This window comes from Micromesistius poutassou, assembly GCF_964030765.1.
Source record: "Micromesistius poutassou genome assembly, chromosome: 16".
NCBI lineage: Eukaryota > Metazoa > Chordata > Actinopteri > Gadiformes > Gadidae > Micromesistius > Micromesistius poutassou.
In genome coordinates this window covers 4,402,658-4,471,652 of record NC_140286.1, presented here as the reverse complement: position 1 = coordinate 4,471,652, position 68,995 = coordinate 4,402,658, and the positions used below count along the sequence as shown (strand labels likewise).

At 44.9% G+C, this 68,995-nt stretch overlaps 9 protein-coding genes across 13 annotated transcripts in view; 5 read left to right on the top strand and 4 right to left on the bottom strand.

Moving 5' to 3' along the window:
• The window catches only part of mmp14b (matrix metallopeptidase 14b (membrane-inserted)), a 14,411-nt gene extending 7,835 nt beyond the window's left edge, over window positions 1–6,576 (top strand). Inside the window, exons 4-10 of the mRNA XM_084481256.1 lie at window positions 585–892; window positions 1,232–1,393; window positions 2,357–2,520; window positions 2,651–2,789; window positions 3,232–3,382; window positions 4,421–4,536; window positions 4,858–6,576. Of these exons, the coding sequence (XP_084337382.1) occupies window positions 585–892; window positions 1,232–1,393; window positions 2,357–2,520; window positions 2,651–2,789; window positions 3,232–3,382; window positions 4,421–4,536; window positions 4,858–5,351 (1,534 nt within the window). The 3' untranslated portion in view covers window positions 5,352–6,576. The remainder of the gene's footprint in view (window positions 1–584; window positions 893–1,231; window positions 1,394–2,356; window positions 2,521–2,650; window positions 2,790–3,231; window positions 3,383–4,420; window positions 4,537–4,857) is intronic.
• A 5,055-nt stretch (window positions 6,577–11,631) lies between these two features.
• acin1a (apoptotic chromatin condensation inducer 1a) lies at window positions 11,632–27,862 on the bottom strand. Of its 3 annotated transcripts, none has more exons than XM_084481247.1 (18): window positions 27,704–27,862; window positions 25,965–26,030; window positions 25,532–25,643; window positions 25,389–25,444; window positions 22,433–25,189; window positions 21,908–22,036; window positions 21,360–21,451; window positions 19,608–19,665; window positions 17,555–17,594; window positions 16,265–16,398; window positions 15,646–15,804; window positions 15,235–15,433; window positions 14,893–15,041; window positions 14,581–14,688; window positions 14,215–14,322; window positions 13,761–14,070; window positions 13,529–13,629; window positions 11,632–13,305 (listed from the first exon to the last, which is right to left on the bottom strand). In XM_084481247.1, the coding sequence occupies exons 1-18, from the start codon at window positions 27,839–27,841 to the stop codon at window positions 12,916–12,918; spliced, it is 5,106 nt and encodes a 1,701-aa protein (XP_084337373.1). In that variant the 5' UTR covers window positions 27,842–27,862; the 3' UTR covers window positions 11,632–12,915. The 3 variants fall into 3 exon arrangements, with proteins under 3 accessions (XP_084337373.1, XP_084337372.1, XP_084337371.1); XM_084481246.1 differs by having other exon boundaries at window positions 11,633–13,305; window positions 13,529–13,632; window positions 16,265–16,395; XM_084481245.1 differs by having other exon boundaries at window positions 11,634–13,305; window positions 13,529–13,632.
• A 119-nt stretch (window positions 27,863–27,981) lies between these two features.
• On the top strand, window positions 27,982–29,988 carry cUnh14orf119 (chromosome Un C14orf119 homolog). The gene is made up of 3 exons (XM_084481262.1): window positions 27,982–28,238; window positions 28,486–28,895; window positions 29,222–29,988. Exons 2-3 carry the CDS (start codon window positions 28,488–28,490, stop codon window positions 29,393–29,395), a joined length of 582 nt encoding a protein of 193 aa, XP_084337388.1. The 5' UTR covers window positions 27,982–28,238; window positions 28,486–28,487; the 3' UTR covers window positions 29,396–29,988.
• A 1,439-nt stretch (window positions 29,989–31,427) lies between these two features.
• dhrs1 (dehydrogenase/reductase (SDR family) member 1) lies at window positions 31,428–37,105 on the top strand. The gene is made up of 8 exons (XM_084480707.1): window positions 31,428–31,595; window positions 32,661–32,804; window positions 33,142–33,221; window positions 34,530–34,662; window positions 35,089–35,229; window positions 35,935–36,004; window positions 36,242–36,322; window positions 36,530–37,105. The coding sequence occupies exons 1-8, from the start codon at window positions 31,452–31,454 to the stop codon at window positions 36,664–36,666; spliced, it is 930 nt and encodes a 309-aa protein (XP_084336833.1). The 5' UTR covers window positions 31,428–31,451; the 3' UTR covers window positions 36,667–37,105.
• Window positions 37,106–37,637: 532 nt separating this feature from the next.
• On the top strand, window positions 37,638–43,546 carry homeza (homeobox and leucine zipper encoding a). The gene is made up of 2 exons (XM_084481143.1): window positions 37,638–37,986; window positions 39,196–43,546. Exon 2 carries the CDS (start codon window positions 39,215–39,217, stop codon window positions 41,741–41,743), a length of 2,529 nt encoding a protein of 842 aa, XP_084337269.1. The 5' UTR covers window positions 37,638–37,986; window positions 39,196–39,214; the 3' UTR covers window positions 41,744–43,546.
• Window positions 43,547–43,832: 286 nt separating this feature from the next.
• On the bottom strand, window positions 43,833–47,193 carry LOC311360984 (E3 ubiquitin-protein ligase RNF212B-like; the record flags this gene model as incomplete). The annotated part of the gene is made up of 13 exons (XM_084481148.1): window positions 47,139–47,193; window positions 46,885–47,004; window positions 46,734–46,789; window positions 46,569–46,643; window positions 46,351–46,457; window positions 45,921–45,981; window positions 45,797–45,825; window positions 45,651–45,691; window positions 45,512–45,536; window positions 45,058–45,115; window positions 44,395–44,449; window positions 44,268–44,298; window positions 43,833–43,923 (listed from the first exon to the last, which is right to left on the bottom strand). Exons 2-13 carry the CDS (start codon window positions 46,982–46,984, stop codon window positions 43,833–43,835), a joined length of 729 nt encoding a protein of 242 aa, XP_084337274.1. The 5' UTR covers window positions 46,985–47,004; window positions 47,139–47,193.
• A 4,914-nt stretch (window positions 47,194–52,107) lies between these two features.
• Window positions 52,108–55,990, top strand: LOC311360982 (ras-related protein Ral-A-like). Of its 3 annotated transcripts, none has more exons than XM_084481147.1 (6): window positions 52,108–52,277; window positions 52,458–52,509; window positions 53,105–53,237; window positions 53,788–53,996; window positions 54,452–54,626; window positions 55,343–55,990. In XM_084481147.1, exons 3-6 carry the CDS (start codon window positions 53,124–53,126, stop codon window positions 55,472–55,474), a joined length of 630 nt encoding a protein of 209 aa, XP_084337273.1. In that variant the 5' UTR covers window positions 52,108–52,277; window positions 52,458–52,509; window positions 53,105–53,123; the 3' UTR covers window positions 55,475–55,990. The 3 variants fall into 3 exon arrangements, with proteins under 3 accessions (XP_084337273.1, XP_084337272.1, XP_084337271.1); XM_084481146.1 differs by having other exon boundaries at window positions 53,034–53,237; XM_084481145.1 differs by having other exon boundaries at window positions 52,108–52,509; window positions 53,034–53,237.
• Window positions 55,991–56,642: 652 nt separating this feature from the next.
• mplkip (M-phase specific PLK1 interacting protein) lies at window positions 56,643–57,893 on the bottom strand. The gene is made up of 2 exons (XM_084481149.1): window positions 57,425–57,893; window positions 56,643–57,272 (listed from the first exon to the last, which is right to left on the bottom strand). Exons 1-2 carry the CDS (start codon window positions 57,779–57,781, stop codon window positions 57,087–57,089), a joined length of 543 nt encoding a protein of 180 aa, XP_084337275.1. The 5' UTR covers window positions 57,782–57,893; the 3' UTR covers window positions 56,643–57,086.
• Window positions 57,894–65,946: 8,053 nt separating this feature from the next.
• inhbab (inhibin subunit beta Ab) overlaps window positions 65,947–68,995 on the bottom strand; it is a 6,352-nt gene continuing 3,303 nt past the window's right edge. Inside the window, exon 2 of the mRNA XM_084481144.1 lies at window positions 65,947–68,089. Within this exon, the coding sequence (XP_084337270.1) occupies window positions 67,290–68,089 (800 nt within the window). The 3' untranslated portion in view covers window positions 65,947–67,289. The remainder of the gene's footprint in view (window positions 68,090–68,995) is intronic.

The following is a 68,995-nucleotide window of genomic DNA, read 5'->3' as shown; positions in this document are numbered from 1 at the left end:
TATATAACTATATATTTTTAAATGTAACATGTTTTGAAACATGGATGAATTAAGATTTAATTGACTCTCGGTCATCTCTTAAGCAGGCTCAACTGAATTCAAAATGGCTGCCTCCTGTTGGTTTTTTGTCCTCCGGCTGCTAGATAGACCTTGTAAGTGACATCACGACATATGCCCATATATGGCAGTGGTACCGGTCTGCACTTCCGCTAGCAGCAATGACTCAAAGAAATAGAAGGTCTTTAGCAAGCGGAACGTATATGATCTGAAAACCAAAATATGACATATAAACCTCTCTGAAACATACAATAAACAACCCAGTTCGGGCAAGGAATAAACATTTGGCCAGAAGATGTGTCCTTTGGAACGTTTCATATAAACAATGACTCAGGCACTGGTAACGAGCGACTGTGAGTCGAATACTAACCGCAGAAGCCTCCATTCACTGAATGTCCTGTGTAGAATACCGCACAGCAGGCCATCACATACAAGCCTTAGGGCTGACCCTTACACAGACACCCAGACGGCACACACACACATTGGTTTTATTGCATTGAGTTTAACCTGACGCCACCCTCCTGCAGCATCCAGAACTACTCCCCCAAGGTGGGCGAGTACGAGACCCACGAGGCCATCCGGAAGGCCTTCAAGGTGTGGGAGGGCGTGACCCCGCTGACCTTCCGCGAGATCCCCTACAGCTACATCCGCGACAAGGTGGAGGAGTTCGCCGACATCATGCTGTTCTTCGCTGAGGGTTTCCACGGTGACAGCAGCCCCTTCGACGGAGAGGGGGGCTTCCTGGCGCATGCCTATTTCCCCAGCAACGGCATCGGTGGGGACACCCACTTCGACGCGGCCGAGCCATGGACCGTTGGGAACCGGGATCTGTTTGGTAAGAGTTTTGCTGTTTTGCAGTTGCGACAGCACTTAAAAAATAAAAATAGCAGGGAGTTGCCCATGTTTTCAAGAGAGTAAGCTGTTTTTTGTGCTGTAACGAGCAAATTGTTGGAACAAGTTCGGACCTGTGCCAGCAGGTTTGTCTGAGTTAACAATCTCAGAGGGTGGTCATATGTGAACTGATGCAAAAGTGTTTTTGTCATTTGTTTAAGAGATGTGAGTCAGAAAGAAATTCCCATGACCAGACCGATATCTTTACTTTTACATTAGAGTTTGAGTTGACCATTGAGTTGAGTTGAGTTGCAGAGCTTTTAGTGTGAAAATCCCTTGGCAGGAAATGATGTGTTCCTGGTAGCGGTGCATGAGCTGGGCCACGCTCTGGGTCTGGAGCACTCCAACGACCCGTCCGCCATCATGGCCCCCTTCTACCAGTGGATGGACACGGACAACTTCCTGCTGCCTGATGATGACCGCAGAGGCATTCAGCAGCTCTATGGTAGAGTTACATTACTTTTACTTTACTTTACATTATCTTGCATTACTTTAGATCACATTACTTTACATTACTTTATATGATTTTAAATCATATTACTTTACCTTACTTAAGTAAGATGACATTACTTCAGACAGTGTTTGCCCCAGCTCTGTATGGTTAAGGCAGCCGCCTTAACAACACTAGGGCCCCGCCTTGACAAAAAAAAAAAAAAAAATATATATATATATATATATATATATATATATATATTTTTTTTTATTATTATTATTACTATGCATAAACAAAGTACAAAACTTTCGTAGGGAAATAAAATGTACTACCATCAGGTACAAAATATATAGATAAATAATGCATTGGTAATACTGTTTACAACAATAGTCATGCCAATAAAGCTTTTTGAATGGAATTGAAACGGCGGCATCTGGTGGTTGTATATACAGCCACGCAGGATAGCATGCGCGAATGCTTCTCGTCAGCTGTGCCACAAATAAGAAGATCCATTTGTATTCAAATAAACAGTTGTTTATTTCATTAGTGTGGATTGGCATCTTTGAGCAAAATACCGGCAAATTTTTCGCCCCGGCGCTATGCGCCGCGCCTCCTCGCACTGGGCAGCGACCACCTTGACTAAGACATTTCCTGGGGGAAACACTGCTTCAGATAACATATTACTTTACCTTAGTACCATTTAGTTTTCATTTTTTACATTCACTTTTCATGACATTAAATAGAGTGACATGGCATGGTCTCTTTGTTCTTCTGTCTTGAATCTTTGTATCTTTCCACACACATCTAATAGAATTAGATAGCAACTACTAAAGATAACAGCCTGTTAATTGTGTTAAAAAGATGAGAGTAATGTTGTCGCTCAGAAAACGGTCGATATATATACAGAACGACACAGATGATGGCTGCCGTTTATTTTCTTTTTTCTTTTCTCTCCCATGACCCCCGACCCCTTAGGCTCCGGTTCGGGTCCAGTCCCCCCGCCTGTGACGTCTCGCACGCCGTACAATGACGACCCCGAGCCCACGGAACCCCAGGAGACCCCTCGCTTTGGACCCAACATCTGCGAAGGCCACTTCGACACCATCGCCATCCTCCGAGGGGAGATGTTTGTCTTCAAGGTAGGCGGGCGACCGGGGGGACCGCCTTGCTCTTGTGGTTCATTTTAGTCGCTCGTGTTCTGGAAGTGAGTCCTAACATATATATCTGTGTGTGTGTGTGTGTGTGTGTGTGTGTGTGTGCTGTTTTTAGGATAAGTGGTTCTGGCGTGTGCGTAACAACCAAGTGCTAGAAGGATACCCTATGCCGATTGGTCACTTCTGGAGAGGCCTGCCGTCCCACATCAACAATGCTTTCGAAAGAGAAGACGGGAAATTTGCGTTCTTCAAAGGTAAGCTGGGATTCTGCCTGTATTAATCAAAACACAACTCTTAAATCAGTGGGCTCATTGAAATACAAACCCTTAAAGATGATGTGAACAGCTGTTGTCCAAGCCACCCACCTTCCCACCTGGAACTGGTTCTCATTCTTTTCACCGTCTTTCCTTTGTCTCTCAGTTTCGTTTCGGTTTTTACAGTTGAAAGACTTGTTGCCTCCAGAACGTCTTCTTACTATGTTCAATTAATCTCATTTTTACATATCTTCATAATTTTGAACACGAAAAAAAAAACATTTTGTGGGGTTCTGTCCGAAAATCCCGGGATTTCATGGCCCTAAACGAGATCTACTCGATGTTGACACCCAAGGGACAAATGGCCTCCAAACTCACCGTTGCCTACCTCCTTTTCCGTTGTCTTCACGTCCGACCTCACCCCCCGGTCTGTGGCCTCCAGGAGACAAGTACTGGGTGTTCGATGAGTCCAGCCTGCAGCCCGGCTTCCCCAAGAGTCTGCGGGAGATGGGGACCGGGCTGCCTACCGACCGGATAGACGCCTCGCTCTTCTACACGCTCAATGGACACACCTACTACTTCCACGGGAGCAAGTGAGTCTCGTGACCTTCTGTACACACACAAACGTGCTCGCACGCACGCACACACACACACACACACACACTTAAACAACAGGATGCTTATGAATGGATGTGCGTGGGTCTTTCTTTGCAATGCTTGAGTAAGGATGTGTGTGTGTGTGTGTGTGTGTGTGTATTTTTGTTGTGTGGTTCCTGTATATGGATGTTTATGTCTGTTTATTACATAGACAGCTGTGCCCTGAAATACACTCTGGATGGATCCACTGGCCACACACACACACACGTATAAAGGAACCATACGTTGACCTCACCAGGTCGTTCCGACCAATAGGAGGGCTGGATCCACTGGCCACGCACACACACACGTATAAAGGAACCATGCATTGACCTCACCAGGTCGTTCCGACCAATAGGAGGGCTTTGACTGAGGACCGAGCGTTTCTGTTCCATCACCACAGGGTTCAAATGACCAACATGCTTAAGACAGTAATAGAGAGAGCATAAAAACTATAAAATCCAAAGCATCATTTGCTCTGAGATTTCCTGCCGTTTATATTTCATAGGCAATTAAAAAAAACGGATTGCCTCAGCGGAATGCAGTGTGGTGGGCTCATACACACTCCTCCCATTGGCATCTGGCCTTTCTATCTGTTCCCTTACTGTTATGTTACCATTCTGTTACCGTTTCTGTTTCTGTTCAGTTATGTTTCTGTTGTTTCACTCAAATGCAACACATGCAAGGATCTGCAAAAAAAAACATGCAGGCATGTTTTTACACTATGTTACACTATGTTACTGTAGTAATTCTGCAATGCAACAAACTGTGTGACCGTGGCATTGGCCGACTGGAAACATTTAGTGACCGAAACTCAGTGAACACCCTCAGCTCTCTTCTCTCTCTCATGTACTCTCTCTCCTGCTTCTCATATGTACTTTCTCTCTGTCTCTCCTGCTCCTCTCCTCTTTCTCTCATGTACTCTCTCCTCCTTCTCACACGTACTCTCTCTCTCCCTCTCCTCCTTCTCACATGTACCCTCTTCCTGGTTCCAGGTACTACCGCTTCGACCAGGAGTCACGAACGGTGGACAGGGATTACCCAAAATCCATCAGTGTGTGGCAGGGTGTGCCTGACAACCTCAAGGCTGCCTTCATGAGTAAAGACCAGGGTATGGACCGACCATTCACTTCCTGTCCTCAAAGTCTATCACATGACAGCCTCGTGCTGCAGATGTAGAACATAGCGGGAGGAAAAACAGTGGACAGGGCTGTTTGAATCCAAACCGAAAGGTACTGGGTTCGATCCCCAAGGTCCATAGACCGACTGTAGACATCCTACAGCAAGACGCCTCTTAAGGACAATGTTTCTAAATTCCTTGTTAGTCTCTTTGGTTAAAAGTGCCGGCTTAGGACAAAATACAATTGTGAATCTGATTTTTTGTTGTTGTTTATGGATCCTTTCCCCGCCCCCCCCCCCCATGTCTACGTAGCGTACACGTACTTCTACAAGGCCAACAAGTACTGGAAGTACAACAACCAGATGATGCGCGTGGAGCCAGGCTACCCCAAGTCGGCGCTGCGCGACTGGATGGGCTGTGCCAACGACGAGCCCAAGACGGATGGGAGGAGAGGAGATAAGGACAAGGACCGCGAAGACGCCGACAGAACCAGGGACCGGGAGAGGGAGCGGGAGAGGGAGAGGGAGAGGGAGAGGGAGCGAGAGAGGGAGAGGGAGCGGGAGAGAGAGAGGGAGAGGAACAGGGACAGGGAGAGGGGGGTGGACAGAGAGGAAGACACGGAGGTGATCATCATCAAGGTGGACGAGGAGCGGCCGGGGGCCGGGAGCGGTGCGGCGGCCGTGGTGGTGCCCATCATGCTGCTGGTGTGCGTCATCCTCACGCTGGCGGTGCTGGTGTTCTTCCGTCGCTACGGCACCCCACGCCGACTCCTATACTGCAAGAGGTCACTACTGGACCAGGTGTAGAAGCCAGGGTGGAGCGGAGGAGGAGGAGGAGGAGGAAGGGGATTGAGAGGGACTGAGACAGAGAGAGAGAGAGAGAGAGAGAGAGAGAGAGAGAAAACGCAGGGAGGAATCCGAGAGGTTCAAAGATGAGAGTTTGGGAGAGAGATGGCAGCAGGAGATAGGGGGAGATGCCGAAATAAAAGAGAACGTGTGCGACGAGGTGCGGCTCCGCCGGCCAACCCAAACACGGAAGAGAAGATTTTGTCTGCCTCTTTTTCCTTAAACTTTTTTCTTTTTTCCTCCCTTGTTTTTTCCGCCCCCTCTGTCTCCTTCCTTAACCCCGTTCTCTCTCTTCCTTTGTGGTTTGTTGACGCCAGCTTGTTGCTGTTTGGTTTAGCCTTTTTCAATGTCTTTTTTTTTGTTGTGTTGTTGTTTTAGCCAAGGGTCAGGGGTCATTGTGTGTTTGAGCCTCTATTGAAGCATGTCATCCCCTTGGACTGTCCTCTTTATTTTTTACTCTCTTCTCAAGAGCACACAAGTGACTAAACATCCAATGCGCATGCACAACTATGCACAAGCACGGACGCAGACACACATACACACGCATGCGCGTATACACACTTGAAAACTGCAGTGACTTAATAGTCACTGTAAAATTTCCAACAGAGATAAAATGTTGACGAGCCAGTATTGATTAGAAAAAGGGAAATAAACTTAATAAGAAGCATGAAAAGCACTCTTACTGGAGTAAAGTGATTTTATAAAAGTCTGTCCGAAACCATTCTTTTTGTCTAGCCTACCAATCTTTGATGAGTATTATGATCAGTGATGTTGTCATTATTATTGTGACTATTACTATTGTTGTTATTTTTGTCCTCTGTGAGTATGGGTTGTTTCTTTGTACATTGTCATTATTAAGTCCTGCTGGACAGTGACAGAAAAAGTGGCCTTAATTTTATATTTGGGGGAAACTGAAAGGGACGGGGTATTTTTTCTTGAAACTTGATTGTAGTTTTTTATTGGTGTTTGTTTTTTTTTCTATCAATCTCAAATGAAAATAAATCGAAGATCTAAAACAAAAGACTTCTTTTTGTCATTGTAAGTGTTTACGATTCTCAAGTCTTGGTGCTTTCTCCTATACCACTGAGCTAAGGGTCCTAGCTAGCTCACAATAATGATAATAATACTAATGATGATGATAATAATGATGACCCACCTAGTTTTCTCAACGAGACTGTGCCTTGGTGCGATTTCTTTCCTTTCCCAACTTTCTTACGAAATAAATGTAACTTCATAAACACTTGTTTTTTGCTTTGTTTTTTAATCTCTCTAATTCCAACTCATTTTCTTGTCTGGCAAGCAGCTGTTTTAAAAAATGACATTTTAACCGCACTTTCTAAACCATATGAATATATTTGAACCGCATTTTCTATAGATCATGTGATGACACTAGCTACAACGGTGACGTAACCGCTCTCTTGTTGAATCTCTCTCATCGTACTTCTACTTCTTGACACAAAGAAACTAACATTCACATCTAAAAGCTCCATCACCAGTACCTCCAGCTCTCATGCTTCCCCGACAGCTCCACTCCTACTCCGACATCCACCGCTGGAGCTCGGAAACTGGCAGCAATGAAAAGTGGGATGGAAAAAACAGGCCGTGTCCAAGAGTTAAGTAGAAACAGTAACGAAGACGATTCTGTTAATACTCCTCTCTCTCACACACACACACACACACACACATACACACACACACACACACCAGAAACAAATATCAATAGGGTGGAAGATAGTGTGGGCGTACGTGTTTTAAGCTTTGAATACAGCCCTTTATAAGAACAGACACATGTGTGCAAACCAAATATGAGCCATGAGCCAGTGAATGTGTTTCATCAAATGACAAGCTAAGGCGTTTCCTGCGCTGCCTTGATAATTATTCCAATAAACATCTCTATTTTAGTTTGGCGTGTCACATAAGATGGTAGATGATTGAAAACCCAAAGAGAGGAAATAGGACTGCATGGCGTGTTGTAAATACAGTATAGGAAGGGGGATTATGTAATTCAGCTGATGAGGGATTTTTCCTATTGTGCAAAAGTGATTAATAGAGTTCTGGTTTGCATTTAAACTGGCGCGTGGGTAATAAAGTCACGGGGTTCGGTTTGGAGAGGGGAGGGGAAAGAGAGAGAGAGAGAGAGAGAGAGAGAGAGAGAGGGGGGGAGGGGGGGTCATAAGTTAAGTCACAGTTGGAAGAGATGGGAGAGAATTCCATGATTCCATATGCAACATCTGGAATTCCAACTGAGATCAAGAGTGTGTGTGTGTGTGTGTGTGTGTGTGTGTGTGTGTGTGTGTGTGTGTGTGTGTGTGTGTGTGTCTGTTGTTGTTGTTGAGGGAGGCATGGGGATTTCAGGAGAGATTGATTTGGAATTTCCATCTTGGGAAACAAAAATGGGCAAATTCTGCCGGTGCATCGGAACAACGCAATGGGGGTTTTCTGGGTTCGGCTGCCTCTGGGGTTTTTGAGTGTCCATCTTTGTTTCTACAGACGTTGCGCAAACCTGATCTTCCAACCAGTTGTGGTGTTTGTTAGAGTCTGTTTACACAAGTCAAGCATCACGCGTCACTTTGTGATGTTGGTCTTGCTCAGCTAGTCGGGCTGAGAGACAAAGAAACACAACCTCAGCGTCTTCTATCTCTCCCCTCCCCCTCTCTATGTGTTTGTGTGTGTGTGTGTGTGTGTGTGTGTGTGACAAGATATATTTCCTAACCGTGTGTCAAATGAATCAGTTGTTTGTGAGGATAATCCAACAAAGAAGATACAGCTGCCCTTTTTCTCTCACTTTTCACCTAAATTCATGTATTTCAAATAAGTTTCTGTTATACTTTCCTTTTTTGTTTAAATAAAGTTTCCTCATTTCAAGCACCACAAACCTACCCATCCATCCTTAACATGTACATCTTTGATAGTATATTCTTATTTCTCTTGACTGGTCAGCTGGTCTGCTGACCAGTTGAACGATCATGTGGATACTCCATCACAGGTCTGGCCGTCTTCTGCTGCAATCAGCAGCGGCTCAGAGGCCTCAGCCTGCAGGCAGACCCACGGAAATGTACAGAAGTGGAAGAAAAAAGGCAACACTGTAAATCATATCATGTGACGCAGATATGCCAAGGCAAATGATGTATTGGGACATTATAATTAAGAAAGGCTTTTTTTCTTTAGATTTAGATATGGATAATGAGACGAAATGTGGGAGTGGAGCTGAGGTCGTTAAGTTGCTCATAAGGGAGCTGGTATGTGAGGACGTTATGTAGGTTACACATGGTTCTCATTTGCAACCAGTTCAGCCTGCGCCACATCCTGCAGAGCTCATGCACAACAAGAGTTTTGTTGTGCGGGATATCACACACAGACACACACACACACACACACACACACACACTTTGAATGACATTGTATGGCTGCTTTCATTCTTAGAATTGGTTTCAAAAACATCCTCATTCCTCAAACGTTGTGTATGTTTCGACGGTAATCTTATGTATTCAACTGGACTTTAACTAGGCAGAAAGAAGAAAGAAGGAAAACATCTGTTTGTGTTAGATAGGGTGTTCTCCACTCAGGTGTTTGAAACATCTGCTTCTCACTTCCATCCATTCCCCCCCCCCCCCTGCCCCCACCCCACCCCTGTGCTGACCGTGCACAAAGGTATCAGTATAAACTTGCATGGCTGTGATTGAGCCCGACACATTGTATTTTTAAAACGGGGTGTGGTGGCTAAGGGTAGGTAGGTTGTAGGCAGTAGTAGGTCGTTGTTAAAGGATACACATGACCTGGTAAACGTACTAGGAACAATGGCTATTTTAACCTTTTTCATCACCAATCATCATACTCACACTGCATCATGTGGAATGATTTCCCCAAAACCACAGAGGAAAGGAGTCTAGTTTTACCAGATGCTGATTCAGGCCTCTATCGCAACTTTGCTTTGCTGAAAGCCCAGATACCCTCACCCTGACCCAGGCACATCCGTTGGGAAACCCCCCTGCTCTGTCCAGGGGCCTGGTCAGGATAGTGGGCACGTTTCATCTTTGCAACATATTAAACCTTCTTTGGTAAGAAAACAGTGAATGAGCCAATACGACTGCTGTACCCTGCAGTTCTTCCTCCTCCACTGCCTTATTCCTTCTATTCTCTCTCTCTTAAGATCTTTGATGCAGGCTAATGGTCTGGCTTACTTCAATAGGGCCACATCTGGACTTCATAAGAGGCCTGCATGTCATTGCACATAGGAGGGCGGGGCGAGGAAGACTTTGAAAGGCTTAATTATTTTGCTTGGAAAGTTTGGTGGCATCGTAAGAAATGAAAACAGAACAAGACACTAATACACTCTGCATACATTCCAGTGAGTGACGTTGTGTTATTACTTTTATAATATTTAATAAGTATGCCAACACTAAATACCAAGGTGGGAAGGCAAAGTTGTGTTCATGTGCACATTTTGGACCACAGTTAAACAATATTAACGAAGCGACTCAGCTAAAACTAAGTAAATGAGGTGCAGATTTGAGGAAACCACGACAGTATCCTACCACAAATGATAGCAAGGCAGAAGTTCAAAGGGACCACATCAGAGGTGGCCCTCATAGAAGCTGTGGTGGGCCTCTTCTCAAACGTTACGGTCGACCATCAGGGATAGTAACATGGTTACCTTGAAGAGGGATAAGAAAAACACAGGGGGTGGGGGGCGAGAAGAATGCTTGCGGGCCAAGAGTCTCCAATCTTACCGAACTCCAAAAAAACAAGTCCTTTTTGGGGCCCTGCTTCTCCGGGCCGTCGACCGGAGTTCAAACCACGACACGTTGGCATGCTGCGGTTTTTCCAGCCATTCTCAGAGTGGTTCCATCATGTGACCGACCACAATCATGTTTTGACTCATTCGCACAATTAGAGGATTTTTTTCTTTTACGACCGAAAAGGTATGAGGCAGAGCCATGTTTTGGGATTAGAGCTTGGCAACACTCGGGATATCTGCCTAGCAGGGCATTCCGTGAGGTCGGCTAGACCGAGCTATGCTGCAATGTCTCTCGGGTCTGCCTCGGTAGCCTATTTCATGTCAAACTGTCCCGGGGTGAACTTTACCTGGTCCTAGTACGGGTTTTTTCTTTATAAGCGCCAAACGAATTTACAGTGTGCACATCGTACAACACCCTTTCCTTGAATAACTCACCATGTAGCATCACCAACAGCTGTGCAAATGGTTATGTACAATCTAGATATGCCTGCCCTACATAACCATACATTAAGGCGATTTTATCTTTCGTAAATTACAGAATTACGTCGTTCCTTACTCCCAATTTAGAAGATTAGGTCATCTCTTAGCTTTGAGAAACCCAGAAGTAAGGTCAGAGTCAAGTCGTCAATTCACTTTTCCATGCGCCTGAATGCTGGGCAATGCATGGTTTGTTTGTGCCACCAACAAACTGACCAATATGACCTTCTGACCAATATGGAGCTAAATGCGAGTACGGTCTGCGTGTTCAAGCTGGGCCTTCGAGAACTCAGCCGACCTCAACCCACGAACGGGTTCTCCAATCAGAGAGCTGCTCCCGAGGATTGGCATCGCAGTGCCCGGGACGGGGATCCACTGGACCTTACCGAGGCCAGCCGTGTGTGGGTGCGTGCGTGCGTGCGTGCGTGCACACGCACACACACACACACACACACACACACACACACACACACACACACACACACACACACACACACACACACACACACACACACACACACACACACACACACACACACACACACACACACACACACACTAGAGAGCTGCATCAGGGCTGAAAAAATGCTGGACTCAGCGCTCACGGAGCTCTAATTACATAGAGGGAGTGCTGAGCGCTGCAGGATGACTGTCGAGGCGGAGAAGATGTGGCGCAACCGGAGGAGAGAGACAAGAGGAGAAAGAACGAACACAATAAAAAAAAGAAATACAAATTAAGAACAAAAAATAACAGTCTACAAGGATAAGGGGTTGGAAGGAGAACATTTTATATTGGAACCTTTAGACCAAACATGTGCAGTGAAGTACAGGTTCCAACTGACATTTTCAAGCAACTCTTCTCAATCTGAAATTGATATAAAAACACTTTTTCAATCACAACTCGTGGTTCTGTGGGCATTTTTTCCACTCGATTCCGAGTTTCAGACATATCAGAACAATAACCTTTTAATACAATCCATCATCCAAAGGATTGAGGGTATTTTCGATGTTGTGCATCACTGACACCTTGTGGACAGTTATTTTTGTTACAGTCTCACGAGAACCCTTAGGGAGGGGCGCCTGTGTGGGCGCAGAGAATCCAGGGCGTTCATTAAAAAATCTTTGCAGACTTCGATGGACGTTTTGTGGGTTGGTTAACCCTTAACACCTGGCCAAGTGCTTTCATCCACGTCAATGATTTACAATTCCTTACGTTTAACTATCTAGATGGCACAAACCAAGACAGTCAATGGTAATATATATCGATGACTCGCATATAACGTTATGATAGAAGATGCCCTTGTAGTTTTTCTAATAGATGTAAATGGCACATAAGCGTTTTGACAAAACAATTCCAATCATTTCAAATTTCAGTTTATTTTTTTGTACATTCACCACTTACAGGCGTACTCAAAGCAAAAGACAAAAAAAGAGAAAGCAAACATTTTCAACGTAAATGATAAAATGATTTCAAAAAGAGACATAAAACTGGTGAAAAAAAATTATAATGTATAATGGGGTCTCCTGTCCCGGTATTCATGGCGACTCAGCAGGGAGCGAGAGAATCAGGAGGGAGTGAAGTCAAAAAGGATGGAGGAAGAGAATAGATTAATATATTTAAAAAATAAAAAAAAGATTATTCGGGACATCATAGCGCCTTGTGTCCTCCGGGTCACAAAGCAGGGACATTGGACTGCCTACTTAGTTTATCAACTGAGGGGGAGGCCTCCCTAGGGCAGCCTCAACACACACACACACACACACACACACACACACACACACACACACACACACACACACACACACACACACACACGTCCCTTGGGACCCAACATGCAGCGACACCACAGACTCCTGGCTGCTTGAAAACACTGGCGGTGGCAGAGAGATGGATGGATGGAGATTTGTGTTTTGGGGAACTACTGCACTTCGCGGCAGGGGGGAGGGGGGGTTGTTACCTGAAGTATGTAGCTTACTCGCGGCTATACCTTCGAGACCAAAAAAAAGACCCCAACAAAGACAAAAAAATTACAGAGGCAAATTGACAAAATATATAAACAGCCCAAGAGGAGTGGCACGCACAGCACTCTGGGAGTGGAAGCTGTGGTCCGGTGATAAACACAGGGCTGGAAAACAAAGGGGCTGGGCAGGGGGTGATGGAGGATACAGAGACTACATCGGTTGGTCCTCATGTTGGGTCTCAGTCGCGTGACCAAGAAGTACATTTAGTGACAGACGGAAAACAAAGCGATCGGGTGGGTAGGGTTAGAGGAGGCGTTCTTTGAGACGGGTCCATCCCACGGTCGGCTCTTAGCGCCGCCGCTCTCGCGGGTTGCTACGGCTATGGGAGCGCCGGCCCCTGCCTGCATTGCTGCTGCTGTTGCCGCCACCACCGCTGCCGCCGCCACCGCTGCCGCTGGCCCCCGGCCTACGCGACGCCTCCCTGCGTTTGTTCCCGTCCCGCTCCCGGTCCCCTCTGTCCCTCCCACGGTCCCGCTCCCTCTCTCTCTCCCCTTCTCGGTCCTTGTCTCCCTCGCCCCGCGGTGCCCGCTCCCCCGGGGGCCCGCTGCCCGCCTTCACCCGCTCCTTACGCTGCTGCTCCTCCTCCTTCCGCTTCTTCTCCTCCTCCTCGTCCTGCTCCTTGCGGTTCCGCTCCCGTTCCTTGGCGCGCTCCGCGTTGGCCGCCTCCCGCAAGGCGAACTGGAGGGCACAACCGTACGCCGCTTAGTTACAGTCGGCCGTCTTGTAGCAGAATCATCATCATCACAGATATCTACCTATATCTATAGGGTTATATCTTTATCTATCATAGCAACGAACACGGAAGGTTCTCGGTTCAAAACTTGAACTGCCTGCCTGGGATCAACAAAGAACCATCCTAAAAAATGTGCTGTCAACCTCTTCATGATGATGAGTGTCTCACCGTTTCCTCGGTGAGGGGGAGCCAGTATATACAGGGTGCTGCCTTAGTCTTCTGGAACAGGTCGTCAAGCAGTTTGGCAGGGGGGTCCTCTGCGGCTTTTTCTGCTGAGAAAACACTCCAGATTTAGCATGACCGCCACATAAGAGTGTGTTTACATGCACATTGCCTACGCTGGTCGTACAACAGTGTCTGTAGTTACAGATAGCAATTATGTTAGTTTAGGGTTGGTCACCTTTCTTGTCGTTCTTCCTCTCCTTGCTCTTGCCCCGCTCCTTGCGTTTCCGCTCCCTGGATCGCGAGCGGCGCGGCCCAGTGGCCTTCTCCTCGCCGGCGGGGCCGAACTCCCGCACCTTGTCGCGGTCCCACTCACGCTCGGTGCGTGCCTGCTCCCGCCGTGCCATCTCCCGCTCTCGCTCCGCCCACTGCTCGCGCTCCGGCAGCAGCGAGGGAATGCCGGAGGGCGTCCACTGGCGGCCCGGCCCGGACGCCTGGTCCTCGGACCCGGGCTTCACGCCCACCCCCAGGTTCTTGTGGAAGTCCAGCTGAGGGAGGGAAAGGCCGGTGAGAATGGGTACGGAACGGGATGTGATGGATGGCTTGATTGGTGTCTAAGCAGAAGACTGCCTAATGGTAGGGACTCGTAGACACACTAGTCACTAGACTACCCAGTGTGAGGCTGGTCTTACCTCGTCTTGCTGGCAGAACTCCACGCTGAGGACCTTGGGGTTGCTCTGAGGCCACTTGACCCCGTGCAGGGCTGTCCTGGTGGCCACCGCCTCGTCTGGGCTGGAGTACTGCGCACACACACACACACACAGCATGAGGCGTATTCATAGTGAGGCTGGGATGGGATCTCTGTCCTTGTCAAGTCACCAGACACTATGTCAAGTGTCAGGATTTCACTCCATTTATTTCGATTGCCTTCGTAGACAGAGTAGTAGTTGTATGTTATACATTGAGATCAAGCTACTGTATGTTCTCACAATTTAAGCAGTGCAAGTTGGGCATCTGTACCATATGTATGTAATGTGTGTGTGTGTGTGTAGACTCACGGTGACGTAGCAGTGAGACTTAATCTTGTCGATCCAGAAGCCGGTGTCCAGCAGGGTTCCTGTCCTGCCCAGCAGCTCCTTCAGCTGGCCCAGGGTGAAGGGCCTCACCTGGACACAACACAGCCACACTTGGGTCAGAGGTCAGACATTTTGTCGCTGGATTACACACCAAACACGGAAGATGTAATAGTACTATCGTGTTTTTCTAGTAAATACGGGTCATGCCCGTGTGATGCCCAATACACACACCCACACACACACAGACACTAGGAACCTGCAGCACTCCGAACACGGTGGCAGCGCCTCACTCACCAGATTGGACACATGCACGATGCTGGAGACCTTGCCACGTGGGGGTGAAGGCTGGCGGGCCGTGCGCACGGGGTCGTCGATGGTGATGGTAACCCCTGACCTCTGCTGGCTGATGGAGCGGCGGACTAGGGCGTCGTTGCTGGGGGTCACTGGGGGGAGGGGGAAAGGTAAAACATTGGACTTTAGAGTAGTGCAACGACCCTTAAGCTACCCATGATAAAGATACATTTTATTTTAATACAACTTGCTACGGCAACAACAATTTAAAACGGGTTAGTACGTGAAGATTATGTGGAATAACACTGAAGTGCGTGTGAGCGTTTGTGGCGTCTGATCATTTACCAGTGTTCATTTCCACATCAGGGCTGGTGTGCGTTGGCGACTGGGTCTCCATGATGCCAGAGATGGAGACGTCCGTCTTCTCCTCCGGGGTTTTCGTCCGGTCCTTGCCTCCCTTCTGGACCTCCTTCTCCTGGGGCTCCTCCCGTCGACTCCTCTTTGCCTCCTTCTGCCCGTTCTCCTGGCTCTCCAGCGGGACAACCTGTAGATGAAGAGGACATGGACCACAGGAGTGACCTTGATTGTTAAAACAATAAATCCCAAGGAGCTGCTCCACCCCCCCGATAACACAATGCAATAATCTTATACAACCAATATATATTTTTGCTTAGTCATTTTGTATTCCCGATATCAGCATCGGCCCCTTAAATCCAGTATCGGGCGGGCTTCGCTCTGAAAGCCGGGATCTCAAACCTGGGTGACGGTGCGTCGGATCTGGAGGTCCTGGTCGGGCTGCTCCCTCTCCTCGTCCTCTTCCATCTCCTCCTCGGCCCCGGAGAGGACAGCTTCCTCTGGGTGGAGGTCCACCACTGCATCCTGGCCAGCACCGGGCTTGATGTCCGGGATCAGAGACTGAAAGGAAACCCAAGAGGGAAGAAAATCAAAAACACTGCCACTTCTTACACGAAGTGGAAGGAATATTGATGAAGGCATGCGATTACATATTGATTTTAGAGTAAGGAAAATGGATCATACGTCAACGTCTATATCAGATAGCATCTAACTATTGGCATGTTGACTATAGTGAAATATAGACTCGCTATCGAGGAATTAAGCGACTGCGTTTAATCAAAGTGACACTAATTATTTTTAGATACATGTGATAAAAGGAACAGGTGGGGGTAAGGGCATCTTGCTTAAGGTATTATACAGGTACTCTGGACATGGGGGTTAGAACCCAGAACCTTTTGGCTCGAATGACCACTAGACTATCCGGCCTCCCCTTACACTTGGCCATAGAAGGAAGCAACGGTAATGTGGCTGCTAGGGGGTGTCATTGCATCTACATTCAGTCCTAAGACAAGGAAAGTACCTTGAGTGAATCTGTGGTGATGCTGATGGAAGGTTTCTTCGCCGTGACCGCTGTACTGGAGCCCCACCGCCTCTTGCGCGCGGCTCCAGAGTCCCCATCCCCGTCCGCTGAAGCGGGGGACACCTTGCTGCCTGCTAGGTTGAGGGGGGAGGGAAGCAAGCTTTAATAACATCATCGGAGGGCAACACAAGCTTCAGAGGTGGACACATGTACTAATATACTCCCACCGTTAGGGTAGGACTATCTAGAATTAAAAGCCCATCATCTTTTAGAACTACTTTTCACTTTTTATCTTCAAACTGAAGCTCCTCAAATATCACAAACATTTTGGAAGATGTTTTTTTTTTTCTTAATTGGTTTTAAATATTGCATTGTAAATCTTGTGATAAAATAAACGAGGCCCCATCTCCAACAATGAGCCAGTATTCAGGGTTCTTGCACCATTTTTAAAGTCAAATTTAAGACATTTTAAGACCTTCACAGAGACCATCACAAATATAAATTAAGACAAAAAATGTCTTGATAGAAAAATGAATTTATTGAGTCATTAATAAGACATTACTATCAAACTTAACATCCTACTGCATCCTCAAAATAACCTAATTATCCTAATTTGGAGTGAAAGTAGCAGTAGCCACGGATGCTGAACTTTCCGCACCACTTCGTTGAAACAATTCGGGCATCGGCGTAGTCCCGCTACCAGCCACGGAGTATTGCTTATGTTTCTGAGATCTCATGTGGGACTCAAGTGCTTTCACTCCCATACTCCCTAGTGTCCTTAGTGTGAATGACTTTCGGCATAAACGGCACCTTGCCTCGTAGTCACCTGTCTTCTCCAACCACCCACGAAATCTGTCCTCCTTCAACCATTTCTCATTAAATTTGCACCGTCCCATCTTCAAACTAGTGCCGCTAGCCTACTGATGTCCACCAGCTAGTGACGAGTGACGACATCAGTAGGCTAGCGGCGCTACTTTCAGGTTAAATAGGTAACGGTAACGTAAAACTCCTGAAATGCCCTAATCAAAGACACTATAAGGGAAAATTTTCGCACACAACAAATAACCTATCAGATTAAATAACCCACTGCAAAATGTAATACCTACAGCAAATTTAAGACAATTTATGACCTTAATTTGCAAAAAAAAAAAGTATGACTTTCTAAGACTTTTTAAGGACCCGCGGGAACCATGGTATTTACACCATCAGCCTTTAAACAGCCAGTTGGCCTTAGTAGTAAGTGACATATGTGACTGGTAGATATTGCCCCGTGGGGGAGGATGTACTCACTGCCGAGGGAGATCCTGCGAGCAGCGAAGGCCTTGGGAGTCTGTAACAGAGAACAGATAGGAAGAGCCCCAGGGAACAGGGGGAGCGAGGTGAGTGGCAGACCCCAGGAGGAACACATCACTACAGGCTTGCAGAGAACAAGTTGGAGGGGGAAGAGGTAGAACGAAAGGGGGGGGGGGGGGGCGGGGGGATAAGGATATAAAGGACAGAGTGGTCGATAGAATCTGCAACACTTGATCCAACCAGAGCCTGGACAGTGTTTAGCGGTACACTATGGGTAAATGTGTACAGGTGATTAAGCAGAGTGCCTGAGAGGACGTCTTGCGTCACCATGGTAAGTCATAGGTATGTCTTTGCACGGTTGTAAGCTTAGCCAGAGGGTAGAAATGTACAAGCCGCGCCCCAGGTCGTTGCAGTTTCTATTGGACACACAACACAACCAATGGCGGTACTGCAGTTTAAATGCCATAGAGCTACGAGATTGTTAAAAGAAAGATGGTCTAATAATAAAAAAACAGAGGCAGGGTTACGTTCAGAACTGCATCATCTGATTAGACTTAGTTTAAGTTAAATTACATTTTTGATTAAAACTGCAGCAGCCATATTAAATAATATATATATATAAACATTTTCCCCCCAAAATGATGGTGTTAACACTCCCCCGCCCCGCATAATCTACAGAGAAGTCTGACTGAAAACTTAGCATTCTCTACAATAAACAACCTAAGACTGGAAAACATTGAGAAAATGTCTACTTATTCCCTGGTACCACTGACACCTGATCCTTACTGGGTTGGAAATGGCCCAATCACGACTGCATGTACTGCACTTAGGCAACAAGGGGTCCAATCATAGGTGGCTGAGATGTTTGGGTGGAAACCTGAGCGAGCTGGTTGGTTGGCCGGATGTGTTTAAGAGTTCCCGGGGGGGCGGCAGCCTGAGAACCCCTTTATAAAAAGGCATCCATTTTAGCATTTGTCCTTTTTTCTTTATTTGCCCGTAGTGGTGGCCTCATCCTCATCATCTCAATGTGGTGTCCGATTGGATGAACCGGAAGCAGTGCGAGGGCTTGATGAGGAATGCGTGAAGGTCCGTAAAACTCTTTCGCTCACCACGCCCCATGGGGACAGTGGAAATTCATACAGATTGTCCAGAAGTAGCAGAACAAGACCAGTCTCTTCATGATTCGGGGGTTCCATTCTGAAGATGAACGGAACCCCCCCCCGGATAGTCCAGCCAGCGAGCAACCGCTCCGAAATCATATGCTCCACTCTGGCCCACAGTCTTCTGTAACTTCAGTGTGGGACAGAAATGTCTGACTGTATTCTGGGTTGTCACGAGGATTTCCCAAACAGTCGTGTAACGTTGCGTCTTCAACCACCCCCTAGCGAGCGTGCTTAGGGGTGGCTCTGTGGGGCACCAACCAGGGGAGACAGATGTGCCAACTTAGCAACGTCCACCTTCCCCGTTGGTCCAACCAGTGAATCTGGCCAGCTCAGCTCCATGACACGAGGGCATTTTGCTGCCGGGTCTGTCCGTCTACAGCGCACTCGAGGGGGGCTATCTGTGGTCAACCCAGGGTTCTTGGGGGACAGTGGAACAGTGCAGCGTGGTAGTAGTAGTAGTGGCAGAAGTAGTGTGCCGGTACCATTAGGGGCAATGGAAGAGGCATGAGCACCTTTATAACAAAGCAATCAAGTGGGTTTTAAACATCAGCCACAATGATAAAATGCCCTTGCTGCCTGTCTAAGACAGCAAAGGTTTTGAAAAACACAGCCAAATCATCAATGTGTATGCTACATCTATGCATTCTACAGCTTGTTGAAAGGGGCTCATTTTTATCCAAATTATTATTTAAGAAAAAAGGCTCTACGGTTTCCAATTGCATTTATCACAATTCAGATGAATCCAATTCACTTCAAAACTAAAGACATATGGTCTGAAAGCTAAGTGGCAAAAAAAAAAATCAAAAATAGCAACCGACTAAATCTGTGAAGGAAATAAAGTAAATGGATGATCCGTTGCTTTGGTGGTGGTCTCCTCTGTGCCTTACCTCATCGTTGGTCTCTTGGACAAGCTCAGCCTCCGCCATGCTACTCTCCTTCAGGTCCCTGTAGGGTTCGCACAGTACACGACAGGAGGTTAAGTCACTACTCACTAGTATTCAAGAAGACCACTGAAATCCAGCTTTTACAGCATTCGCGAATTAACAGCCTCAACTGTACTCGGTTATAACTCCAGACGTCTGTGATATAAAACCGCCCTCAGCATTAGTGATGGGCGAGACAATCAATGCGTTTCATTTACATACGCGACAGCGCATATCACAGTGACGTTCGCTGTTTACAAATACTGTCATAGCTTTGGCGTCAAAACAAATGTTTTGCCGTTCTCTTTCGTATCAAAGGAATATTGTAAAACAGCCCCGCGATCTCATTAGTCTTGCTTGATTCATTCATTCAACCAAAAAAAAAGAAAAGGCACGGAATGCACGATGCATACTGCTACATGATGGCACGTCGGACATTGCCCCTTTCCCCCCCCAGTGCGCAAGTTAATCACTCCTACACCCGTTCTAAAGGTAAATCATCTCCGGGGAACTTGGTTTTATTTTGTCAGGCACTTAAAATAGAAGCAAGCGCTACGTTGCTGCTGAAAAAAATACGACTGCGACGAGGCACAACCGCTCCTCCTACCTTTCGCTCTCTCACACTAGACTACTCCGCTCTCAAAGCATTTCCCTCGACTGCCAGTCAAACCTGGTGCGTACCAAAAGACGCCGCCTAGCTTGCAATATCTTATATTAGCTTTTCGATACGACGATATTTAATATGTTAGCTGTTAACCAAATCCTGTACCGCAGCCATATTGGTGCGATCGAAAATTAGATTTTTTTTTTTTTTAAAGGACCCGCATGTTCTCACCGGCGTCAAGGCAGGCTTACACATCGCCTGAAAGGAATTCAATTCGTCTTCCCTGGCTCGGTTCCACGACTAATTGAGTTTGAGCTGCACTACACACTACTAAACATGGCCCGTGTTAAATATATATATGGTGTAATAAGTTCTCTACGTGTTAACTGCTTTTCAAAACGTAACGTTAATGCAGCGCAAGATGCCTTATTTCAACAAATATATGAACCCCTAAATTTACAAAAATAAATCTGTAAAAATGGATAATCATAATATCATAATCAGTTACATTCATGCAAAGCCCTAATATATTTGTACATTAAAAACACCTCTTGGCCAATGTGTGCTATGCACATACAATACATAGGAAGCCACAGAGACGGATAATTATGACCATAATATACAGATATATATATATGCAGACTACAGAGAGAACAGATGCAGCGTCTCAACCAGTTCTCTTAATGTCTGCACAGACCTTTACTGCTAATGGCTACACACACTTCACTAAACAAGTTTGTATCTGGGGAAAAAGCCAGATGGCATGAACAACTCACATACATGCATAACAAACAATGTTTGGACATTTTGAAACACAAGCAGGGCTCTTTACCCAGTATAGTGTGTAACATAGGAAGTATTCTATTCTTGTTATATGATCGACCAGTATAGTGTGTATCATAGTAGTATAGTGTGTAACATAGGAAGTATTCTATTCTTGTTATATGATGGACTTGAATGAAAGGTTTTACTTAGTAGTAGTAGTTGTTTGTCTTCCCAAGAAAATATTGAATAGAACGTCTGTGTATCTGTGTATTTGACTGAGTGAGTGTGTCTTAATTTTATTGCACACATCTTTGTTATAAAACAGGAAGAAAGCAACAGAACCAGACCTTGGCTTGTCTTTCTTCTGCTCTGATTTCTCTCCCTCCTTTGTGCCTGCTGGGGTCTTCTGGTCATCGGCAGGTGGTCCCACCACAGCTTTCTGTTTTGTTCAAGAAGTCAGCAACAAAGTTAGGTCAGGAAAGTAAGATCCCTTGAAACTCTGCGATTTAAAATTATACATTAAGAGTGTAATATTTGTGGGAAGTTTGTAGGTCGCTATCTTCCATTAAAATAACATGTTCACTTGCAAGATAATATTTCAGGGGAAAGAAAGATCAATATATGCAATTTATTTGTGATTCCAGTATAAATGTAATAAAGTAGGCAAGTATATTATACAACAAGCAAGTGTGTACTAGTCTTTAGTTATAACAACAGAGTGGGACCATTAACATAAAAACGGAATGCAATATATTTGGAACGCATCATATTACAGAACAGGGAAGTCTTTAAAATATTGGCCCTTTTTTACAGTACACACACACAACTCAATATTGGTATCCTGTGGTTCTGGTGAAACATCTGCACAGTGACCTAACCAGGGGAGAAAACTGACCTCGCTGTGCAGCTTGACACCAGACCCACCCCCTTCCGCTTTGGTGAGGGAGGCTCTAGGCATTTCATTGGCTGGAGGACCACCATCCGCCCTGCGCTTAGGAGACGCCTTTCGTGGGGCTTTCTTGTCCTGAGAGTGAGAGAGGAAGGAAGGAAGGAAGAGGTTAGGATGGATAGACAATAACAGCAACTCTAGTCCTTTTCTGCTACTGCTGCATTTCAGTATGGTATTCGTTATAATCTTTATTTGTTCCAATATACAGTAACTATAAAAAGTACATACACATACTGATAATAAATAACCTTACACGCTCAAAAAGAGAAAGGTGAAATGGCCCATTTGGGTCATAACTCTATAATATCAAAAAAATATATTTAATATATGAATGACTGACTACCAGGAGGAGAGAAGGAAGTAATCATTCAAATATAAACCATGACTACCCTGACTCCAGACCTCAATGAAATCAGTTCTCCCTGAATAGAACTGTGGTAACCCGCCTGCAATGGCCTGTGATGGACTCACCTGACTTTTTCCCCGCGATGATGAAGACGAGCTGGAGGACCCTGACGAGGACGACCCAGAGTCTGAGGAGGAGGAGTCGCTGGAGGAGGACCTCCTCCTCTCGCGTTTCTGCTTTTTCGGTTTCTCCCCATCCCCCTTCGGGACAGAGGGGGCCCTGCCTTGCTCCCCCTCTTTCTTGGGGGGCTCTGCAGCGCCTGGGGGTTTGTCTGCAGACTCTGGCTTGCGCCCGTCTTCTGGGGCCGCTGGTGGGAGGGCAGGCCCTTCTTTGTCGGCCCAGGGTTGCGCCTTGGTGGGGGAGGTGACGGGGGAGGCGTGGGGTGGCGGGGTGTCTGAGAAGGTGCGTGGCCGCTTTATGACCACAGAGCCGGAGGAAGTGGGCGGGGGCTGTGCCGGAGTGTCCCGCAAGAAGTGGAACTTCTTGAGGGAGGACTGGGGGGACAGAGGTGTGGCTTGTTCTGAAGGCTCCCCTGGGCCTGTTCCCCCAGGCGCCTGGGACTCCATGGACTCGGGCTGGTCCACCTTGCTGGCTGCTCCCATGGAGATCTGAGGCGGAGTGGACAGGAGGTTCAGACCAATGTCCCGGCCGCGCTTGGATGGAGGGAGGTGACTTTCCCTCTCCCTGTCGGCCATCTTAGCCTTGTCTCGCTGCTCCTGCGCCTCCTTTTCCCGCTGCAGTCTTTCACGTTCCAGGGTATTTTTCTTCTCCTCCCTCTCCTTCTCTTCTTGCTTCTTCTTTAGTGCACTCTCCTCCTCCTCCCTCTCTTTCTTTAGGACTCTCTCCTTCTCCTCTCTCTCCTTCTCCTCCCTCTCCTCTCTCTCCTTCTTGAGCACTCGCTCCTTCTCCTCCCTCTCCTTTTCAAGGGCCCTCTCCTCCCTCTCTTTCTTTTGCACTCTCTCCTTCTCCTCCCTCTCCTTCTCTTCCTTGAGGGCCCTCTCCTCCCTCTCTTTCTTAAGCGCCCTCTCCTTCTCCTCCCTCTCATTCTGTTCCTTAAGGGCCCTCTCCTCCCTCTCTTTCTTAAGCACTCTCTCCTTCTCCTCCCGCTCCTTCTCCTGCATTAGGGCCCTCTGCTTCTCCTCCCGCTCCTTCTCCAGGGCTCTCTCCCTCTCCCTCTGGAGTGTCTCAGCTCTCTCTTTCTCCACCCTCTCCTGCTCTTCTGCACGCTTCCTCTCCAGCTCTGCCTTCTCCATCCTTTCTCGTTCGCGTGCTGCCTCTCTCTCCGCCCTCTCGTTCTCCTCCCTCTCCCGTGCCAGGGCCTTCTCTCTCTCCAGCCGTTGTTGCTCTAGAGCATTCTGTCTCTCCATCTTCTCTGACTCCTCCTTCTCTCGTAGCAGACGCTCCTGCTCCAGCGCTCGCTCCCTCTGTATTCTCTCCTGCTCCAAGGCCCTTTCTCTCGCCAGCCTCTCCATTTCCTCCCTCTCCCGGGCCAGGGCCTTCTCTCTCTCTAACCGCTGTTGTTCCAGAAATCTTTCCCTCTCAATCCTCTCCTTCTCCTCCCTCTCCCTCTGCAGCTCCAGGGCCCTTTCCCTCTCCTCCCTTTCCCTCTGCAAAGCCCTCTCTCGCTCCTCCCTTTCCCTCTGCAAAGCCCTCTCTCTCTCCTCTCTTTCCCGCCGAACGACCCGCTCCAACTCCAGTTTCTCCAGTTGAAGGGCCCTCTCTCGTTCCTCCCTCTCTTTGGCCAGGGCCAACTCTCTCTCCAGTCTCTCCCGCTCCAGAGCAAGATCTCTCTCCTGTCTCTCTCGCTCCAGGGCCAGCTCCCGCTCCCTCTGCAGGGCCCTCTCCTGCTCCTCCCGCTGCAAGGCCCTCTGTCGCTCTATCCTCTCCCGCTCCAACGCCTTCTCCCGCTCCTGCTCTTCCTCCACCATCCTCTGCCTCTCTCGTCTCTCCATCTCCAGGGCCTTCTCCCTCTCCAGCAGCACCTCCCTGTCTTCCACTGCCGTAGCACGGAGCACGCTCACTGGGCCCTGGCCACCCAGGCCACCCAGCACACCCTGCATGCCTCCGGGGATCATGGGAAAAGATACGCTGGCGATGGCGGACGCGGTGTTGGCGGTGTGTGTGATGGCGGTGAAGGGCTGAGCTAATGCTGCTGCGGCGGCAGCGGCACCGTTGTCTGTGGGCTCTCCGGCGGCACCGTGCCACCCAGCGCCGGAGAAGGCCCCCTCAGACGCCATTTTCCGGGCCAGCAGGGTGAGGGGCCCGGGGGGCTTCCGCTCTCTGCTCTGTGGCTCTGGGCTGCTGCTGCGGCTGCTGGACGACCCGGAGCTGGAGCTGCTGGAGGCGCGCTGGCGGGCAGGGGCCTCGTCCGGGCTCGGGGGGCTTTGTTTGGGGGTGTCGGGCAGCGGGTAGGACAGCTCCGGGGGCGGGGAGGGCGGGGGCGTGGGCTGGCGGAGCTGCGGGGAAAGGAGGGAGGGGATGTGCTGGGGCGGCTGGCGGGACGCCTCAGAGCGCTCTCTGGCCGCCGACCTCCGCGCCGCCGTCCTCCTGGTGGGCTCCCCCGGGCCCCGCCTCCGGTCGCCCCATGCCTCGTCGTCCACTTCGTCATCGCCGTCGTCGCTGTCCTCATCGTCGCTGTCGGCCGCGGCCTGGCTGGACGGGGGGGCGCGCTCTGCGGCGGCGCTGTGCGTGGACACGGCGCCTGGGGTGGGGCCGGTGGGCTGACCCGACATGTTTGCCTCCTGGTGGGCGGGGCCCGCCAGCCCGTCGCCGTCTGCGGGGCCGAGGGGCTTGTGATGGTCCACGGGCGCTGGCGCTGCCTCCTGGTGGGCACGGGAAAAAGCAGCCTAAGAGTCGTGTGTCGTGACCCTCTGTGCCAGAGCACATATAACCCCTCTATAACCCCTCCACACCCCAAACATGCAAGAGAGCAAAAGACCCTGCGGCGTCCCTGCATTCAGATTAGGAATGTGTCTTATGAATGGAAAAAGTTTTGGATTAAAAGGTTAAAAGGGGTCTAACCTGGGAGGGAGCAGGACACGGAGCGCTGTTGTTGACGCTTGTGTTGTCTTCTGGTTCTGTGAAGGGAAATGCATTTGAGTGACTCTCCCTGTGTGTGGGTCTGTGTGTGTGCGCACGTGTCTTTGATTGGCGGCAGGCTTTACCTTCGGTGTCCCCAGCTTCTCTGGCCTCCCTCTCAAGGCGCTGTCGGAGGAGCTCCTGCTGCTTGGCGAGGTACTGCTTGATGAAGCTGTTCTGGCTCATCTCCTCCCCGATCTACAACAGCAGCAGCAGCAGAACATTGAGAAAACAGTTGCAAGTGGCTCAGCCCACTAGTGTGCCAGCCACACAGGTCAGACCTCTTGCTATGCTCATACGTTATATCCTTTCTCTTACACGTCAGACCTTGATTTCTCAAAATAAAAACCCCTTGATTACAGGTCAAGCAAGTGACCATAGATTGATTGTTGACATAGATGCAGTTGATTTTTTTTTTTTTTAACATGACTTCACGGCTTATTATGTGACATTATGGACAATGGAACAAGATATACCAACAGCTATAGCTGCTGGCATGTGTTGCAAAGCGTTACCCACCTGGGAGTTGGGCTGAAGTCCACTGTGAGGGGTCGAGGTCCGCTGGAGGTTCTCCAGCATTAGGGCCTGTTGTTGGAGAAAAGAAGGGACACGATTTGATCCCCTTGTTATTGACTGCAAAAACATTGAAAGAGTTTGTAAATACTCAATTACGTTAATTACACAGTCGTTCTAATTTATACATAGCAATGGCTTTCCATTGGATTAGATATCCATAAAAGTTGCATGAATGACTGGTGTTTTTGTACAACCTTGTGCACAGCATTTGTTTATTGCAAAGCATTGTTGAATGGGACTGAGACATAAAAGCATAAACAAGGCGTGCTATGATTAAGAGCACAAACTGAGCATATATGCCTAGTTTTAACATTGAAGAACAAATTAAAGACGAAAGTAAATGAATTGCAGTTGATAGACCTAGCTTCTTCCGTTGGAAGGCCTCATTGATTAAACGGAACAATCCATACAGAAGACAGGACAGACAATATTAAAGTGCCAATTCTGTTCTGAAGTAGATCAACAGAGAGACATACACGTTATAATTACCTCAAAACCAAGAAACATGCCTTATGGCCAGGTAAGTTTCGACAACACACACATTCTTAACACAACAAGGATGCAATAACTACAATTAAAGAATATGGCGGGACATAACTGTAACAATCTCATTAGAAGCATAAATTCTGGAATGAATGAGAAAAACGAAGGGACCGATCCAACGTACGCACAATGGATGCAACTAAAATAATAATGCGTCTGAAATATAAAAAAATATTCGTATTATATTGCTGACATTGCTGACGTTCACGACGAACATTTGAAAAAAACAAACGGATTGATAGTCAACTGAAAATAGTTTAAAAATGTGGTTTCATTTTGTACTTTGGGCTATTTATATTGCATTTGCCAAACTTAAAGTTGCGGGAAATATACAAGTTTCATTAATAGTACCGTATTTTGCATTTTATAGAACGTTATACAACGTACTGCCCAAATACCATTTTTCAGATGTACACAACTATAGATAACTTCACACATAAAATGCTTTTAGTGTATATATGTATTAAGACACTTTGAAGAAATACTAATTACAAGGAGTCGCTGGTGGTGTTTATACAGCGTAACACCTCCGATAGACGTAAACAAAACCGCTCACACACGCGGAAGCTCGCAAACTTCAGCAACAACGGGTGCGTATTTAGTTCAGTAACAAACATTCACATTGTTGCATCGACATGTCATATGTTGCCATTGTTTAATTTCAGCTCTGCAAACTACCGCCGATTTCCTTCACCGACCAAGTAAAAGTATTTACTTCACCTCCCCCACGATTTTTTTTTTTTTTTTTTTTTTTTTTTTAAATGGAGCAACAACGCGCGGATTCGACTTCTCTAAACACACATCAGCGGCGGCGGCAAGTCAGCAACTACGGCCACCGCTCTACTAGCCGCTACACACAGCGGTAGCCCAACAGAACACATAGTCCCATATTTAACTCGGGTAACCCCGGCTGGCAGACCCAGGCAAAACGAAGCCATGTTGTGATGCATCACGGGGAGAACGCGCGATTCAACCACATCGCTCTTCAAATGTTTTTTTGATTGTGTTTGCATTGATAAAAGCAACTGCTACATCGGTAGCGTAGCAGTTGTCGGCCTTCTAGACAAGCATCAGCCCGTCGGTTCGTAAACGTTAGTTAGCGTGCAGCCGCGGCGATCGCGAAATCGCGCCGAACTCACCCCTTTGAGTCTTTTGACGAGTGCATTTTTCGGTCCACTTTTAGAGAGTCCTCGTTCCTCGAGAGCAGCTTTTAAATCCGCCACCCGAAGAGAGTTTAGCGGTCTCCCGTCCAGCGTAACGTCTTCAAGGTCCGCCATTTTCCGATCCTCTAGTTCGTTCCCAGCGAGAGTAGTAGGCTACGCCTTCCTTCACCCGCGTCATAGCCGACGACATCCCTTGAATAAATGCAATCAATAATATGTATCCATCGTTATCTTTATTGTAGAATAATATATATTTTTCAGAAGGTTTAACAATATATATTTTATTTATTTATTTAATAATTGCTGTTATATTTTTAACGTTTGCCACAAGGACCGTTGCGCATTGTGAACGCAACAGTGATGTTCTCCAAAGCACAACATTTACTGCGTCTTGCTGTCGTTAGTATGTTTGTAAGGCTAGAAACAAATGTCAGCGACCTGTAGCTAATCCGTAGGCTATGTTTCGGCCGTCTAGGTATGCCTAAAACACGTTGACAGACCGGCAGAAAAGGTGGGCATTGAAATGTTTTATAATGTTATCGTCGGACATCCACTCACGAAGTATTTACGTCTCTCTTTGACATACATCTAATAATGCGCTACATCACATCAACTCTGTAATAGTGCTGCTGTTTTTGGTTTTTATGAAGTACTGAAATGGAAGACATATTCTCTGCTATGATGTATCTGTCATTGTATTTACAGCAGATTGATGAATGTAGCTTCCTTTGTTAAACTGAATGCTCTTATCTTTACAGAGATGTCGTGGTTCTACCATGTCAGTCAGGGATCAAATGAACAACAACCGCAGCTTAGCGACACGTTTACCCCGGCCGTTGCCAGTCCCTTTTCCAGCCTCGGTGGTTCGGCACAGGAAGCCCTTGGCAGTGCAAGACTAGAATGGCCCCCCAGCCTGCTTACTCTGCCCTCGCCACCACAATGTTCAGTTCCACCCACCCTTGAGTCCCTCTCGTGTGCATCCCACAATGCAGTGCCAGGTGGGGGTTCTCTGCCCGTGTCATACGTCACCCTGCAAGAGTACCGGTGCGTAATGAGCTGGTTCTTGGGGTGGACCAGCCCCCAGAGAGAACGCTTTCTGCAGGACCTTCTAGGCAAAGCAGTACCTGGGAAAGTGTGCACTCTTCTAGATTCACTCAATACTCTACAGGTACTTGTGTGTGTTTATGTTTCCCAACCTTGTTGATCTGATGTACCCCCACAGTCCCTTCAGTATGCCTCGGGTATCCCATCATCAATGTGGAACCAGAAATGTTTTCCATTGGACTTATATTGTACTCCCATGGCGAGTAGGATCATTATTAATATTCTAGTGGCCTAGATGTTTCAAATGGAAGAAGCTGAGGTGTACCTACATTTCTAGTCTTAACTTAATCAGGATATGATGCCAAGCTCTTGGGCACTGCCTACCCTCAGTGGGGAATCACTGGAATAAGATACAATTGAACATTGTTGTTATCCTTCTTTCTGCATCAGGTTAGAGACAGACCCCCGAACATCTTTGAGTGCCAGCTGCGTCTCTGGACCCAGTGGTTCGAGTCATGGAGCGAGGAAGAGAGGAACCACTTCCTGCTCGTCCTGGAAGAGCATGACCCGGCCTTCGTTGCACGGTTCTACCAGAGTGTGGCCGGTACCGCCGGGAGAGAGTGATGGCTTATTAGAGATGACCCGTGACATATGTGCGATGGGTAAAGGAAGGTAGTTTTGAAGGTGATTGAGACGTTTATATCAAGTGTAATCAGGTCCAAATAACAAATGTCGCTCTTCCTCCTCTCTCTGTCTCTCTCTCTGAACCCTACTCTGACAGTGATGGTAGGAGGTCTATTGTTGAATTACAACTTGGATAGTATGGATCATTGTGTTTACCTGCATCACCTGCAATAGAAACAAACAAAGTGTTTGGAAGCAGAAAACCTACAGCATTAAAACAAACAAAAAACAACAACAGTTGAATAAGGGCTATTGTTTATCTGTTGCTAAATCGTTGGCAGTGTGCAGTTTTGTAAAGGACTGAAATGAGTTATAGCATGGGGATTGGAACTTTTGTATGGACTTATTTTGAAATGCTGTCACCTCAATGCACAGTGCTCCTGTTTTGTACCCAATCATGTAAGCTTCTGGAGGGGAAACAAATACAAGAAACACGGGTAAATTTAAAAGTATTTTAAGCTTCTGATAATGCTATCTGATAATTTCAACTTTCTTATTGTTGCGATTTTTTTTTTACCATACCAAGAAATAAATGCAGTAGACTATACTGTTGCTTCTATTTTATTTCGCTTGTTCATTATTTTTAAAATCAGACGATACTTTGTATTACGAGAAAATGTTCTTAATTAATCCCAAACAGTAGTTTGATCAGTCACACCGTGTATTTGTTTAACAATTTACATTATTCAAGTGAATTCTTGGGTTGGCTGGGTTTTGGGTTCCAGGGTGACCATACATCGATATGATTTAAAAGGCACATGCCATCTTTACACCTGTACACCTTCATCTGTATATATATTACTGCAGTTTTATATATATATATTTATATATTTTACTACATTATATATATATATATGTATATACATTTTACTACACGCGTCTCTGTGTTTGACTTTTTAATATGCATACACATCCGAAGAGGCTTCGCTAGTGCAGACCCAAATCATTTGATAATCATACGTATGTCAACTCAGATCAAGTGGCATTTCAGTCCGTTTATTTTTCAAGATGAGGGCCAAAATCGACCTAGTTACTGTTTCTTTAGATTTTGGAGTTAAAGAAATTAACAGAAACCCCTTCCTCAAGAATTTGCCTATGCTAATGGTAAGTATATTCATTTCATGTAATGCCCCCTAGCCAGAATTAAATTAATGGTGGTGTAACCCTTATTCCATTTATTAAATAAATGGTAACCGGTTTGTGGAAAGTCAGCTATCAATGAACAATTCTGAAACTACAACGCACAAAGCGGTACCCTCATTCGGCATCAAGCCCCACAGAAAAGTAGAGCAAAGGTCACTACTGTGTTGGACCCTTCCAGCCGTTCTACCCCTCATACCATGGATGTAGTGGATGGGGTTCCTCCAAGTGCACACAATCTGTTTCACTGCGCCATCTTGTGTAGGCAAGTATATATTGATTATGATGTTCCAGGGAATGGTGGCGCTATATACAACACAATAACTGTTTAGGTAACGAACGTGTCCTTGCCTTAAACATCCGCTTATATGCTTATTTATAGTGATACAGCACTCAGATGACTTTACAACACAAGTGATCGTTGATTTAAGGTAATATTAAAGCAATGAACGCCGGACCGAGAGCAGACCCCATTTTATCAATCGCTCCCCAAAGTTTGGTCCCATTTGGTGGTGGACCGTTGCGTCACAAACGAGGCTACATGTTCGCCTTGTATGGGTTGCATGATGGACTGATTAGGACAAGCTCCTTATTTTCAAACTTAACAAAGCGTACACGAACCGCGGTGAAGTGCATTGGGTTATGCAGACGCTGTGGATAATAGTTAAACTATTTGCGAGTTGTGTAATACACGACTAGACTCTATTGGTCAGATTTTATTTGGCAGCGACAACATAGATACGTAACACGTACTACCGCCGGTTTGTAATTGGCTGTCAGCGATCAGCCCGTCTGTTTCAGATAACATCGGATACAATTTCGTATACCGATCATACTTTCTTCTCTGGTACAAGGGATGGCACTCTCAGGCTGGGTTTGTTTGGTCACAGGCGCCTCCAGAGGGATCGGAAGAGGCATTGCTCTGCAGTTGTCCGAAGCAGGGGCTACTGTCTATATAACAGGGCGACAAGAGAAGACTCTCAGTCAGACTGCTTCAGAGGTAGGCCACCTTTGTATTTTCACTGACCCATATAAGGAGGGCAGGGGAGCTTCGATTCATATTACAATTTAGTTAGTTGGTGAAGATGGGACACTGTTTTATGCATATGCCTGCTATTCTGTCTTGGGGTTGCAACTAATGCCCAAACATTACGTGCGTTTGTGATGATGTGTGACGTCAACTTGTTTCCACTGGCTTTGAAATATAGTCCATGCATACGATATACAGGATTAAGACATTACACGTGATACATATTCTCTGAGACTTGCAGTCGAATCTATAGGGTCGCTGTCTAGCTGTCTTCATCTGCTTGGTGGAACACATTATTCAAAAACGACATGCCACCCAGACAACACTATTTGTTTAGTGGTACATCTCCAGTTTATTGTTTATGGTGGTTCTTGTTGGCACAAGGGAGATTATAAAGGATTTGCTGGTTTAAGGAATTTGAATAATATATCACCACAATGAAACACATTTTATTTGCATACTACTCACTTTTTTACTTCTACATAACAAGCAAACTGTATTTGAAGGAAATAGGCAGAATTTATATTTCATGAAATATAAATAAAAATACTTTGTTTGTTAATAATGTACTTATGTACGAGTCGTTCAAAGGTCACCACTGTTTTATTGCACAATCCTTTGTCTGATTCACCTCAGTCTGATTCAGGTTCATATGTAGAGCCTGAATCAGCTACAAAAGCAGTGTCAGTTATATTTGTTAAACCCCTTAATCACAGTGGCCATCTCAAAGGGCTTCACAGGTAACATTTTAGAATTGCAAGGAAGAAACCATGAGAAGTAACACTGACAGAAGGATCTCTCCTTCCAGGGACGGTTAGGAGTGCAATAGGTGACTAAATGGGAAAAGTTAATGGTAGCATAATTGAGCATTTGCATTGACTTTGAATTTCATTGGCTGTGTACCTTTACTCTGCATAGTGATAAGAAAGTTTCATGTAATCTAATAAAAAAAAAAAGGGTGTGACCAAAAAAAGAGTGAACAAAAGTTTATGGCAATCGTTACTGATAGCTCTGTTGTGGTCCCTCCCCTTTCAGGTAAAGGAGAGGGGTGGCGACTGCCTGCCGGTGGTCTGTGACTCCTCCAAAGAAGATGACATAAAACAGCTGTTTGAGCGGATCAAGCACGAACAGAATGGCCGCCTGGATATCCTGGTCAACAATGCCTATGCAGGCGTGCAGGTAGGTGTAGGCCAATGCCGGGACATTGTCTGTTTATATATAGGCCATTCCGGATGAATGTATAAACACAGTTTCTTAATGTCACATGCGATGATGCGACCACTATAACCGGCCGCAGATGTCTGGAGGGATCGTGTCACAATCATCCGCCTTATACGCTTTCAGGAATATAGGTTTTGCACGTCCACACATCGACACAAGACCGTTGTTTTCAGATCAATCCAATATGGGCAAAAAATGAAAAATTAAGCATGCGTTTTCAAATGTATCCTCATTAGTGTGGACATGGCCTTTGTTTGTTTATCATGGGGTTTGAACTTTGCTCTTCCATTTCCAGGCTATCTTTGACAGCATGGGGAAGAAGTTCTGGGAGACGGATCCTGCCATTTGGGATTTGATCAACAACACAGGCCTGAGGTAGGTGTTTGTGCTGAGTCATGGCCGCTGTCTAGTCATGATCCTGCCTAGTCATGGCAAGCTGCCGTTAGTCATTCATTCTCTTACTTCAGCCGATGTACCCATGGATGTTGTGCCTCCATGAGATGTAAACAAACTGGGGGCAGGATAGAGGGGCTGGGGTGTTCAAATCTCAGCCGAAAGGCACTGAGTTCGATCCCCATGTCTGCACTCTACCCGTTGGCATCCTTAAGCAAGAGGTCCTAACCCCTACCAGCTCCTTAGTGAACTATATCTGAATTACTCGTTTTGGATAAAAGCATCTGCGCCATCTTGTTTAGGGCTATATTTAGCCCAAGGGTTTTAACGGTTGGTTATACTGCAGATAAAACACGATATTAGTTAATAAAGGCGTAATAGATAACATATATGGAATCCTCTGCTTATTTATTGGGCAACAACAACATTCAGAGGATTCAGGTCAGGAATGGGATTGATACTGCTACCAATATGTGTATCGATTTTAACTTAACAACACAGAATGGATCTCATGCTAACCATGACAGATCATTTAACTGGAATCGGATGAGTCTTGTGATGGATTCTGTGACGCCAGAGTGTGTGTGCGTCTGCGTATGTGTCTATGGGCGTGAATAACATTCCAACCTCATTCATGACACTCTTGAGGACACCTGGTGTACCAGGAAGTATAGCCGCTTTCCTGAAATCATTGTTCTCAGCACCTCAATAATCCCAAACGTGAAATTCCAGAATACAGAAATGCTAATTCACCATTGTTCTCTAGAATGATCGGCAGTATGTGGAGTGCAGCAAAGAACTTTTAAAATGGGTTGGACAGTCAACGGTCAACCAGAAGATTGGTCAATTGTCTAATACTACTCAACCACAAGCTCATTCACTGACTCACTCGCCCACAAGCTCACTTACTCACTTGCCGACTCATTCAGACCCTCATCCCCGCCCTCAGACATTTCCAGTGGGTCTCGCTAACATCCGAAGCAGCCTGACCTATCCCCACCCTCTCCACAAATTTGAAATATTGCAAATGTACACTGTCTTTTCAAAGTGTTTGTTCCAAAAATGTATATAAATCAACTATTTGGAATCAGGATTTCACGTGATTCCATGCGATCTTTAGCAACAACCGTGATTGTGATCAAAGATGAAGATAATCATTGTCATTCACAGCCATAGAGCTGCGGTGGAATTGTCCCTAATCTTATATAAATAAATCAACGGTGTATGCACAAATGATTAAACTACCGTTTGTTCAAAGGCTGTTTTCTGACCCTCTGTGTTCTTCCCCAGGGGCCATTACTTCTGCTCAGTCTACGCCTCCAGGATGATGGTGGAGCAGGGGCGGGGGCTGATCGTCATGATCTCCTCCATGGGGGGGCTGAAATACCTCTTCAACGTGTCCTACGGCGTCGGCAAAGCTGCGGTGAGTTGGCGCGCTCTCTGTAGCTAGTTTTTGTACCGCAGTCCTAACGTGTTAATCCTGTCTGATCAGTTTAATTATTTAAGTAACTTATTCCATTTTCAGTGTACACAAAACAGTTGGAGTACACATGGGTGCAACAGAAACCAGGTCAACACAGAGCAAAAAAATAAGCAGACAAAGTTTTCTTAGACCACTATGGAGCAATATCATCCATATTTAATAAAAAAAAAAATCCAATTAAATATATTTAAGCTACAAATAAAGTATATGTCAAAGTATATTCTTCAAAAAGTGGTCCAAATACAAAACTTTAAATTACATTTTATATTTCCCACATAAAAAAAGGACCGGATTGAGATGTGATAGTAACTACAGCCATGCGTTAATTACAATTATTAAATATCATTCCATGTCTGTGTATTTCAGTGTGATCGGCTTGCCGCAGATATGGCTGTGGAGCTGAAGAGAAGCGGGGTGGCCTCCGTCAGCCTGTGGCCGGGCGCTGTGCCAACAGAGCTGGTGTCCCAAATGCTAAACACACAAAAGGGAGAGGCCGTCGACCCTAAGGTATACCGTCTGCCTTTACAGGGCTGTCCTAATATTTAGATTTTGTATATCGATATATTTTTTCCATTTATTCTTTGTTGTGTTTCCTTATTAATATTTAAGATTTTGTATATTTAATGTGACTAGTCCAGTGGTCAGAGCATCAAACCGTGCCTGTTTGGGACGAGCTGATTGCTTGCTTGGCCTCTCGTATCGCTGCTTGCAGCTTTCTCAAGAACCGCTCAGCCAAACAAATTCAACCTCGACACTGCACTTCCTTGGGTCCTTAGCAGTAGACCCGCCAGTGCAGTGCCCGTTCCGTGCCTGTTTGTAACGTCACATGCAACACTGCACTTCCTTGGGTGCTCAGCAGTACACCCGCCAATTGTGAAGTTGATCGGGTGAACGGTTGTCGAGAAAATCGCAGGACCAGCAGACACACTCCTCTAATTATAGTTAGATGTTGTTTCTTATCACTGCTCTGTACTTCTGACCTGACACATCTCCTGTCTGGGATTTAATGAAGTAAATATATATATTTTTAAGGGTTGCGCAACTCTTTAGTTACTTAGCAAATACTTTTATTCAAACCGACTTAGTGATATTCCTTTGTATCAATGTATCAATTAGTACAATATTTCCCCGATATCTTCAGTGCAATAACATAAGGCTTTGCATCCTTGCTCTGTCTTGACGTTCTAGTTGTGTTTTCTGTTTGCCGTCTAGTTCAAAGAGCTGTGGATTGGTGGAGAGAGCACGGAAGTGAGTGGGAAGTGCATTGTGGAGCTGGCAAAAGGTACAACTGTAATTACTTCACAGTGCTCATGGAATATTCTTTCAATTATTTACATTTAGTCAATGTGCAGCTGCTTTTATCAGAAGCGACGTGAAGGCTAAGTACAATTCCAAAAAAATGTCTTTGTTGCCATGCATTCAATAATAATGACATTGATATATGACAATGCAATACAATAATGTATTTGATCGTCTTGCTTTTAAATATGCGTGGGTATTTTGTACTTCTGCTTTGTAGATAAAAATCTAATGTCAATGACGGGGAAGGTCTTGATGACCTGCGACCTGGCACGCCGCTACGGGATACTTGATGTTGACGGTAACGCTATGTATTCATATACACTGTATTCATATACACTGTATTTACATTAGCAGATGCTTTCATCCAAAGAGAGTTCGAAGCTGAGAGCATACCATGACAATCAGAGTACCCATAAAAAATCAATATTGCTGCACAACCACTTGAAAAAGTTTTTTGTGGTTTTGCCCTGTAATTGAAATCGTTGTGTTCTTCTTGACTTGCCAGGGCGCAGCGTGACCGACTACACCACCCTGAAGTTCTTGGTGTCCCAGGTCCCTTACCTTTCCTGGCTGGCCCCCATGGTGCCTTCCTTCCTCCGGGTGCCCCGCTTCATGCTCACCCTCTCTGGGGGGCGCTTCTAACCAGCCCGCCGCATCCCCCAAGCCTCTGTAGCCATAGAACTGTTTCCATTCCCTGTAGGCTAGACTTCCCTGTAGGCTAGGCTTCCCTGTAGGCTAGGCTCCCTGTACTAATTTATACTGATACTTTAAACATGCTTGACCCTGAGGCAGAAGGATTGTTATCTGTGAAGAGACTCCAAACAGTGATTGGATGACGGATTGTAATGTGGTTTTGAAAACAGAGGCACATTTTTTTTATTAACTATTAACCTAATTGTTTAAATGTTTACATTTTTTATGTGTATATAATCCCAAATTCTGCACGAAATGAAGACACTTGATAATGAATGTACTATAATCATATATCTATTTTGTTAACCTATGTGGTTATTGTTAACTATTTTAAATATTGTTATAAAATAGTTAAACTAATTAATTAAAAACAACAACTTGAAATCATTGACGTTATTATTTGTTTGTGTATTTTATTTTATTTGTTGTATTTGTGTTCTGTATATCCTCAAAATATTTTGATAATTGCATGAATAGTAGTACATACACATATTCATGACTCGATGATATTGACAAATGCATTATGCAAATTACTCCTAGCTGATTATTACCCGAAGGTATTATTTGGTTTCAAACGGGGCAACGCAAGACACTATTATTAACAGAAAATATATTTTAAATTTGTCTGTGAATATTAGGCAAGCTTAATATTTTATAAAAAACAGTGTCGGTTTATCTGTATCGGGCAATATGGGCTTCTCGTTTTTATTTATCATAGTTTCGATTTTTATATTATAGATTTTAATTGTGTCGTTTACTCTTTATTATACGGGCGCCTGTTTCCTCCAATCCGTGCTTGGCATTTCACAGGATGGCACACCCACAACATCGTCACTTTGGGAGACTCCGGCCCTCATAGTTTCCTGGTCCTCAGCTCCGCCTAGCCTCGCTGTGGCCGGACAGAGGAAAGACTTCTCAGTTTCAGAACAAAAGCAACAACGGACCGAAGAGGCTAAAGTAACGGGCATCCAAGTTCAGACCTCTAGTTTGTAAATTAAAGATTTCGGCACACAGCTGTTCGACGATAACGATTAACACCGGTCTTAACTCACGCGTAAAGCGAGAAAGTTAGTTATTTGGCATCTTTGTATCCCAATCCTAATCCGGTCGAGTGCTTGATAACTAAGCGAGGGTACCAAACAGACGGTATTGTTTCCCAGTGTTGATCAAGACTTGATCTTAGGAGAAGACTGCTATTCGGATAAGGCTGGTAGCCGTGTACGCAATCGTATACGCATATTGAAGACAAAAGCGGCATTGGCATTAATGGTAAGTTTATTTTTGTGTTTCACTGAAGCGTGTCCAACGACCAAATGCGCCTGTGCAGTCTGGGCATTTTACTTAGTACGCCACAAAGGATCGAGCCGAGTGTGTTTTTAAAGGGATCAGGGAACAAGTTTGGAGAAATGTATTTCACCGACTCTACAGAACGATGTGGATTACAAAATGTTATATTTAACGAGAGATTTGAGACTTAAATTTCTGCCCGTTCTCCATCAAAGGTCTACTGTAAAAATAAACGGAACACAAACTTGTTTGTGATAGTGGCCAATTGGCACGCTCTGCTACCATCAGATGTGGCGTAATCTGTTAACTGAGTTCGGAACATTTGGTTTAGTAAACAAAGAACAGTAGTTAATTGTAAAGCTTTAACTTGTTAATAACGTGACACCTGTTTCATTACAAATCGACCCAGTACAGCTGAGGTATGAGCTACAATTTGTTTAATGAATGTTATAGTTCTGAACCTGTTATATAACATACAACGTACAAAGTGCACTAAAATGGCTTGCCTTGATCCATACAAAATAATCTGTTTTCCAGTCTGGATCATTTTACATTTGCTTAATGTGTACTCTTAAACATCCTCCTCACCTACTAAATCAGACTGACAAAAGCTCAAGCTTGCTGCTGGCTTTTAGATTTACATGGGTGTTTGCACTGTGTGGATTTGTTTCCATGAAGACTCTTGAATCTCTTTTAAGGACTGAGAACTTGAAGTAGAACAAAGCCAGTGCAGGGAACTGGTGAGAAAGTGGACTGTGATGGATTTCGTATGCCCCTCTTTCCCCTCCTTCCTCCTCCTTCCCCCGCCCCCCCCCTCTTCCCCCCCCCCCCCCCAGCCAAGCTCCCACCCGTCACCACCCATTGACACCACTCCCACGAAACAAAAGTCAGTCCCCAACTCTTGGTCTCAGGGGGGAGGGGTGGTCAATCTGGACGGTGGAGTATACGACCGGTTTCATTGCGAGGCGCGGGGAGGACAGGGTGCCAAGCCCTGGTGGGTCGGTGGGGGGGAGGGGTGCGAAACAGCTGTCGGATAATTGACTTTTAGAATAGAAAGTTCTTCGAGTGCCACGAGAAGTGGCGATTGCACGTAAGCATCACCTTTTCCCGGATGTTACTTTAAAAGTGACAGACTGGTTGAGACCAGTTGTGGTGAGAAACTAATTTTGTTTTGTCTGTTTTTTAATTTAGGTAGAAAAGCCCTTCTACCATGTCCCTGATGGCAGCTCCCAGTGAACTGAGCGGTAGAAAAGGCGCTGCCGTGCACATGAAAGAGCCTTACAAGGTGATGGTGGTGACAAAGACCCAAGAGCAGGAGAAGAACAAAGTCTGCCGCTCTACCAAGGATGTACACAAATCTGCTGACTCGGCAGACGACGACAAAGGCGTTGCTAGCTTCAGCACAAACCACAACTCTGTCGTCTGCCTGCCCCTCGTCTCTGAGGGACTGAAGCTGGTTTGGACCCAGGCCGACCAGACCAGAGAACTAGACGCCATACCAGAGCTGGTCCAGGCGTTTAATTTGTTTCCGTACCCGACGTCCCGCGAAGTGAGCGCCCTCGCCAGGGCATGCGCCTTACCGCTGGACAAAGTGAAGGTGTGGTTCATGGTTCAGAGGATCAAGTACGGCATCAGCTGGGCCTCGGAGGAAATCGAGGAGACACGCAGGAAGCTCTCGGTGCCTGAGCTCGCCGGCGACTGTGTTAAAGTAAAAAACCCAGAATCGCCTGCAAAGGGCAAGAGGAAGGGTTACGAGGCGATCGTTATGGTGGACGGCGACAGTGGTCATGAAATAGAAGGGGCCCGCTCCACTTCGATGCCCGCCAAAAAGAAATCGGTGTACGAATCGCAGGATTCTTACAAACCCGCCAGACCGGCGGTCCTGTGTTTCAAGTCTTCCCTCCCGCCACCCCAGGACTCCTACTACTACCGCCCCCCTGTGGACACGCCAGCTACTGTGGTGGCTGACGTCTCCCTTGACCGCTCCATTGAGTCGTCCACCCAGCAGCAGCAACAACAACAACAACAACAGCAGCAGCAGCAGCAACAACAACAACAACAACAACAACAGCAGCAGCAGCGACGCCACGGACGCTACAAAAAGTCGAAGGCTCAGCTTGCCGTCCTCCGCACCAGTTTCCTCCTGGAGAACTGGCCCACGGAGATAGAGCTACGGCGACTGCAAGAGGAAACGGGGCTGAGCCGCAACGACATCCGAAAGTGGTTCAGCGATAGCCGGTACCAGCTAAGGGTGGGCCGGGGGGCCCTGAGCGCTGCACAGACCTACTCCCACCCCACTGTGCCAGAAACCCAAGAGGGCCTTCAGCAGATTCAACCCCTTCCGCTGGTTTCTCTGAAGACACATCTGCAACAAAATGGCCTGAATGCACAAGAGGTGACGCGTAGCAATGGGATTAAAGACTCTCACTTTTTCCGGACTTTTCTCACAAACAGCCTGGAGGCCTTTGGAGAACGAGTTGTTGAAGCCGAGGAAGAGGCAGCTGAGAAGGAGGCTTCCAGTAACGGCAACCATTTTGTTGAGGGTGAACCGACTGAAGAGAAACCGTTACAATTGACCACCAAAACTGAGCAAGCCACACAGAAGACTGAAATCAAACAGAAGACTGAGGAAATCAAACCGAAGACTGAGGAAATCAAACCGAAGACTGAGAAAATCAAACCGAAGACTGAGAAAGCCACACAGAAGAAGGAAATCCCAGAGAAAACTGAGGAAATCCCAGAGAAAACTGAGGAAATCCCAGAGAAGACCGAGGAAATCCCAGAGAAGACTGAGGAAATCGCAGAGAAGACTGAGGAAACCACAATGAAGACTGAGGAAACTACAATGAAGACTGAGGAAACCACAATGAAGACAGAGGAAACCACAGTGAAGACCGAGGAAACCTCACCGAAGTCTGAGAAAACCGCAGAGAAGACTGAGAGAATCACATTGAATATTGAGAAAATCCTTCAGAAGATAGAGCCACCACCCCCCAAGATAGAGCCAACACCACTCCCACAAATGGAGGAGAAAGAATTGAAACCTTCTCCCTGCCCCTCCCCCGCTAGCACCCCACCACCAACTGCCTCACCTACCAAACGACTTTCAAACGGCGTCAGCAGATCAAAGAAGTCGTCTCGCTCCACCAAGGGGGGCTCACCGCCCGTGACCCCACTACTCTCCAGGGGATCGGGGTCCTCCGCTTCCTCTTCACCAGCCCTCACCCCCGCTGGGCGACCACGGAAGACCAAGGAACAACTGGACGTCCTCAAGCAGCACTTCCTGTGCTGCCAGTGGCCAAAGAGTGAAGATTACACGGAGCTCGTCAAGCTCACAGGCTTACCACGCGCAGACGTCATTCAGTGGTTTGGGGATACACGCTACGCAGTTAAGAACGGCCAGCTGCGCTGGGTGCAGGGCGTGCGGGAGCAGTTCCTGGCAGAGCTGGCCACGCAGGCCATGCAGCAGGGCAACGGTGGCGTAACCAACGGCAACAGTACCACGCCACGCGGCGGCAGTCGAAAGCGAAAGTCGGGTCAGGCCAACGGAACTGCCACCAACACAGACACCCTGAACATCCAACCGCTGGAAGCGTATCACCAGTCAACTGGGAAGCTGCAGGAAAAAGACCTCGACTCCTTGTGCAAGAGGTCTAGAATGAGCTACCAGCAGGTACGCGAGTGGTTTGCGTCTCAGGTGAGCGACGTGACCAAACTGGAGTCCGACACCACGGATTGAGGATAAGACACTGGTGGAGTGTGTTCCCCCCATTGGTTAGCATCGCTTTAACTGGAGTAGATCTGCATCCGTTACGTCTTCCAAGAGCCAGCTCAAAGGTCAAGCAATTGTTTTGTATTATTATTATAACACGGTTTTTCCCGTGTATTCTAATATATTTGGTCTTGAACTGTGCTTATGCTTTTTAAAGAACTGCCTCAAGAAAAAAAAAGTATGTTGTACACTGGTTTGTATTTTAGGATAGTTGTCTCAGTTTAGATTGTCTGAGCAATACATTTATTTTTTAGTATTGTAGCAGTATAATTTATATTTGTAGTACATTTGGTACTTCAGTGTATCTCAGAATTTTGCAGACACAGCGCTGCTCTGGGAAAGTTTATATAATTATGGTAATTGTTGACTTATCACTGTGTAATCGTGTGTTTATTGCCAATTATTCCTGTCACAAATGGCACACTGGACATTCACACTTAAAAAAACTGTCATGTTGCACTAGCTGTTTCAGAGCCTGCTGTCCCGTTCGTTAAGCCATCTCTTTTGATGACCACCACAGTGTCATTTTAGTTTTTTTATTGAACCTTGTACCATGCTTAATTTAGTACTTTGACAAAGTGTGGTAGTCTGGCTATTCTATTCGTTTTTATTTACAGACTGTTAGTACATGCATATACCTGAAATATATTCATTTTGTTCATGTATTCATTTTTAGAGCCTGTGCATCTCAACGAGTATTAAATCTGAGGTTTGTAATGTGTGTTTAGTGTAGGGCTGCTCCAGTTTGACTGCAGAAAAAAAACATGTCAGTAATTAGTTCAATTTGTGCACCTCCTTCACAATGTCCCTCCATACAACGGGAGGAGGTTCAACCAGAATTTGGGTTTGCACTCGCTGACTTGATCGGTATCAGTATTTTTCTCCTCGCTTTGATACATATTTTGTAATCTCTGTAGTTGATGCAAGGGTAGTGGTTTGGGCCATGGATGTCCATTTATCTACTGGAAATGTAGTAGTTGTAGGGGAGGAACCCGACCAGGTGTAGTGTATGTAAATGACAACTGGCAACGCGGGGCATGTAAATATATACAAAATACTGGAAGTGAGTGCAGATGGCCAATGTGTAGAAGTAGATGGGGATTGACTAGTCAAATAAAAGATACAAAACAAACAAACATAGCCGTGATTTCCATCCACCTTAGATAATGAGTTGAAGCACAAATGTAATTCAGGTGTTTACATGTGTGACATATCATGAATTGTTACTTTAATGGTTTGTGTATTCCATTAGAAGAGTATGAAAAGTAGCCAAATACTAGTATTCCATTTGTAGAGATGGTTGTGAATCTACAATAGCTTTTTCGTAAACTGAAAGATGGCCTACATCATCCAGTCCATTTTGCACAATTGTATCACTGGTAACACACAGTAAATAACATTGATTTCATAACACGGCCATTTATTGTCATTTAACTTTTTTGTTTCTTATTTTTAGATTACATTTGTTAAGGAATAGGACTAGACTAATATGACTTGAATTGGCATTGAATTGACACAATTATGGTAGTTTTGTACTATAAATATAATATGCCCTTAAAATTCAAATGAGGTTTTGAATATTTTAATTTTGAATACTTATAGGTTACCATATATTTCAATGTAATGAACCTCCTTTTGGTCTTCCAATATTAAAGTCGCCGTTCTTATGGGATGTATATATCCATCTCTTTTCAGAAATCTTGACTGCTGTGTATATCTAGTGTTAAAAAAGCAATAACGTTTCAAATTCCACACTGATTGTTCAACAATGTCAACAATGCTAATAAAAGTTTATTGGTACAAAAACCAAGTTTTTTGAAACAATGAATAGAAATGAACTCGTGATGAAATGAACTTTTACAGTAATTTTCTTATGAGTAAATAATAGAATAGGAAAACCTATGAATGAATATATATCTTAAACAGTACAATGACACATGGCCTGTGCCAAACGAACAACAGGCCATTCAACTACAAAAACAAACCTAGGGTTTACCATAAATGGGATGACCTCATCGTGACTAAATTTACCAGAAACGTGACCATTAAATGGATTTCAGTGCCAATTTCTCCCATGTCTGGGAGACTGTTGAGATGATCCACTGAATAACTGAAATCGGAAAACGTTTGGGGTTTGATTTCCTGCCCTAAAAATTAAGAATATATATTTTTATTATTTATTACCTGGCAGCCTAGCTACCAAGGTGGTCCGTGGAGATCAGGGATCCAACTCAGTCACTTTTGGCTGAGAACCAAACACTCTCGCCACTATACAATCCTACCACCATTCTTTAAAAAAGCTTTTTATTAAAACACAAATGGTAATGTAAACTAGCCTAGTAACCAGGCTAATCTCCAAGTTTGTGTTTTATTTACTCTGGCATATACATATCTGTGAATTGGTCTGGTGAGGTTTACTGGACTACATGTTAACATCAATAAAGTGTAAAAAGGTAGCCTTTCAGACAGTGATTGGAATGTTATACATTACCTGACTGGAGGAGTATAGGAGACTGGCGTCCCTTTTAAAAATCAAGAAGTTAAGAGCTTTATCACGTCATTTTCAACATTGACATAAATTGTAAAAAAACAAAATGGTGGTCTTAAGAGACACTTACTGAAGTCCTGATGGGAATTATGACTGGACATGGAGTGGGCCGATCCAGGCGGTGTCTTTAAGAGAGTCACAGACCACACATATTAAGTCAACTGTTTGGTTCATCCAACAAGTTTAGTTTTGTTTGTTGTTTATAGGATTCTGATCATCAATGGGTAATAATGTGGTACATGTATGTACAACGATTTGGAGAAAACAAATTCAAGAGTTGTGCAACAATAACAACCAGAAGGGAAATATATAAAAAATAAAACATAAAGAGAAACAAATACACAGAATACAATTATTATTAGGCACGAAAATATATCATATTATAGGTTGTATTTCAATTAAATTGATCGTTATGGACAATAGTTTTGATGTGATTTTCATTTAGGTTAAAATGGTGTAAATATATATATGCAATGGTTTGAAGTAAATGTCAAATTTACTTCAATTTCAATTTACTTTTGTATTTTTTATTGTGTGGTTTCATAAAGGTGTGGGTTTTCACATGCTAAGAGCATGGGCCTCATTAACCTAGCCTCCATCTTGGTTCCGGGTGAGCTGAATGCAGAATTTCGCATTCAGTTCCACCACCCAGCTAGCGTTAAGAACCAAGATGGCCGCTTGGTGAATGAGGCCCATGGAGATGGCTGGAGGTGTGAATGCATATCATGCTCACTGTGAGGGAAAGCCGCAGGCCTCTAGCTCTCCCCTGGGATTCAGCCGAGCCGGGATGACTGAAGACCACACAGTGAGTCAAGCACAGGTTTACAAAGCACTTTTGCTGTGGACTATTTTTTAAATTTAATGGTTGCTTTCTTTCCATTATTTTCTATGTATATGTCATTCATGAGCAAGAACTGTGCAGTTTTCACAATACACCCGCACAATTTATATGGACATATATTAATATTTGTATTTATTTTATGCATCTAGTTATTGGTGTATTTGTTCTTTTGCTTATTTTGTATCTTGTATTTCTGCACCAATACAAATCCCATGAAAGCTTTCCTGGGGTCAAAATCGTTCTGCTTGTGAAGGATGCCTACTGCAGACACATCCAGGAGGCTGCTGAGTGTTTTCTTGCGAAAGGCAACAACCATCAAGTTGCGACTAGGCAGTAAACCACGTACCTCATATTTTGTGGGCAAGGCGTCACTATGGGGGAGGGGGAAGAAAACCATTACTAAGTTCACTAATACTAAGCAAGTCTTGTGAGGCGTAAACTAATTAACTGAACTAAATAAAACAAGGCCTAATCCTTGTGTTTACCTGGAGGTGTGACCGCTACTGGAAGAGATATCCTGTGGGCACTGTGCGTCATTGAAACATATGTATAAACCCCATCAAACCGATTCAGGATATTCATTGCACCGGCATTTTTGGAACACAAAAGCGGCGATACAAGTTTTTCTTACCTGCTTGTTAGAAATTGTCCCGGTGAGACCTGTGGTAAGGAGATACGCGTGAACTTTGGATTAGACAGCGCTATGGATGTTGTGGATGGAGTATGCAGTATCAAGCTACTCTCTCAACACTCACCCTTCTCTGAGAAAGAGGCTTTTTCAACTCTGCATTTTGTCTTTTCAGCTCACAGACTTGCCTGTGGAAAGCACACATATAAAACTCAAGTGTTCTTAGACAGCACCCAGGAGACGTGTATCCCCACCACCTCAGGGAGAAGAACCTTAGAAAACCTCTCAACGCAGAACAATCAGACTTTTTTGAATACCTTTTTAACACCAGACTAATATGGTATTAATATGCTATAATAATATATAATATGCTATACTATTAAAAGATTGAGCCATGTGTTGTCAGTTGCAGAACTGAACGTTTATTGAATGCAGGAACAGATACTACAAAGCCTACTTTTATATTATACCAAATTCTGTTTTCCTTAGTGTAGCTGTAACACACACACACACACACACACACACACACACACACACACACACACACACACACACACCTGTAACCCTGTTCTGTGGCCTCTTTCAGGCGTCTCTCCAATTCAGAAGACTTATGCTTGAAGTAGGCCGTAACTCGCTCCTTCTGTTTGCATTGGAAGAGTGCAATCTGTAGGTAACACGGGTTAAAAACAAGTTTGCTAACGTCGTACTAATTATTTCTCCTTTATTTATGATCATTACCCTAATCTAAGATCATCCTTCGCTAATACACACAAACCTGTGTTATGTGCTCAAGCCGTGTTTGAATAAGTTTCACAGGGTCCTTGAAAAACACTTCTTCCTGTGGCTTCATCTAAAAAGCAAACAATTTAACCCAAATGAAGGTTTGGTGAAAGTTGTAGGGCATCTCTAGGTTTCGGCTTTTCATTAAAAATAGACCCACCGCATCTGTAAGAGGCAGATGATGACAACTGGCTCCACAAACGGTACATTGTTCTGCTGGGAAGGGCGACATGTTAACTGCCTACTACTAGCGTGTATGAATAATGAATAGGAAAGGTAAAAAGAAGTTCAAGCAACACAGAAAGACCTACCGGAGTTGATGCAACCCTCACAGCAGATATGGCCACAACTGGAGACGAAGAACTTGTGCCCGTTCCGCCTGAAACATCGGTTACAGTGGAACCAGTCCATCGTCTTCGGCTCTTCTTCACCTGGAATCAGACAGGCCAACTATTCGTTCACACACACTTTAAAAATGGCCTTGAGTTGGCAAAAAAAACAAAACCTGTTGACAGTGACACCACATTCGGACTACATGTGAAGTCTTGATAGGTCTGCTTCCTACCTCCGCAAGGGTGGAAAGTAATTGTATTGTTCACTGGGGAGAAACAAATGTAATAGTGTGCTTCGTCACATTAGCTTGACCGGATGCTTACCATAAAAAAAAAAAAAAAAAGTTTTTCGCGCTCATAGGCCTACAGGGGCACTCACACAACTTCAACTTGAATATAAGAATATTAATAAGTGTTTCTGTCGAATTGGTGAAGGCCTATCCCAGTTGCAAACAAGTCATGGAATATACCTTTCAACACAGCTCAAGTGATAAACTCTACTGTCGCAAACAAACTGCATAAAACATGACTGGCGCACCGGCCCCTAAATGGCGGCCGAAAATGACGCACACATGAATGGCCGCACCGTCTGATCAACTTTCTGGCCCCAGGGGACAACATATAACAAAAATGAACTGCAGTGCTGCGGCTTACCAACAATAACTTGGAATGGCGAGGTTAATGCCTGTGAGTTATGTTCACAAAAACACACTAATTGTTGTCAAGGTAACGTTAAATATAATTTGACTATGTTTTATTTTAACAGTTGCAACTTGCTTGTACTTGGAACGCCATCTGGTGGCAATTCGTATTGACATCATTTGTAGACAAGCATTGGCCTGCTTTAAAACATTTCAATATTATAATGTTCGTTGTTCAGCACTCTCAGTATCTTTCTCTTAATCTTCCAAAAATAAAGAATATGAGTTGAATCATTTCAGAACTGTCCATCATAGTCTATTCTCTGTTAGCATAATTTTGCAGCTAATCTACTTTAACATAGGCCTACTTTGATTCAAGATGTAACTTTTATTGTAAAAAGGTTTTTCTTTATTGATGTTTTCCATAAATCTATATATTTTTTAGTTGTCCAAATCATTGATCAAATAATGTGTATCCAAAACATACACAAAACATGCGTATGGGCCTAGTCTCTCCATCTTCCAGGTGGCCATGTCCACCCTGGCTCACGTGGAGAAGGTGTTGGTCAGCATGGAGGATCTGGAGAGAGCTCTGTCACACATCCTCCACCACTTTACACTCCACCTGGTGGCTCTGGGACTAGCCCGGCTGGTCCCAGACCAGCTGCAAGCTAGCCAGGAAGACCTCCTGTCAGCTGCTCAGGCATACAAATCGTTCTAGTATTTAATCAATGATTTTATTGTACTCAGCATAACCTTTTAGAGGTTGGCTACTGACACAGTAATCCACAATGTTTCCGATACTGCTTACAAACTACATGAATGCCACATACTAAATTAATAATATATAATACTACAGCTGACACAACAGATAATTTGACAAGGTCAAAGATCAAATTTATATTATTATATGCCTGAACAGATTAAATAATACAATTGAGTTAGGCATACTAAACATACTGGGGAAATGTTAAAGCCTGCGGTCTAAACTTCCATTTCCATTTCCATCCATTATATTTATTTTATTAGGATGGAGTCGGTCCCATCCTCCCAGAACTAAGGTCACCATCGGCAGTAACTTGGTGGACGACCTCCTGGTCCAGATCCTCCTGAGGCTCCACCCCCTGAACGGGTATTACGTGTCAGACAACTGGACCGGCAACAGCTGCTAAACCTCACTCTCCAGATATGTCCCATGGTCATACTACCACACCACTATATACATGAAGCACTACTACTACAGAGTAGTTGGACTAGAAGAGGAACACATAATGCAAATTTATGTTTCTAACAGGAAAACCAAAAAGGGGAGTAGGTAAAGGAAAAGGAAAAGGGAGGTACTGGGTAACATGGTAGTGCCATGGATTGATCTTGTTCCAAATCTCTATTTAAATGCACCAATTTTGAAATCGTACGATAAGAAGTAAATATGAACTCACACTGCCCTCTATGGGTTAAAAGCATGCTACTGCATAGGTTATCTGTTATCGGCCGTTTTGCGTTAACAAATCAACCACACATTCTTTCTTAGAAACAACTCCCCCCAAGTATGGATGGAGCAAGTGAACATGGTGAAAGCCTGAACAGCAATAAAGCCCAGCCCCTAAGTGATAAATGTATCATTTGGACAGAAATGGGTGATAACACATTTTTAAGAATGTGGGCGAGGACTAGCTCAACCAGGGCGTTTGGTTTTCCTTTAAAACGATAAAAGGCCCAGGTTGGTTGAATAATATAACTTCAGGACTTAGTAGTAAAGTAGAAGTAATGATTTCCATCCAGCTCCTCTATGTTAGATTTCAGCTTATTTCTAAACTGTTCGTATAGACTCTGCGTTGTGTATTTTTTCGTCGTAGTAGTAGTAGTGAAGTGGAAATCAAGGAAGCTTGACAGGTTGGATCAGAGGGTGGAATAGATGGTTTATTCTAGGATGTAATACAGCACAGGTACAGACTTAGGTGGAATAGTCTTAGTGTAGGTGGTGAAGAGCAGTCCCCTGATGTGCTCCTTGGCTGTCGATCCCTCTTCTTCCCGAACCAAAGGTTTGAGAAGAGTATTATAGGAAAGACAACGTGAATAACAAAAGAACAGATCTCTCCCTTGATAAGGTATATGGCCCTGGCTATGCCCCAGACGACCGGTTTGGTTCATCCTTGTTGGGACATAACAAATGGAGGAATGTTGGAAATAACACCTGATGTCAGTAGGAGAGGCACTGGACTGTTCATAGACTAAGAAATGTGAAGACAGAGAGACACTAAAAAAACAATCTACATCTATAAACCTTTTTTACTTCTCTATCTGTTCTTCTTCTTTCTACCCCCACTCTTCTCTCCATCACCTCTCCACTCCACTTTCCCTCCCTTTTGTTTCTTCTTTCTTTCTTTTTATCAACCTCCCTCCCACCTATCCCTCGTGTGGAGACTCAGAGGTGGATAGGCTGCCATGAATAATGGCCTCCTTCATCTGTGCTGGAAAATCAGGGGGCTCACCTATCTATTCCAGAGTCGCCTGAGGCAGCGTTTTGGGAGGGCCTCCAGGTAGGACTGGCTTCCATTGGCAACCGTGGGCCAACTGTGTACAACAGTCCAGCATGGGCCTAATTTATCTAGGAACCTAGCCACCTAGAACCAAGATGGAACCAAGATGGCACTTGGATGGAATAAGACCCATCGAGCACTGGGAAAGAGTGGATTCTTTCAGTAAACCGGTAGCAGTGTATGGGTTTCCACAGGTTATATAAGCATTATAAAAGCAAATCTCTAACCAGGTGTGCGTATTTTATTTAATCTAAGGATACATGATTAGCAACGCATGCCATGAGACAGGACAATTTTTTTTGCTGCTGATGGAAAAACTCTGACTTGTATGTAGACAAACAGAGCTGTATGTAGACAAACAGAGTCTACGTCTCTTCCTCTGCGAAACAGCAGGTTCTGATCCAGTGCTCCACTGTCGACCAGATATTGGCAGAACTTTTCGGGGCCAGGACGGGACCCACTACCTGCTCAGGCCCTCAGGTTCCACTCTTTTGAGAAGGAGTCCACCTCCTCAACAAAATAATTCAACAAATGCTATTTGCCTGCAACACGCAGCATCTGCAGACCCCCAAACCCCTGGCCAGCACCTGTGGACCTCCTGCCTTGCCTCAAATTCAAATTTGATTTTTTTTCATATTGTAATTTGAACAGGTATCAAGGGCTCCTCCAAACACAGCACAGGACGCAGATGATGATGTTGAAAATCCCATTTGTTGTAAAAGTTGCAGAAAATGAAGACAATGGAGCTCCATGTTGCCATGAAGGAGATCTCTCACTGATTTGGTGTGGTGATGGCTGTTTTAACCTGTGCACATTGATTTCTCAATATGAAACAGTTGTGCAGCCTCACCCAGCCCCAGGGCCCAATCTGACTCGTCCAGGTGAGGCAGCTTAAATCAGCCATCATCTACACACACTCCCAAAGTGTGTATGTGTAATGTATGTGTAATACATTGCGTTTTTAGTAAACATGATACACATCATTTTGCCATATTATATTTGAAAGGTGAGGTTGAAGAACAGGAGAAAAAGGCCCTGGAGCTCTGCGGGCCCCTGAAGGAGACGCTGAACGAGGCCTTGCCCCGCGTGTGGCTGACCAGGGAGGGCCTCATGGAGGACCCCCAGGTCCGTTCTCTCATCACCATGGAGATGCTCCACCACATATAGCCCTCTTGAGCTTTGAGGAGGTGAAGGGGGGAGACAGCGCCCCCTGCAGCCTCAACCTCCCTGTGAGGAGGGAGGTAGGAGCGGCAGAGAGACCCCTACCCTAACTTCTCACATGGACACCGAATAGGACTTCTACATAGACGTCTACCATGGATGTTTAACATGTGCATCTAGCATGGACATCTTACATGGATGTTTAACAAATGGATTTACAACATGGGCATCTATTCATCAACGTCTTACATGCTTAACACATGGAATTCTAACATGTGCGTCTAACATGGACGTCTACATGGATGCTTAACATGGATTGTTAACATGGACCCCTTGTTATGAACACCTAATACATCAAATCGAGTGGATTCCTTTTATTCATTGACATTGATTGATTGTTTTATCTATTCCTATTATTCATTTGTATTTATATTATTACAAACATTTTCCATATTTATTGGGTTGGACTCACTGGAGATGTAGAATGGAGTGTCAAAAATTATGTTGTTTTGTTTCATAAATGTGAGCAATGAATATATACTTGATTGTAAGGTTTGAGGTAAATAACAGTTGGACGCTGGATGGTGGTCAAATAAAAGTACAATAAAGACAATTATTAATTTCCGTAGAATAAAGTCATTTGGAAATTCAACTTTGGGAATTCACCATGTGGACAATAGACACGAAATATTCGATTAATAAAAAATGAAGACTAAAATTTGAATTATTTAGAATTTGACCCCTTTTGCCATACCATAGCATTCCGTACGAGGGCGCTAAAAACAGCGTTTATAAACGCCCATCGACGTGGTAACTGAAACCAGGCAAATTCTGGCCCTGTTGGCTTTCCATACAGAGCACCGACAGACCGAGGTCGGTCCGGATGACAGTTTAACCTACGAGCAGAACAGCAGCATGGGTAGTCCTGCCTGAAACCCCGTAGTTAACAAATATCGACGAGGATGCTGTCGGTCGAGGAACCACCTGCTCGTTCTCAGCGCCAGATAAAGCGTCGTACACCTGACAGCCCGTAGGGAAGTTGGTTTGTTTAGGCTCACAACAGATATCATCGTCAGGGCGGACTGTTGTTTAACAAGTTTCGGAGGCAAGCCCTTTGCTAGCCTAAGCGCAGATTTAGTTACGTTTCATACCTTCGTTTTATAGATTTATTGGTTAAGTAGTTTCACCACTGCTTGATATTGCATCGCAGGTAGCAGTGTTGTCCTGGAAAGCAGCCTACCTCACAGAACCGGCCAAACCAGGTACATCATTAGAGGACATAATTTGTTCATGTAGTGAGTGTTTACAAACTGGTGACACATTGTCACACTGCTAGTGCTACAACGATGAACTATATGTTGCCAACACTATCTTATCTATTACATATTTATATATTTTACTTATTTTCGAGGTTTCGTGTTTTCAAGTTTTGTGTTGATGGTGGAACACTTTATATGCAAATATAGTAAAAAATGCTTTATTTGAGACTCTGGCCTATGCCATTTAACTTCACTTCTCCCTCGCAGCCTTTGGGCAGGGCAGGTTTCAGGACTGCTGCTCTGCGTTTGTTTGTGGATGATTTGGCCGTGGTCTGTCATCAGACCCGAGGCTGGTGATGTCACCTTAGCTGGCTTTACAAAAGACGTTTTGTTCTTGAATGTCGAGCTGGAAGGCAGAGCCTGTCTAACCGCACGCAACATTGTACTGTCTCCGCTTGTTCTGTGGTTAAACAAATAAGAGACAAACAAACAAAAGTTTACTGAAAGATATTTGTGGGCGTTTCTAGTTGGTCAAGCATCGGGGAAGTGAACGAAGACGATCCACGTAGAGGTATTTCCTGGGGTTTCCATTTTCCAGCCCACCAGTTGACCAGATCATGGCTGCGGATAAGAGTAAAGGTTCCCCACCACTGGCCCTCCATAAGGTGATCATGGTGGGTAGTGGAGGAGTGGGCAAGTCCGCCCTCACGCTGCAGTTCATGTATGATGAGGTGAGTTAATGTGTACACTGCTTTGGCCCAAGGGACTTTCCCATGGAAATGATTTGCTATTTAGTAATTTAGCAGACACAGCAAACACCAATCCAAAGTGACTTGCAGGGAATTATTTACAGTGAGTGGGTCAGGTTATGTCTAGGCTAACTAGATGGAAAAAGTAGGCCTATCTATATTCAGTATATTGGTTAATAGTCTAAACATATTCAGTGTAAGTAGCCTAATTCTAAATATTGAGTAATTACAGGTTTCAAGGGATCATAAAGTAGTATCAGCGGACCTTGTTTGATAATGTATAAAACTCATTGTGGATTGGACATGTTTTGCTGATTCCTGGCCAGAAGAAACAGACTAGCATGTAAACAGACAGACTAGTGTGTACAGACATACATTAGCATATATACAGACAGATTAGTGGACAGACAGACTATTGTACAGAAAGACATTAGCAAATCGACAGGCAGACTAGTGTACATACTACAGACAAACTTGCATCTATGCATAGACAGACTAGCCTACAGTGTGTGCGTTTGCGTGTGTCCACCAGTTTGTGGAGGACTACGAGCCCACCAAGGCGGACAGCTACAGGAAGAAGGTGGTGGTGGACGGGCAGGAGGTGCAGGTGGACATCCTGGACACCGCGGGCCAGGAGGACTACGCCGCCATCCGGGACAACTACTTCCGCAGTGGGGAGGGCTTCCTGTGCGTCTTCTCCATCACTGAGCCCGAGTCCCTCGCTGCCGCTGCAGACTTGAGGTACTGAGCAGCCAATCAGAAAGGAGCACTACATTCTGAACGTGCATCGCAAGCCCCACGGATACTTTACTATGCGTTCAGTCATGATGAATTTTCAGTGAATTGTAACATTCAGACATAATTTGCTTTTGACGCGGCTTTTATGTGACACATGTAGTTTGTTGTGAATGCCTTTTCTCAATATGACTGGCAACAATACATAGTGGTTTCACTCTGTAGTGTCCTATATATTTAAACAACTGAAATGGAAAAGTATATGTAGAGAAACAATAACCCCCCCCCCGAAAGGTTGTGTTCGAATCCCAATGTCACCCTACACTCGGCCTGTAAGAGCATGATGCCCTAACCTCTTATGTGCTCCTTAATGACAATCATCTCAAGAAAATCAGTCAAATCATTTTGGGTAGAAGCACCTGCTGAATGACCACATAATAATGTTAGAATGTGCTGCTCAGAGAGCAGATTGTGCGGGTGAAAGAGGACGGCCAGGTGCCCTTCATCCTGGTGGGGAACAAGTCTGACCTGGAGGACCGGAGGCAGATCAGCATGGAGGAGGCCAGAGCCCGCGGGGAGCAGTGGGGGGTCGGCTATGTCGAGACGTCCGCCAAGACCCGGGCTAACGTTGACAAGGTAGGAGCACGCTCTCCAACACTGGGCCCGGTGGATGTCCGGTTATGTTTGAGCTGTCCTGTGTGCACGCTACAGCGTTGCATGTGCAGGTATGAATCTATGATTTGAATATCGTCACCCTATTAAAGTAATATTTTCAAGTTGTTCAGAAAACAAAAAACTGAACCATATATAGAGTATAATATACTCTAGTATAATATACTCTATATATGGTTCAGTTTTTTCTGTTTTCTGAACAACTTGAAAATATGACTTAGGCCATTACTGTAAGAGTGTGACGATATGCATGTTTAACTGCCTGGTATAAAAAAATCCAAGCATGATCAAACCTGCTCAATGTTAGTTCAGACCATTATTTTGGGCCGTGTAGATTAACTTGACTGACTTGATATATTACCCAAGAGTGAGGCCTTAAACTTTCCCTGTTGTTAACGTGCTGATACATAATTTACAAATATCCAGTCGATGTGTTAACCTACGATCCTTAATAGCTGATTATGGTTCCACGTCGACACAACGCAAGGGGGTTTACGGACCAATTATGTCCTTGCTGACCCTCCTTTTATCCACTGCAATGGCCTGTGCCCCACGTGTGCCTCCCAAAAATTGTTAACTTGCGTCAAGGCGATTCAGCAGCAAGGGCTGTGATTGGTCCTTGCGCTGCGTCGACATTGAACCATAATTAGCCTTTTAATCACCAGTTGACCTCCCTGCAGGCGTTCTTTGACCTTCTACGTGAGATCCGTGGCCGGAAGATGGAGGACGGAAAAGAGAAAGGTGGGAAGAAAAAGAAGAGTCTGCTTCAGAGGATCAGAGAGCGCTGCTGCTGTTGGTCACGCTCCAGCTGAGGATGAGAGGGCTGGGTCACACACAAGGCCTCTGTCTCCGTTTCTACCCCTCCTCCTCTTTGTCACTAGAGAACCACAGCTGGATGTTGACCGCACCACCCCCAGTGGTACCCAGAGCCAACCGGTCAAAGACTCAAACGTTCCCATCCTACCTGTGGAGGACAGGAGCTTGTATGGCCGCGAGTAAGTTCGCTTTTCTGGCATTTGTTAATGCAGGCTGAATGTTTAAAAAAAGTAGGCACCATAGTGATGTTCCTTTTAAAAGTTAATAATTTGCAGCTGAAGTAAAACGGCAGCTTACTGAGTGCTGCATGACTGTGTGGTTGAGGCAAAGTGTCAAGAGTAATTGTGGTATATAATAATAGAGGCTGATAACCGGTTAACTGCTGAGAAATTGATGTAGGCTCTTAATGGAAATTGTGCTTGTCAGAGTCTATTTATAAACCATACTTGAGTATTTTAAGTGTATTGTAAACTGGATGTTTATCATTGTGCGCAACTGTCAAATTAAAGCCATATTTACACTACATTAAGAGGTTCTCAGTTTCGTCAACTCATGCCAATCTGTTTTTACCAGAATAGTTCAACATAGCCTATAGCACCTCATGTTTGCTGTATTTCTCCTAACACCCTATGAGGAGCATTCATCTCAATCAGTCTGTCCTAGCCATAACTGAGTCAAAGCTTCAACTAGAAAAGATGACAATCGCTTGCCGTCACAAGAGATGGAAAACAATCCTGAATCGGTAATAAGAGATTTGCCGGAAAGTCTGATATGCAATGATAGTCCAATGTGCAAGCCCTGGGGAAATCAAACAGTCTGAATTGAAAGACTATTATCGAAGAGATCAGTATTTTTGATGAACACACCCTTACAAATAGCAAATCGTTTGCATGGTTTGATCATGGATAACTTGACCACCAGCAATTACAGCCTGAATTATTTAAGGAAAGCTAATATGAATTAAGATATTGGCGATGCCGAAATGTTTAGGATTTCAGAATTATGTTACAGTGGGTTAATATCCTGACATACAGAGTATCAAAAAGTACAGTTAAAATTAACTTGTGCATTCATTGTAATTTAATGGATGCAAAAGATTTATGGTTTATTTTAATCCAGGAGACATAATTAAATGGAAATCACATGTATAACAAATTGTTTTAATTTCTAAAATACTTTTACATGCTTTTAAATTGGTTTAAAAACGTTGTAAAATACTAACAATACTCCATAAAATGATATTCAATTACATTTAACATTTCAAAAGTATTTTATAAAAAAAGAAAATATAAGAAATATACAAAATAATCGCTTTTACGGGAATTGTCTATGTACCGTTACATAATGGGGCTTATGGTAGGTATTTGACATCTTGTAGTAAATACATTCCCTGGGATTCAATTTGACCTTTTAGCCGTCGGATGATCAAAATGCTGTTTTGAGTTCATGTAGAACCAACTTTCAAAAACAAAATACCTGAGAAAATAGGTAATATATACGCTGGTGATATTTTCAATCTGCAAAATAAAACTGACGTTCCTTATTCATCACGAAAACGCCCGCAGAGTGAGTTTCGCCCTACTCTCCCATCGCAATCAAACATTGTCCTTAGAAATATCTCGTCGTTTGGGGTGTGTGGAAAGCGTTCGGCGTACTGCTTTTGGTTTCTGTTTGTGTAACCTCCACTGGCTTTAGGCTAGCCCAGGGGTCCTGTACCATGGACGGGCTGTAATACTTCTCCACTCCGCCACCGCCCCTCTCCCTGACAAACGGGGTGGATGTCTGCGGTGAACCCTTTAAAGAAAGATGAATTCGGTAAAATATGAGGAAAAAGTCGACCGCTGGGCCCAGCATGTAAAATACGAATTCATAAACAATGTACGCAAACCAAATAAATGTTAACATGTCCACCAACACCCTCCACTATCACGATTATGTGTGTTTACCTGAAAGCCACGATACGGGTACGGAGACTGGTGTCTATAGGATGGACGCCCACCGCGGCCGTTGCCGTCCTGTCTGCGCGGTGTACGCATGGGTGAGGATGTGTTACCATAGTACCCCTCACTCGGCCCAAAACTCCTGTTATTGTTACCGAAATCTCTCGAGGAATTAGGAGAACCCCCATAGTTTCCGAATCGTGGTCCGGTAGAGGGGGAACGAGCACCGCGGTACCCCCATGTGGGCGAGCAAAACCTTCCTCCGTCGCCACTGCCTTGACTGTCCGCTCCGGGGCTCCTGAAGCCTCCCATCGGCGGCCTCATTCCACCCGGGCTTGGAAACCTCGTGTTACCTCTCTGCATCTTACACTGTTATATAAAACAGTGAGTAAATATTTGTGACCTGTTTTAGCTCCTAACTATCTCCAAACTAAGCGAGTTTACTACCTGTGAGGCTCCCGCTTCTGTTATTCTATTGCGTACTAAACCGGAACCGGAAAAATACTTTCGTGTCGAGGCGATTTTGGTTTCGGTCCGTCCACCAGCCGGTGCACTGCCACCAAGTGGTTACGTTTCGTAATAACATTCATATTATTTTAAATATGCACTGTGTTCACGTCAGTTAAGGTTTATTCTGAAATATTTTCTACTCAATATAAACAATATATACATCATATACATCTTTAAATTATAATTATAATGCTTTATAAACGAACTTGTGTATAAAACGGTTGCTAGATGCTGTGGCCTTTCGGGGGGCAAGTAGTATCGGTAGGTATAGTAGTATCGGTACCCTCTCTAGCTCACCTAGAGAGGGACGGACTGGAGAAACAATGACGCAGGTATCCGCTCATTAGACTTACGCATAGTAGATTAGGCCATTGTACATGAAATGATGCCCTTTGTTATTTTGCTTTGCATACTAAAATATTCAACTGCAACTTGGTCTACCTTGACCTGCATATTGTCTACAGAGACAAAGGAGAGAAACACGTCTCTGATAATCAAAGTGAAGTCTAGATGGTGCTATTACTGGCAAAACAAAATGCTGAACATTTTAAATAGTTTAATGTAGTACCTTATGCCTTGCAACATTGCATTTTTAAAACTCACCCTGTAATATGTACATTACATCTAACAAAAATAATTCCTCATTAAGGACTATATTTGATAACACACACACACGCGCACACACACACACACACAAATTTTTTCACATTAGAATGTCAAGTGAGCCGAAATCTGAGAGGCAAAATTTACGGTATTCATGTTATCAACAAAATCCAGATGTGTTGTTGCCGTCTCTAAAGCCATTTGAGGCTGTATCTCATGACTGCAAATTGTGGTACCATGACTGTGATAGCAGTTTTGTACTGTAGTTTTGACTGTATCAAATCCTATGAGTATGTTTAAAGTATGTTTGATATTTTGAATTCAGCTGGGTTGGCGTATAAGGACGGAGTAACACAACCAAAATGGCCGTTTTATAGTATTCATCACATTATCTCATGTTACACAGGGGCAGGGTGTTGTACTGGCTAGGGTATTAGCCGAAATGCCCTGGGTTCGATACCCCATTCCCACAGTCTACCTGTAGACATCCTTGAGCGATAACCCCAACCCCCTACATGCTCTTTAGCATGTGAATGGGCCAAAGGACAGTTCATATTCTCGTTAGACCTTCTGAAACCTTTGCCCTTCCCAGCATTCCCCCCAAAATCCCCCTGCTGAACTAAGCTTCATTCCGAGTAAAGAAACCCAGCTAGAGAACATTAGGGTTGGCCGGTCCCCGCTGGTTTTGTTGCCTAATTAGAAAGAGAGTTGGCTGGCCTATTTAGAGCCCAGTACACAGGCTGCTAGGTCAGCTAGCACAGCAGAGTAGAGCCGTGCGCTACACTGGAGCTTGACTTAGCACAAGGTCCTGCCCTGTGTAGTGCCCCCCCCCACCACCCCACAACCCCAAAGCCCAGTGGCCCAGGGGCCAATATGCCCACCTCGAGGTCAGAGTCTCTGTTTATTTAAAGCCGTAGGTCTCAGCACTTCCCAAACACCACCACCGCCACCTCCACCACCACCACCACCACCACCAGATTCATGCTCTGATTGCTGACTGGATCCATCTGGTTTCATGCTTTACTGACCCGGTTCCCTTCGAGAGGGCCTGGGCCCCGAGAGTTGGCTGATTGTCCCTCTCTGGTTTTTACATACCCCGTGATGACTCATCGTCCACCCTCTTTGAAGGTCTCCATTGGGTCATTCTTTGGGAATCTGTTCATCAGAATTCTGTGAGTTTCCGTCCCTGGACAGTGGCCTGTATGTTCGTTTATTCTCTTGTTCTGCATTCATGCATTCCGACACGAAGCCCAGAACCTTGATTCATAGTGAAGCCAGATTACTGGATAGCTTTTCAAAACGACATATTCTTGCCTGATTAGCCTCTATTTTTCATGCAAAACAACTGACCAGATACAGCAAATGGTTTTTAATGTGATATAGCATGAATTCCCAAGTCTTCCAATCTTGATTATAATTTATCCAGCTGCATTTTTGGAGCGTATGGATGAAAACATGTTGATTATTTACCATTCTTAAATACTTTCCATCAGTGTGTTAAGTATCATTAATTTGTCAATGTTATATGGTTGAATTCCACTAGAGAGCAGCAGAAGAAGAATATCTGTGAATTGAGGAATTAGAATCAGTTCTATGGATAATTCAATAGGTCTTCCTGTCTTCTGAGATAGGGCAGGTATTAATTGACAGTTATTCTTGTTCATAGACCCCACATTAATTAGTAAGTCTCTGTGCTCTTAATTAAGGAACCTTCAAAAGGGGGAAGGTTTGATTTATTCAGATCTTATTGGGGTCTTAAGTAAGTGTACAATTATATATTACCTAAGAAAACCGACTTCATTTAAATGCAGTGTGTAACAAGGTTGAGCTCCTGTTCTCATGTCTTCTCTTGCCCCAAAGGGAGACATGGCCAATAACACTCACAACCCTTTAAAAGAGAACAACAGAACTCAACAGAAATTGCTTTAATACAGAAAACAATAGACTGCTGAAGTGTATATGTTTTCTAGAACAAAGCTGGATTTAGAGCACCTCTTGCCACTTAATGATAAAGACTTAATGCACACATAATGTACCATGAGATAATTGCCCAAACACTTAATAATATAAAAATGTCTGTGTGTGCTCTCGGCCAACGTGTTCTAATGAACATTGAAGACAAAAGTTATGGGGGCATGCTTACATTCCTTAACACAAAGGCTTTCCAAGCTGCTAGCTATTAAAATAAATACAACAGATTAGCAAACATTATGTAATAGGACGCAAGCTTCAAGGAGTCGGCTGTGAACTGAGCCGCCCAGACAATAACCCCCTTTTGTTGTGAGAACTTGCTTTGATCCTATGTCCAAAAGTATGTTTCTGTTAAAAGTTCATTGGCTGGCATGTTCGATCTAAAGCCACCCCACACCCTCCTACTCTCAACCAAAAGCAAGGTCCAATCACCACTAAACTGATTATTAGCATCTAAGAGGAAGTGATTGAGCATACCATTAGTACTGCTTACCTGTTTTGTTCTCCAGTCAGTGGATGCCTACAGGTAATCAGCAGCCATCAGCAATCGAATCAAGTACCCTGAATACGGGCTTCTGAAGCCCTAGGAGACTGTTATTGAGAAAAATGCCTTAACAGATATACTTTTATTTAATAGACTTGACCATAACTCACTTCATAATTTGCTCTAACATATTTCTTTACAAAACTCATTGATTCCGATTTTTTAACAGATAGTAATTGTTGGTTTTTACGAGATTTTGGAGCAGTTGGAGCCCTGAGGAAACATTGGTTGTGTGGATGCCACAAAACTGAAACAAGGCTGCGAGCCATGTAGCGATGACTAGTAAACACAGAAGTCCTTGTAGGGCGTTTTATTTTTATTTCATCTGAAATACATTAAGACATCACACCAGGAGGCTGTAGCTAAGCACTGGCGTGGCGTTGGCGAGTTCTCGTCAAGCTGGTGTAAATTTAGAAGGTTCATCTGCGTCCACCTACTGTCACGTTTTACAACTTCCCACCTCCGTGACTTCAGCGCTGACTCAGACCCCCTCCCCCCTCCACCTTCTTCTCTCCCTTCCTCTCCTCCTCCTCCCTCCTCCTTATTCGCCTCCCCCGCTCCAGGCTGGGGAAGCAAGAGGGGAGCCACTGAGGAGGAGGGGGAGGAGAATTTGTGGAATCTCCCTCCTTCTCTCTCTCTCTCTCTCTCTCTCTCTCTCTCTCGCTCTCTCTCTCTCCCTCATTCTTTCTATCTCATTCTCTACCTCCCTCTTTCTTCATTTCGACCACTCTCTCTCTCTGTCTCTGTCTCTGTCTCTGTTTCTGTCTCTCTCTCTCTCTCTCTCTCTCTCTCTCTCTCTCTCTCTCTCTCTCTCTCTCTCTCATCCTCCTCTCCATTGCTACACCTCTCTCTCCATCTCTACATCACCTCTCTCTCTCCATCTCTACATCACCTCTCTCTCGTCATCTCTACATCACCTCTCTCTCTCTCTGCTCCCTCTCCTTCTCTCCCTTCTGCTGCCAGGCATGAGTAATATCTGATGGAGAGGTGTGGAGAGGATCATTGTGTGGGCGTCTGGACATGAGCAAGTGGACACAGTGTTAAAATCAAAGTAAACTAATCGTGTGAATATTGGACTGTCTTTAATATTTTATTGGTTCTGAGGAACACTTTAATTTGACCACTGAATTGTTACTATTCAAACTACTACTGCTATCAATTGCTTCGTATCACTTTGAATGGCAGGATAAGAGCAATGTTTGTTTTTTAAGTAAATGATTGGGCTTGGATGGTTATTCGCTACAACCTCCCCACGAAAACACCACTACCAACATTGCTACGCCTACATCCAATTCAACCACCTTTTAAAAACCACCACAACTGCCTTAACCACCAACTACTACCCCATCCTATACCAATTTAACTACCCGTATGCAACCAACCTATACGGTAGATAACCATCAACCACCCCGTTTTACCAGCCATAACCAACCTTACCACCATCACCACTAACTACCCCTAAAACAGACCCAACTTTCCATAAAAAATAAATTAAATAAAAATAAAACCTGTTGCATTGGTTCAAGAAATGTAGCCATCATAACATGCAGCCATCACGGCCCGCCATAACCGTCACAAACCTTCTTAAATAGGCTCACTTTACTTTTTACTTTAAAGCAGTAGAAACTGAGTCAACTCTTTTGGTGTACATTCAAAGCGGTTGTTACATGGCGTCGGGATCGGCTCAGATGTGTCACATGGTTGGATCACATATTCGTCAACACTTTGAATCTACAGATCATCTGGCCACTGCCCACAGTCCCCTCGCCTTGAACGGCTCTGCTGTCTATTTATAAGAAACACTGATGAGGTGTCCAGATAACATGTCTCAGACATTCCCTAACCCTTATACCAAAGCTTAAATGCTTTAACTATCTGCATTAACCCAGTGCTGGTCTACTTCAAACCTCAGTCCAGCTGTTTGTTAACTTGCATAAGAAACAGCTGACATTTTGTCAGTTGGACAGAAGCCAACTCGGCCTGACTTGGTTCTGTGTGTTTAAAAGGGTGAATGTAAGGCGATATTGAAAAGTGCTTTGAGTGGCCACTGGTTAGAAAAGTGCTATCAGTCCATTTATCATTTGATCAGTCTGTAAAAAAGAGTGAATGAATAGTGGTGTGACACTAACTGATAACTGAGAGATGATTGATACAGTACACAATAACACTATAAGACCCTTATCAAAAAGTGTAAGTCTTATCAATACTTTGTAAGGTGTATCAGGTTGCCAGTGTTTTACTGGGATGGCCCTGAGTTCTCTGCATTGTTTAAAGGGAATGTAATAGGTAATTCATCACTTATTCGTTTTTCCTTTCTGAATCTCACATTATATTAGTCTGTGTTGTGTTGTTTTGTTTGCTGATTTGTGAATCTCATTATATGTTATATCATTATTATGAAGATGAGAATAATACGTAGCAGTTACATAATTCTCTGTAGTTTTCAGGTTGTAGATCCGTTTTGCAAATCATACCCCCGTATCTCTCCTGGGAGTTATTCTCTGCTGAAACCAGCAGGCAGTTCCCACAGATTGGTCATTCTTCTTGTCGTCAAGGTTCATGTACTTTGACTATTTGTCCAAATTCCTTCCTTATTGACTTAATAATTTCCATTAGATAATAGACTCTTCGCTCCTTGTTTACACAGTGTGCGGGATTGAGAAAAGCCCTGCAATAAACCCAGGCTGTTTCGAAAGTTTCTGAATGGTAAAGTTCACCCTAGTTCACTGACGAGAAATGTGTATTGTAGGTGAATGAAGAGACGGGTTGTAATGGGGCAGGTAGGGGTTGGACAGTGAATACAGCGACGGGTCATTAAGGAGCAGGAAGGGGATAGACAGTGAATACAGGGACAGGTCAAAAGGAGCAGGTAGGGGTTACACAGTGAATACAGAGACGGGTCATTAAGGAGCAGGTAGGGGTTAGACAGTGAATATAGAGACAGGTCATTAGGAGCATGTAGGGGTTAGACAGTGAATATAGAGACAGGTAATTAATGAACAGGTAGGAGTTAGACAGTGATTATAGAGACAGGTCATTAAGGAGCAGGTAGGGGTTAGACAGTGATTATATAGACAGGTCATTAATGAGCAGGTAGGGGTCAGACAGTGAATATAGAGACAGGTCATTAGGAGCATGTAGGGGTAAGACAGTGAATAAGGAGACATTAAGGAGCAGGTAGGGGTTAGACGGTGAATACATTGATAACAATTGTTGGACATTGATTACAGATGCAGGACATTAAGTGGGTAGGGGTCTATTGCCCTGTTTGCACAAGATAAAGATGATATCCTGTGTACTTGAAAGGCACAACATGCTCACAACCGCCTCGCCTCAGCCAGGTAGGGGCAGAGAGAGATGGGTGGAGACGTAGTAAAGGTGATGTACCAGTTTACATGGCTTTGGACAATGCGGAGAATCGTGGTTTAAAAATAGAAAGAAAGGTTTAGGACTCGTAGAATTGTGGGACAGGTACGCACAGCCCAGATATGTTTCAGATTATTATGTATATGACACGCCCCCTACCACTTTTTATTGGTTGACAACAGGTGACGTAGGAGCTCAGCACGTGAAGTGAGAGATTCGGGTCTAGACGACAATGGATCTGTAGTCAAACTAGACGAATGTTGCATACACCACCTCCAGAGACGATTTGGACATCAGCTGTCTACGTCTCTCGTATAACTGACGGAGATAACATTTCTCTCTGCGATCTCATGACCATTATTAAACTGAGATTTGAAGAGAGATAGAAAACAAAACAGTAGCCTACTCTCTTTCATTAGAAACAAATCTGAGGCTGATAGGCTCCCATTTAGTAACAGTGATGTGCTGTGATCATTTATTAATAAGGTTACTCTAAGGTTACTCTCCCACATGCCAACCCTGTCTTTGTACTCCCTCAATCACCCTGAACCCCCTCATCTGTCTTCCGTGGGTCCAGTAGTCCAACAGAACATCTGTTGAGAGAGAGACAGTTGTTGCGACCTCGGCCCGGTCAGCAGGACATTGTGGGGCACAGTGCCGTAAACTCAGAAGGAGTTCATAACCCCATTGGCACATACCCCTGGAGAAGAGGGGAGAGAAGAGGGGAGAAGGAGGGGAAAACAGGAAAAAGAGAGGCAGAAGGGAGGGCAAAAGAGGGCATTCGAGGAAAGAGGAAAAAACAACAGGAGCCGTTCAGTCTGTACAGTCCTGCTCCAGTTTTCCCCTGTCAAACAAAGAGCTGGCGGTTAGGTTTCTCCCCCCCCCCCTCCCCATTTCTCTGTCTCTCTTTTTGCTGTCCCTCTCTCTCTTTCTCTGTCTCTCTCTCCTTTTGTACAAGTGAGGAAAGCCTGTTTGACCTCGTAGTGACAGATCACCTGGAGACAAGAGTCTCTGTCTACCATCAAATGATCATCCTCCTCCAATGAAAGCACCGTTATTGATATTGAAGTGTCCTTGTGTACTGATCATCACTGGTCTGAAAGAAAATAAAAACATTGAGGACCTCCCCTTACCGCTCACTAAATAAGAAAGTAAACGTTTTCTCCATTAGAGAGTAATTGCAAAAACTGTGAAAATTACACTTCAGTCGGTCAACATATTTGTTAGCGTGCCAAAAAGTGGAACTATAGTATAACAATAAATGGGTTGACGCCAGCTATGAATATGTCTGCCTGTCCAGGCGCACAATCCCTTTTGCCAAGTGACCCAAGCCCAATTAATATGTCGCCCTTCATTCATAGACCCGATGTTACCTTAGCTAACCCAGGATTTTTTCTTCTTTTTTGGCTGCACAGATGGATATGTAGAAATAAGTTGTGGTTTGAGCAAAAGCTTAAAACTAAATGTTTGTGTTGAGTTGTGTTGAGGTTGGTTAGGAACATGAAAGACATCTTTTTTTTTTTTTTTGCTTTATTCTTTTAAATGTTCATGCCAGTAAAGATTTCACAAGTCTGTCATTGTGTGTTGATGGAAATACTAAATCGTATCTGTGAAAAGTTGAGCAGGTTTCGGTTGTGTGAGAGTCTGTCTAGTGTTACTCGCCTACATGGGCGGACCATATGAAAATGATTAATGGACAGTAAATAAATTATAAAACAACAAAAAACACAAATTCATGTGTTACACGAAGCCTTATACCGGGTTAAGTTCATGGGCTGTGGTTGAAGCACTGTTTAATGCCAAAAAGTTAGACCTTTTAGGTCGTTATCGAAAAGTGAGTTTACCCAAACTGACTTGGATGAAGGTTGCAGCCTCATTGAGTGACCATCTAAGCCATGTTAGCACTGGAGAAACCGTCAAAAATGGAACAGCCATCTATCTTTGGCAATTTCTTTCAATAGCCTTCATATTAATTGGAATGATGCAATTTTCGAAGTGCAGGCTGAATCTGTGACTTAAAAAATAGCATTGTTGAAAGTGCAAACGTCAACATTTTTTACAACAATAATAACAATGAAAATAATATTAATAACAATATGAATAATAAATGTTTGCTGTGGGTGTTTGGCTCCAATACCTGATCACACATAATTCTGTCAAGTATCTCTTACCAACAGAGATTATATACACTTTTAACCTTCCAAAACACTATGTATCAAAAAAAGGACTCCTCGAAACGCACCGTAAACGCATTATGTACAAAACGATAAAAATGATCCAAACACAAACAAAATATTGACATTAGATTCACACTTGTGTTGCATAGAATTCTCCAGTCTTTCATGCATTCCAAATGCAGCGCAGCAATTCCCATTGCATGGGAACTATGTTGCATGGGAACGGCATTGCATGGGAATGGCATCGCATGGGAATGGCATCGCATGGGAATGGGATCGCATGTGAATGACCACACGTTCATTCATAACTAAACAAAAATAGATATTTTTATTTATCAATGAGGACCGAGCTGTTCTGGCAGGCGCTTCAGGCTCGAGTCCCTGCACAGGCCGTCCATAAGCAGAAGAACAACACTTCTATTTATGCGTGGGAATGGCGGTATTGTCCACTGTCCACGCTTATCTAAAAGTTTGAAAGGAAACTGGGCAGGATAGTGATGTTGCTAGGGTGTTCAACTCCTGGCCGAAACAACTCCCGCACTCTGTTTAATCCCCAATGTCCACAGACCATCCTTTAGGCATCCTCGAGCCATCCTGACCTACCTTCAACCTCATCCTCATCCTTCATGACATTTATCATGAAGGATGAAAGTCGCTTTGGACGAAAGCGTCCGTCTGAAATGACTAAACAGTGAAACTCTTAGGAGCAGCCGCACTCGTCCACAATCATGTTCTGGATGTCCTTCTTGATGATCATCTGCTCCTCGTTGTAGTAGAGCATGGACATGGGCCGTAGTCGCGTTGGCACGCAGCAGGACTTGATGTTCTGGAAGGGACCGTAGCCCCGCATGCGGTAGTGACTGATCACCGTGGAGTGGAAGGACAGCGAGGAGCCTGTGATGGATGCCGCGTGGCTCGGGCAGTCGCCCTCGCAGTAGTTGGCGTGGTAACCGGGCGGGGCGATAATCCAGTCGCTCCAGCCGATGTCCTTAAAGTTGACGTAGAACTGACGCTTGCAGCACAGGCCGGCGGTGCCATCGCATTCCAGGCCGCGCTTGTCCCGCCGGTGGCTGGGCTCCTCCGCCTCCCGCAGCACCACCATCAGGAAGGGCCGGTGGGACTGCTCGCGCTCTCTGGCGTGCTCGCCGTCTGCCGGTGCGAGGAGCGGCGTGGCCCCGACTTCGGCGCACAGAGGGCAGGACACGCGCAGGTGGAGCACGCTGTCGCCGCTGTCCAGCAGCGCTTGGACCGCGCGCGGAACGGGAAGCGTATGCCAGCCGCTGCGCCGTGTGTCCACCACCTTCTCGGAGACCGCTACCTCCTTCAGGTCAGTGCCGCCGGCCCCCCGCTGAGGCGTCTGGAGCAGCTGGAGGGTGACCTTGCCCTTGACCCGGTTCCCCCGCGCCAGCTTGAGGAAGATCCAAACGTTGGCCTGTTCCACCACAGAGGAGCCGCTGCCCTCCTTGGTGATGTCAAACGTCACCATGGATGGAGAATCACCTGGGGGTGAAGGAGAAGATAATCGCTGTTAGCATTGTGAGGCCATTTGAAACATTGCTGAAGGATCGAGGAAGGGGAGGATTGATGGTGGCTGAATGAGCAGGTATGTAGATCATGGACCTGAGGGTCAGCTGTAATGGCCTAAATATCCTGCTCCTCTTTCCTTTTTTGAAGGACACATGTTTGTATGTTGTCGTGCAAGATAGATTTGATGGTATTTGGGACTAAATACTTTATGTGTTTCACAACAAATAAAGTCAAAATCTTTTTTCGACTCCAAGTTGTACACCATGGAGTTGAGGACCCTCAGAATACAACCCAGAAATAAAGGAGGTTTAGATAACTCTACCATTACCACACCATATTTCAGATCAGGTCCTTACTTAGTTACTTCTGAACAGAGCTGCTTAATTAGTCAAACAGTGTCTAACCTCTAAAACACAGTGTGCACCACCCCTGCCCCCATCCTAATCACTTCATAATTATAATACATCCACCTCCCTCCCCCCATGTCTCTTTCTTGTTCCATCATATGAATGAATGGGCCGAAAAATGCCTTCAACATCAAAGCGAACGGTTGAATGGTGCTAAATATATTCAGCAGGATCTTTCAGATGCAATGCTAAAAAAAGATGCTCTGGTCAGGGGTGGGGTGATTGAGGGCACCATCCTTAACAAGCCTGGGGTCCCTATCAAGGAAGTAGCCCGGGCCCCCTCCCCTCTCATGTAGTGTCCATTAACCACCCTCTCTATATCTATCCCTCTCTCTTCTCCTCTCTCCTATCTCGTTCTCTCTCTCTCGCCCTCCCTCTCACTCCCATATCTCTCCCTCTCTCTTCTACCACCTCCCTCTCCTCTCTTCTCTCTCTCTCCATCCATATCCACTTCCACTCTCTCTCTCTCTCT

Bases quoted from the DNA above. Each gene is read 5' to 3' on its own strand.
- cUnh14orf119 (XM_084481262.1), top strand. From the start codon at position 28,488: ATGTCGTGGTTCTACCATGTCAGTCAGGGATCAAATGAACAACAACCG. The intron at 28,896-29,221 runs GTACTTGTGTGT...TTTCTGCATCAG, and splicing joins ATTCACTCAATACTCTACAG to GTTAGAGACAGACCCCCGAA.
- mplkip (XM_084481149.1), bottom strand. From the start codon at position 57,781: ATGCAGAGAGGTAACACGAGGTTTCCAAGCCCGGGTGGAATGAGGCCG. The intron at 57,273-57,424 runs GTAAACACACAT...CTTTCTTTAAAG, and splicing joins ACCCGTATCGTGGCTTTCAG to GGTTCACCGCAGACATCCAC.
- acin1a (XM_084481245.1), bottom strand. From the start codon at position 27,841: ATGGCGGACCTTGAAGACGTTACGCTGGACGGGAGACCGCTAAACTCT. The intron at 25,445-25,531 runs GTAAAGCCTGCC...TTCCCTTCACAG, and splicing joins AGAAGCTGGGGACACCGAAG to AACCAGAAGACAACACAAGC. The intron at 15,434-15,645 runs GTTTGAGATCCC...CTTCATCTACAG, and splicing joins TCCGACGCACCGTCACCCAG to GTTGTCCCGCTGGAGAGCCA.
- homeza (XM_084481143.1), top strand. From the start codon at position 39,215: ATGTCCCTGATGGCAGCTCCCAGTGAACTGAGCGGTAGAAAAGGCGCT.
- dhrs1 (XM_084480707.1), top strand. From the start codon at position 31,452: ATGGCACTCTCAGGCTGGGTTTGTTTGGTCACAGGCGCCTCCAGAGGG. The intron at 32,805-33,141 runs GTAGGTGTAGGC...TTCCATTTCCAG, and splicing joins ATGCCTATGCAGGCGTGCAG to GCTATCTTTGACAGCATGGG. The intron at 36,323-36,529 runs GTAACGCTATGT...TTGACTTGCCAG, and splicing joins CGGGATACTTGATGTTGACG to GGCGCAGCGTGACCGACTAC.
- LOC311360982 (XM_084481147.1), top strand. From the start codon at position 53,124: ATGGCTGCGGATAAGAGTAAAGGTTCCCCACCACTGGCCCTCCATAAG. The intron at 53,997-54,451 runs GTACTGAGCAGC...TGTGCTGCTCAG, and splicing joins GCTGCCGCTGCAGACTTGAG to AGAGCAGATTGTGCGGGTGA. The intron at 54,627-55,342 runs GTAGGAGCACGC...ACCTCCCTGCAG, and splicing joins CCCGGGCTAACGTTGACAAG to GCGTTCTTTGACCTTCTACG.